Here is a 52,516-nt window from a genome sequence, read left to right on the forward strand (position 1 = left end):
TCGTCTTTTTTATTGTGTTTTTGTGTTTCGGCTTTCCAAAAGCTTTTAAAAAATTTCCATCAAACTATATACAGTTTTATATAAGACTAGCTCATCTAAATTGGAATGTTAGTTCAGTGTACAATGTTTGTTGTGGGAAAGTGCATAGCATAACAAAGTTGTAACCACATGTAGTCAAGGACAACAAACAGAGAGCAATCTACCATTGAGTTCAATTGTATCGAATAATTGGGTAATCAAGCGGGAGATAAGCCAATCATATGAGTTGTTTATAGCAGTTCTATTTCAGATAAGCCTAAAATGGCATATATTCAGTCTGCTGTAAGAAGTCTCCTAAGGTAGTGTTTTTTTATTGTTTTTCGGCTTTCCAGGAGTTTAAAAAAAATTTCCATCAAACTGTATACAGTTTTATATAAGACTCATCTATATTGGAATTTTAGTTCAGTGTACAATGTTTGTTGTGGGAAAGTGCATAGCAAAACAAAGTTGTAACCAAGTGTAGTCAATGACAACAAACCGACCAATCTTCTATTGTGTCCAATCATATCAAATAATTGGGTAATTAAGTGTGAGATAAACCAATCATCCAAGTCGTTAGAGAATATTACCAATGTGTGAGAGACAGTGAACAAGCAGATAATTGGTCTTGTCTTTGTTTTTATATTGTTTTTAGCTTTCTAGAATTTTTTAAAATAAGCTACCAAACAATAGACAGTTTCATATAAGGCTAACTCGTCTACATTGAAATGTCCCCTTACAAAGAACAATGCTTGTTGCAAGAATCTGCATAGCAAAACGAAGTCGTAACCAAGTGTAGTCAATGACAACAAACAGTGAGCAATTTTCCAATTCAGTTTGATCGTATCAAATAATTGGATAATTAAGCGTGAGATAAGCCAATCATACGAACCCGTAGGGAATATTACTCATGTGTGAGAGACTCTGAGCAGGAATCTAGTTACACATTGAGTGTTGATTCTAATACTTTCATGTTGAATATGAATATAACATGGAATATACTTACTCTATCATTATAATATAATAAATTATAAAATACCTTGATTCAACTTTTTTTATTTTTAAAAGTCTACAGATGTTTTGAAAGTTTTCTGGTTATCTTTTATTGAGCTTGAAAGGAATAGGCCTATGTGATTTTATAAATTTTCAAATACAATTTTCAAATGTACTGTTTTTAGAGTTACAATTTTTATAGTTTTATAAAATATTAAGCAGTTTGAGGCATGTACATCTTATTTGATTTTCTATAAGATAATTGATACTATGGCGATAAGATATCAACCAAATTATCAGCCACAATTATCAAAAAGATAACAAATATGTACTTTGGTATAACCCTTAGCGAGATGATATGTATTCTATGTGACTCCTTCTCTCAGCAGGTAAGAATATGGCTGGCTATTACTCACTCAGTCCCATTGTTCGAAGCCGTAGCTCGACCCCAGCCTACATGGATGTATGGAATGGTGGCGGCGCGGGTGGCCAGGGTATCACCCCCAGAATCAGCTCTCCAAACATGGCCTCTAACACTAGTAAGATGGTCACCACGAGCAATACAAGGACTTACTACAATCCAGCCACGTGAGTTTTTATTTATGGATCCTGTAGCCATGTTAGCCTCATAGAGCTCTGGAGAACCAGAACAAAGTTGCTCTAAAATAACTGCACCTATATAAGTTAGCATTCAGTGTCTGTCAACGGCTTGCTTTTACAGTCAAAACCTTGGGAAGCGTTTCGCTCCTAATGACTGGCACAGCTCTAACTCGGCCCACTACTCGCTGTCACAGAGGGAGCGAGCTGCTGCCGCCGACTGCCGCGCTGACTCGTGGAGAGCTGTCAAAGAGATTGACAGCAGAACTAGAAATAGGCAGACAGAGAACACCAAGAGGCTCGGTTAGTAGTCAAGAAGTTTTAGTCAACGGTTGCAGTTAGTTTGCTACCAGTAGTTCACATAGATTACCTAGTGACTCAACATAGTAACTCATACCTAGTGACTCAACATAACTTTTACTTATTCCCAGGAGAGAGAGTTCAAGATATTGCTTTCTGGAAGGCAGAGCTGAACAATGAAATTGGAGCCATGCAGAATGAAATAGCCAATTTGAATGTGAGTTAAACCTTTTCAGGATGGTTCTGTAGGCTGCATCAAATGCTTATAGTCGCTAGTGGAGCAATGTCCTGTAATAGTCATAACAAAGTTTTCATCAATACACTGAATCTGTGGCTTTCGTTCTGGAATATGGCCAACATTTCAAGCGAGAACTTGCATGAGGACTTGTCAGTCATCTGACGCAATATATCAATATCTAATATCATATATACTTTAATAATATATATACATTGATATATTCATATTTTCATAGTATGTAGTCTGAGAAAGTCGCTAAGCAAGCCTCGTTGCAACAGTTAAATTTTACATTTCTATTGTGCATGCTATGCTTTTAGACTATGACAATGCTTTTTAAAATTTGCTAAAACTAACATTAAGTAATTCAACTTTACTAGGAGTACAAAAGAGTGTTGGAGAGAGCATACGCTGATACAGCTAACCCTCTGAGGCTGGCTGAGGAGTGCCTGCTACACAGAGAGAAGAGACAAGGTATCGATATGGTTCATGATGGCGTCGAGAAAAACCTCTCTAAGGAAGTTGATAAGATAAAGAACTGCCAAGATAAGATGAGAAAGATGCTGGAGAAGGCTGCCATCCAACTCAAGTAAGGCAGCAGTTAGCGCGTGACCTAGAAATCATGCTTCTAGCATGTTCACATTTCAGCTGCTCTTGCCTACCTGATACCTAATACCGGCCAGTCGCTCACTGCTGTCATTCGTTTTGCCCTTTAATACCTTTTTAAACAAATTGAGCTAACGCTCCATAATTCCATGATACAATAAACTATAAATCACCTAGGAGTTATCTGTCCCGTTTACAAGTAATCACCCTGGCATTCCTATTATAGGCTAAATCGCGCTGCCCAACATGCCTGTGAGTGTGACTCGGGTGACAAGCATCATGCCCAGGGAATCGATGACAAGTGCCACCAGCTGAGGAACACGTCGATGGGTCTTGGCTACTACCCCGGCATTGAGAACGTTGACAATACGTAAGTAGATATAGTTGTATAAGTTTATTTGAGCAATCTTGATGGAGAAATATAACAAAAATGGTACCAAAAACAGCGTTTGATCATAGGGCTTAGAGTGTTTGTATCCAAGGCTATTTCATGTCGAATGAATCAATTATAGACAATTTGGCGGCTCCTTTTAAAAATCCTTTTAAATAAGCTGTTACGTTTGAATTACAGTATTTCTGTGCCTGAGACGTGGGTCAGGTTTACCCAAGAGAACATCAGACGCTCGCAGAGGGAGCGAGCAGCTAGTGAGAAGCTCAGAGGAGATATTGATACCCTCCTTAGGTTCTGTGCTAATGAAATGTGGACGGCCTTCAATGGCAGCAACAATGCATTCAACTCTCGCATTGCTGAGACCGTCGATGCCAGGAACAAACTTCAAGACCAACTTGCTAAGGTACATCAGAGGAGTCTACTAAACTTATAACAGGAAACTGAGTATGCCTGTCTGAGATTTTTTTCTCTAGTTGTTGTTTTATGAAGTAAACCCGCCCTTTAGTTAACATGGAACTCCTCTTATTGTGGCGAAACTTACGTGCAGTTTTCTTAGTTATCTGTCTCCTCTATATCTCTTTCCTCTTTTTCCTTTCTCCTCGCTCTCTCCCTTTTTCTGACATGTGATTTTGGCTAAATTGTGAAAAGGCAGGTTCTACTTGACTTGTAGACAATGGCTGAGATATTTGATATGGAGAAGAATATCGAACTGCTGCGCAAGGCTATAGCTGACAAGGAAGCTCCTCTCAAGGTCGCCATGACACGACTGGAAGAGAGAACACATAGAGTAAACATGGAGCTTTGCCACGACCCCGCGATGACCGGGTATGTTTATTGTTGGTCCATATTTGAGCTCGTTTGTTGTTTTATATCAAGAGCTTCACAGTGGCCATTGGTTTTTTATTTTAGTTAGATTATACTAGATTATACAAAGAGTAACTTAACTCATGCAAACTTGGACATGAGCTAATTCAAGGAGTTGTCTTCCCACTTGATCCAGCACTCAAGTAAACTCGGCTGAATAGTTTCGCTTTTATTCTGTGCTTTTGGCTTAGGTGAGGTTACAAAATTCTAGACACTTTGTGCATGATAGGCTTCAGTTCAATTTTAAAATTTCAGCTCAATTGGACTGTTAGTTTTTGAAATATGGACAAATATTGAGAGAACTTCTAACCAACTGAGAAACGAAAAATGGCCGCCGATAAAACATTATTTTCTAATGACACACTGATTGACATTTTTACTAATGATTGCAGATTGCAAGAAGAAGTGAGAGAGCTGCAGCAGAGCATTGCCTATCTCAAGGACAAGCTGAAAAAAGCTGAGCTGGCCCTTAGTAGACTGCACCGCACCAAAAACACCTTGCAGCATGATATCTGTGAGTGACACACTACTTCTACACATTGTTTTAGTTGCCGATGTGTCCGTTACAGGTTTTGTATGATTGTCAGTGTTTGTGATAACTTATGACAAGTTGCGGTACTTTGTGACAAGTTGTAGCAAGTTGTAAGAAACTGAGAGCATTACATTGAGATTATAAGTAGAACATCATTAATGTAGATCCGACTTCTGTCAGATGTTCATTTGTCCCCCGATAGCTTACAACAAGTGTCTTCTAACCTACTCATTTCTGTTTCAGCTGTCAAGGAGAACAGTCTGAATGTTGATCAAAAGACATGCATGGGCATGAGAAAAACTTTTCCTATGAACAACAGTGTTGGACCAATCTTCAGCATGCCAGTCACCTGCTAGAACTCCTCCATTTTCAGACTTATCAAGTCATGAGATGAGCTCAATTCTTATTAAAAGTAAATGTTTGCTTTGAATTGTTGTCCTGGGCAAAAACTGCAATTTTATCTTAGAAATTCTTTAAAATCTTTGATTCGTATTTGCACAATAACCTATACGCTTACAAAAGACTAATATTTTGGAGTTGTTTGCTTTTATTTATGTATCAGTAAGTGTTTGTATCCTCTAAAGTATAATAATGTTTATGAATCACTGAGTGTGTTACTTGATGTGCTTTTCATATGGTCCATCCACAAAACACGTCGCAGTAACACTATAATATAACGTGTTTTTATTGAATATTTATTTTCAGGTTTACGTTTCATTATCGTGAGTATTTTTATAGCAACTGTAATTTACCACAGCAGTTTTACTGATATCTGTGGAGAGACGCTCAGAGCACTGAAGATGAATGCTAACCGCAAATAGTTATCAACAAATCAAATGATTATTTTATATTAATGAGAATGTATTTTGCACATTAACATTTCCTTTATAAATAAAGTTATTTTTTGCACAAAATGTTGAGTTCAATTTCATGGAAACTGCTCAAATCATAAAAACATTTGAGGCATTGTGTATCAAAGATAGATAAGTAAAAATGACTAGTGTCAAGGAGCTTAAAACTCCAAAATTAAACTGCCAAACCAGGAATAAAATTGAATAGCAATAGGTTATGCTGTACAATCTTTAACTCACACATTTTAGCCATAGTTTTGAATAGCCATGTTTTATCACCTTTATTTACAAGATACAACTACTTACATAGTTAGCATACTTCTGCAGCCGTGAGTTTATTGTCGGAGAGAACTTACAAAATTATGAAATTTACACGTGCTAGTTTTCATGTCTTTCGTGCTTTTGTTTTGCTCCAATCAGTTTTAGGGATGTTAACTACCTATGTTAACTAACCTGTGAACTACCTCATCACAAAGCATTAGCAAAGCACCTCATTGGTGAAAGTTTACTCTGAAAATCAAAGCAATGCTGAAAAGACCACAACTGTAATCGTCTTCAAAAATTGTTTGCAAACATTCAACAGAGTAACAGTAGGCTTTAGTAGTTGCTCTCACATTCGTGAGTCCCAAGGAAAAGAACACAACTCCTGTAAATACTTACCTACTATTAATGCTTGTAAATACCTGTTTCTAGTGTTTTTGTATCACTAAACAACTAGCCCGAGTAATTGTATTATTTATTAACTATGCAAAGAATCTCAAGTTGAGCCAGAATTCTGAGTCTGCAAACTAAGAAAGTAGGTGAAATGTGAATTATGGTACGCTGAAGTATTCTGATCAAAATCTGGTATTGCATCGTGAACTTTCCAAGCTGTTCATGGGTTACTTTTAATAAATAGCTTTTTGCCTCACTTTATAATGGTTAGCAACTTCATAACTTTACACTGAATCCAATAGCTGTTCTTTTACTGCTACTTGCAGCCCAACTGTGATGACTGTACAATAAGAGAGGAAAACTATAACTAGAGCTATCCACCAACCAAATGGTTACAGAGTATTGTTATAGTTCTACTAGTGAGTTATAACAGAACATAATATATTTTATTGCAATATTTCAGAATACTTCAGAATGTACAACAAAGTGTTGAAGTAGACTAGAGAATACCATAATGAGCTATTACAGGTTAGAACACTCCAGAATATATGTAAGCCACTTTTAGCGAAACCATAACTGCATTTGCTCAATCGTTTGTTCTTCGGTGCATCAAAATGTATTTGTTAGAAGATCCTTGAACATATCAAAATATACCATAATGTTTCTGTACAAACAGGGTAGCACAAGCCATACTAGAACACACAATATTTACTATAATAAGAGCCGTGTCTGTCTGTCTGAAGTAATACTAAGAGTGTTGGGAAAAAGATTGTGGCACACTGGCATTGAACCCAGGCATTACAGATATTCCAGACTAAAAAAACTCTCATACAACACCAAGCGCTCTACTATCTGCACCACTAGACCACCTCGTAGCATCAAAGAATAATTGTGCCCATAGTTATTATGTATGGACACAATTCTCGCAGTGCAGGGACTGCCAGTGTATGAGTACAGATAATAAGAGAATTTATATTTACTCTGGTAAAGTGAATCCAAATTTGTTCTGAGTGAGAAAGTAATAGAGAAACTGCCGACTTGATCATCTATGATTGGTTGCTACAAACTGAACTTGAACAACCTTAAATTGAAATTTTACCACTTTTATCAGCAAATTTTTGTCAGCCAAGCATGAAATTTTTCCATATATACCGGTTGATCCAGATTTTGGCAAAATTTACCTGATTAGCGCAACTTGAAAACTGTCCAACATTCCTTGGTTGATCCGGCTAGCAATACTTCCACCACAGTCGCTACGACATGACATGGTAAAATGTTTAAAGTCATACACATATTTTATCTGAAGAGACTAAACGAGTGGCCAAACCACAAGTTTGCATATCTCAATAGATACAATCCAAGTTTCAACTGAACTTATGAATATCATTCCTGCTGATTATTGTTTGATTCTATTTTCGAGTGTGAATAAAGATTGAATTGACTATTTTTATAGTAATAGCGTGAGTCCTAACATTGTTCAAGCAACTGTGAGCCTATATTGTAATAGAGTGAGTCCTAACATTGTCCAAGCAACTGTGAGCCTATATTGTAATAGAGTGAGTGCTAACATTGTCCAAGCAACTGTGAGCCTATATTGTAATAGAGTGAGTCCTAACATTGTCCAAGCAACTGTGAGCCTATATTGTAATAGAGTGAGTCCTAACATTGTCCAAGCAACTGTGAGCCTATATTGTAATAGAGTGAGTCCTAACATTGTCCAAGCAACTGTGAGCCTATATTGTAATAGAGTGAGTCCTAACATTGTCCAAGCAACTGTGAGCCTATATTGCGCCTGAATGGACTAAATCGAGAGCAACTGAAGGCACTAGAATACAAGCTTTTGGACTTCAGGTAGTGCTGCCGGCTCTGGTGTCAGTATCGCTATAAAATACGAAAAGAGAACTGCTATACTATCAGAATTTGTTCAGTGAAATTTTTAAACAATTTTTTAATTTTTTTAACTTCTCAAAGCGCACCGGACTACCACCAACTAGTATTATCTTAAAATTAATTCGTTAATAGGCACCAAAAATTTTGCATTGTTGGTAATGTAAGAAAAGCAAGTAGCATTATCTGGCTAGTATCTTGCACTTCCTGAAGCACTTGAAGCACTAGCAAGCACTTACTGAAAAATCGTCTATTGACTGGCAGAGTTTTGACAAGTTTGCTGTTTCATAGTCAAGTGCAACAATGAGCTGTCTATGAATTGTGTGGACGACCTGATAAAACATTCGTCTGACCAAGTTGGAAGCAGAGATATACCCAAACAGTTAAATGTTCACGGCACTGACAGGTGGTCAATGACAGTGATTTCTTATATAGTAGGCTCTAGATTATAAATGGCATCGGAGACTTGAAAGGTGTCTAGAAGACCACCTGTGCCAGCCCTCCATCATCAGCATCTATTAACCGAGTTTCTTATGCCAAAGTGCCAGACATAAATTTGAGGAAATCCTGTAACAGAAATATACCTATTAACCAAATTTTTGTTATATACTTATACATACTATATTTATTATTGTTAGAAAAGCTAGTTCCGTAAAGAATAATATAGAAAAAGCACATGATACACCGCGTGCAGAGTGAATTACAGCATAATAAATAAAATAAAGAGTACTTAGCTAATCACTACAAGTTTGTTTCAAGTAGATATACGTCTGCTCTTATCAGGTGATAATGTATGTCGGTATGTAACCAGTGTATATCTACTTGAAACAAATTTGTTGCGATTAAGTACCACATGTATTTTGTGTCAACTTAAAACAAATTAAACATTAACAATTAATTAACAGTTAAATACTCTTTATATTCGATATTATATAATATACTATACATAATATATTATAGTATATCATATATAATATATGATTGCATAAAAATTTTATTAGATGATGCCGGATGATCGGAAAGGCAGGCATGTAGCGTAAGCTGTCTGCTTAATGAAAGGGTATTTACTTGATATAGTTCAGCAGATCCATGACATTTTGACCTTTAACCTTTGAAAGTGAAATAATCTATATATATTTATCAGTCTCAGTTCAACTTTTCAGATGTGAATTGAGGAATTGACCTAATTGTATAAATTCACTAGACCAAGCAAGAGCACTGGCTTCAATGAAATGGGGTCATGAAAATATGAAAGGTTGTTGTTTGAAAAACATCCTCTTTTTATCGCATAACTAACACGGCTTTGCAATGCGAATGTTAACCGAGTTTATGATGCAGATTAGCGATTAGCTAGAAAAGCTATTAACAATGACTATGGGATCATGTAAACAACCCATTGAGCAACCGAGACCATCCATAACCTTGCTAGAGTCACATTCCACATTCCACTGCATACTGCATGCCAACTTATGTAAGTCTGGACAAAGGTCAGTATAATGTATCAGACATTCATGGAAATGAATGCACAATCTATTTAGCAAGTTAGTTGAAATTGAGGTTAGGTGAGGTCTGAGAATTTTAATTGTTGGAGGCAGGCCTGAGTCCAGCTATTATTTATTCCATCAAATTTTTTTTAAAACACTCTGTTGTGTTATTTGACCATACCATGAGCTCTTCACCTACGAATGTTACTTTTATATATATTATTTGTTGATATATATGTTTCTATATAGTTATAAAAATACATATATATGTATGGATAGATATTTATGCTTGTCGTCTGTGAGGCAACCTAGTTGTTTCATGGCAGGAAGTCAACTCTCATTGGTAATGGGATTTGTGTCTCTTGCCTAAGCTCTGAGCTGCACTGATAAGGCTTCAATAGCCGAAACAGTACTGTCTGTAGCATGAGTATATACAAGTATATACTCATGCTACAGACAGCATGAGTATATATCACACAATATATATCTGTATATATTATTACACGACATATATATATACATATGACGACATATATATATATTATTACACGACATATAAATATATATATATATACGACGACATATATATATATATATATATATATATATATATATATATATATATATATAGATACGTATATTTCAATGTTTGTCTATTTGTCTGTCATTCGTCTGTTCAGTTGTAACGATAAAGTTTTAGCAATAAAAAGTCACCTTCGTACTAGATTTGAACTTGTGTCATTCCAATCACTAGTATACTAACAAGTTTACTAACAAGTATCCACAAGGATAAGCCATTCTCATCATATCCATTGTTGTTACCATTCAGTGTATATCCATTGTTGTTACCATTCAGTGTATATCCATTGTTGTTACCATTCAGTGTATATCCATTGTTGTTACCATTCAGTGTATATCCATTGTTGTTACCATTCAGTGTATATCCATTGTTGTTACCATTCAGTGTATATCCTTTGTTGTTACCATTCAGTGTATATCCATTGTTGTTACTATTCAGTGTATATCCATTGTTGTTACCATTCAGTGTATATCCTTTTCACGATTGCACACGCTAAATCATTAATTAATACAGTGCTCTCTCAGGCTACGATGGCTCTCTCAGGCTATGATGGCTCTCTCAGGCTACGATAATTCTCTCAGGCTACGATGCACCTGCTATAAGATCTTTTTCGCCTTACCATGTAGAACGTGGTGCTTTTTTTCTGACACGCGATATCAACAAAAAATTTACTGGAAATTACAATTTAGCAGTAGGTGTACTGATTACGATGAAATAATGAAAATGCTGGTATAGTGTACACTGAAATTTCTTTAACACTCGAAAGAGATACGATGCTCGCTCGCTCTCTATCTCAGTCCAGCGTTATTCGCTATAAGTTATAGACAAGATGAAACCGAAGACAGGTAGGTTGGTAAATTTTAGCCGATGACAATGTTGAAGTTTATTTTAGTAAAATACCTACTAAAACTTATCTTCAAGTATGTGATTAGTAAGCTAAACTTATTTAAGTTAAATTCAATGTTTATGTTATACATCTGTCTCCAAGGTAAGAACTCTCATACGCTATGTACTGCGCATAGCACATTTTATTGCAGATCATAACCTCTAAACACACTAAAGTTACTGTAGGTAACTATAGTTACTGTAGGTAACTATAGTTACTGTAGGTAACTAAAGTTACTGTAGGTAACTAAAGTTACTGTAGGTAACTATAGTTACTGAGGTTGACATATTATTTTGTTACTAATTTTTAATATCTACACTACTTATATAAAATTTTGATTATTTTTACCAGGGAATGTTTGCATTAGATAATAACTATGGGTTTCTATACCACTCTCAACAACATTTTAACTTTTTTGATGCTAACACTGAAACCAATTACAATCATATAATTGTGTACCAAATCATGTTTCAATGTAATCACAGCAAAACAGACTTTATTTAACTATGGCTTGCTAATTATTTCACATTTAAACACCTTTACGCTTGTTTTACGTTTTCACGTAATCTATGTTTACTGCACAAAACACTTTTTCATGGGATGAAATTCAAAAGTTATGGTTGTTTGAAAAAGTTGGAAAGCCCTTACAGTTTTAGTTCTATCATGGTATGAAATTTGAAAGTTAGAATGGTAACTGTTGTTATACAGTTAATAAAAATAAATTTTCAATATGTAATAAAAGTATGTTACCAGAATGTAGAGGCAACTCCTACTACAGATAATACATTTGTCCACATGAAAAGTATTTAGCTTTTACAGATTTGCCTAAACCAAAAATAGGAGCGTAACGGCACATTTGGAATTGAAACGGCACATTTGAAATTGAAATGGCACGTTTGAAATTGAAACGGCACATTTGAAATTGAAACGGCACATTTGAAATTAAAACGGCACATTTGAAAACAACAAATTAAAAACGTAGGTAGCCTAAAAGGTAATGGGGATAATAAGGCTTTTGAAAAATCTCTAATAGTTAACAATAGTATAAGGTAATATTAACTAATAATAAAAAGTGCATATTTAGCGTGAGCAATCGCGAAAAGGATATACCTATACGTATGAGCATTAGTAATGATAAGAATGACTTAGCCTAGTGGTTATGCGCGCATGTTTGTGTGCTCACCATTTGAATATCACGGGTCAAAATCCTTTGCTGAGTGAATTTTTTACTTGCTAGATTTTAATCGCTACAGCTGGACACAGGGATGAAAACAAAAGACAAACAAACACTGAGATGCGTGTGTGTGTAATAATATATATCTGTATATATCTAGATACAGATATATACATATTATCGCTAGAAACACTAGTTCTTTAAAAAAGAGCACTCAATAAACTGAGTGTAAACTGAATTATACTACAAAATAAAATATAAAGAACAATTGAGAAAGATCTTTCTCAAACTATCACCTGATGAGAGCAGGTTTATATCGATGGATGTTTGAGATGTTGGTTCCCAGGAACGTAGATGGACCAAAATATTTTGAGACCAAACATTTTAGCAACCCGGTGGAAGGCGCTGAGCAGATGCATGTGAAGTTTGAATAAAATTCATTACAATTTGGAAACGTATAACATTCATGCGGACTAACAGACAGACACAATGATGAAATGGGTTTAATTAATATAGGTTATTTCTGGTGTGTTTATATTTTATTACTCTGTCTTGAGTCAAAGTCCAGAATTCATTGCTATCAAGCCAGAACTATCACTTTAGTTAGGGTCGAACTACCATACAACCCGTACAACTCGCAGAAGTCAGATACTAGCCATAATCTTCTTTTTAGTATGTATTTTGGCAAGCACTCACCCAGCGGTTGTCAGTAGGCCATACGCTTCCTGAGTTGTCACCTGGCACATGTGCTTCCTAAAATTTGGCAGGTTTTCAATTTTAATGTGATCATGTTAAAAAGATAAAAGCATTGGATACACCCTCGCAGTACGCAGCCATACTGAATGATAGTTTTCAGCAAGTATCATCTCAAATTAATTGGCAAAGTTTGCTTGCTATGTGCTTTTAAAATGTGACCCGCTATGACCACCCGAAAAGAGCTCATGGCATTCATTGAACAATAATTGAGCAAGGTTATGTACGCATGCAATGCCTTAATTTGGGTGTTCCATCAGCATCTTTGCCCATGCCTCAGGGTACTCTAAATTCACTGCACAAGTTCAAAGCATTGCGCAGTGAGGCATAGGTTCTATTCAAGGTTTGTCATAAGGACTACGGTATTATTCTGGAGGAGTCTGTGAGGTTCATTGGCTACAGACATACATAAATGTTTGGCATGCCATTTGAAGAACATCACACGCCTAAAACTCCACGAAGAGGAAGGAGAATGTCAAAAATCTTCTAAAACTGTGCATAACCAAAAGCATCTGGTTAGGTAGCAGACGCTAACCACCTACACATTTTAATTTGATGTATCGCATGGCGTGCTCCCTTACGTTATTTACTCTTCTGCTGGTGCAAATACATAAATACTCTAGACTGCATGTAAATATAAAATTCTGTAACATTGACATGTATAACAGACCGCTGTAGGTATCACAGGCTATAACCTCCTTTGGTATCAGAGGCAGCAGCAGGTACCACACTTCATAACATAATTCTGTATTACAGGCAGCAGCAGGTATTCTATACAGCATATATATATATATATATATATATATATATATATATATATATATATATATATATATATATATATATATATATATATATATATATTCTAGCAGCACTCTATAGCCTCTGAGAGTTGGAGGGCATTTTACCAAGACTCCTGACTTCCTGCACTTCTTGAGTGTTTTCAAGTGCTTCTTCAAGATGTTCTTGAACTTCTAACTTAAATTTTCCAAGGTCATGTAAGGTCATAAGACAAAGGTCAAAGGTGTCTGTCGACTGCTTACAGTTTAGAGCATAAAATGAGGCTGACAAAAGTTTGGCATAGCTGCACTCTCCAACACTTCATCCAAATTAACCCTCTTTCAGCTACCTGCAAATACTCGTCATGCGTGTCCGAGATTTGGCTGGACACTGATGATTTAAAGCCACTAGCCTGCTAAGAAAATATCAAAGTCATTTCATTCTAGTTCACTTAAAAATATTTTGTGAGCGTCATTAGCGTCATAATACAACACGGTCTTGCTTCTTAATCACTATGTATACCAGAAGATTGTTTAACATGTAAATTGTTAAAATTCTCAAATAAGTTTTTCCATTACAAGTAATAAAAATGCTTTTAATTCATTTCAAAACTAAACGATTATTTTAAAAGTACTTGACACTACACGATAAATTGTACATGTATAATAGAAGGTTGTACGGCCTTAATATGTAAAATGTATGATCTCTCATGAATATTCTATTAATAGAGTAGGCTGACTGGAGAGTGTAACATAGCTTGTGTAAACATCCCTATGAAATTCTACATCAAGAGAGAGGAGATAAAGAGAAGGAGATAAAGAAGGAAATCGAGAGAAAGAAGGAAATAGAGAGAAGGAAATAAAGAGGAAATGAGAAAACAAGGAGAGAGGCAAAAAAGGCAGAGAAAAAACGACTGAGCGAAAATAAAAGAGCGAGATAGGGAAAGAGATAAAGGAGGTGCGAGAAAGAAAGGGTAAGAGGATGAGAGGGTGAGAGGGGAGATAGAGAGAAGGTGAGAGGATGAGAGGGCGAGAGGGCGAGAGGGCGAGAGGGCGAGAGGGCGAGAGGGCGAGAGGGCGAGAGGGGAAAGATAAGAGGAGAGAAAAGAAGAGGAGAAAGGGGAGAAAGGAGCAGTTGGCAACTGGGCAGTTTCATAGAGTGATCTAGCTTGTTTCCTAGAAAGGGTTAGTGTCGAATGAGTTGTTTGAATTCTAAAGCATCTGAAATAAAATTTGGAATTCTTCGTTCCAACTCTGATTTATTTGCAATCTGAAATGTTCAAAAGACTTTCTAATTTTTCAATGATTTCGCCATTGACACGTAACAAGCTTATCCGAAAACAGAGTAAATATATGTCAAATATGCATGCATAGTTAGAACAGATCGAGCAAAGGGCAATGAAGAAATAAAACAAAACAGTAATTTGAGTAGCTATGGTTATATACAGCAGTCCACCTGCATTGTGCAGACAACTCCACCAGCCAGCTCAATTGGATGGCTAGCTCAATGTAGCTTTCAGCATAAACAAAACAATTTTAAGGCAAAAACTCAGTCATGCTGACTCATCCTGTATTATTTATTGCATAAAATTAGAAGACTGAATACATGGCTAGCTCCATGAGATGACAAACTCCGCCTAGTGGAAAACTGGTGAGGTGAAAACCATCAGATCGTAATTATCTTAGCTCCGCCCTAATATTTCAATTGTGACATCCTATTTAAGGACTGCATAATAATATGACTTTCTAAAAGGTTGATAAGATGGCAAAAGGTATCATTGCCTATGTTTTTATTATAGCATTTACGGGTGCGAAAGCTCACAAGCTCCTCGTCGCTTCTTATGATGTCGTTGACTCGTTCCACTCTCATTTTATGGAATCGCTCGCTCTTCATCTCTCCAAACAGTATCATGTGACCTTCATGACCGACAGCGATGCCTCAGTTAGAAACAAAGAAATTTATAGACTAGCGGATGTAGATTTTGTCTATAAAAGCAACAGAACGAGTTACATCAAAATGGAGGTCAAGGACAATTTCAAATCCGCGTTTAGCATCGTCAAACAGGTGAAGTTGAAAACTGAAGAGGGCATGACGTCTTTATTTTCCCAGCGAGAGTTTCTTGATCAACTGAAGTCGAGCGATTTCAGCTGCATGCTGTATAACTCGATGGACTATGGCATGCCGGTCTTGTGTAAGTATCTCAATCTAACATGCTTGCAAGTAATAACCAGTGGTCTTGGAGGACCTAATAATCCACTTAGTTTGGAGCTCATGGACACCGTACCACACACAATATCATCAGATACTGACCTTATCGGGCTAAGGAAAAGATTTAAGAACTTTGTCTTCTATATGCTTGACCATTACCTTCGTCTCTCCTACTTTTATCCTGGAGCTGAGGCTATCGCTAAGAGCTATGGCTTGTTTCCTTCTGAAGAGAAGCAATCGTTCTGGCAGCTGGCAGCGAATACTCCTGCTCACTCTATAATCTATACTAATGATGCCATAGACTGCAATACTCCCCTAAGTGACTCCTACACGCGTGTGGGCGCGGCTATGCTGTCAAACACCACACTCGACAGCAGCTACCAGGCTGTTATGGACTCTGCCGATCACGGAGTTGTCTTAGTCGCTTTTGGTAAAGGTGCTCATAAACTTTCCCTACAGTTTTTTCAACATCTGATTACCTGCTTTGGAGCGCTGCCGTTTACATTTATAATGTCTGTCGGCAGCAGCAGCAGCGTAAGGGAACTCCAGACCATGTCAGAGTCAATACCATCAAATGTGTACCTAGCTCAGTCAGTTCCGCAAAACAGCCTACTAGCCCATAAAAACTGTAGACTGTTTGTGACGCATGCAGGAATAGGCTCCACCACTGAGGCTATCTATCATGCCGTACCAGTTATTACTATTCCTTTCTACGCTGACCAGCAGAAAAATGCTGTGAAGCTTACCAAAATTCTAAAGATGGGTGTCAACATGAACCCAGGTAGTCTTGATTCTATCAGTTTTAAGCGTGTCATACAGCGTGTGTTAAATGACTCACAATTTAAAGAGAAGGCACAGGAAGCATCAAGAACAATGAGAAATTGCGGGGAAGGAACAGCTGATGAACGCGTGATGAGTTCTGTCAAAATAGCCTTAGGGACATCCTCGTTTCAGACTCGCCCCGACTCAACTAAACACTGGGTGCATTTTATAAAAGTTGATATTTTAATTATCTTAGTTATTTTTGTTACATGTCTTTTGGGGGTTATAATTGGAGCTCTGATCGTTCTTAAACGAATAGCCTTTGGGTTGAGAAAGAAAAGTAGCCGCTGCATGAAAGCCAGCACATTCGTAGTAAGTTACACATTTGGACTCGTAAGTCTTCTTCTTTATATTCAGTATTTTAACCACTAATATATTGTATATAATATATATATAATATTATATATACGCTGTACCTTCATTTTAGAATAGCATTTTTATATTAATATATTTTTAATTTCCTGTTTTCTTTATAGAAGGTTTTTGTAATAAACGCTCAAAGTTAGGTGAGACAAAAAAATTCAGCATCAAATTTTATTCGTTATCATCTACTGAAGCCGGTTTAGAGGCAGTCATGACAGGCGTTGGTAGCGTGTTCGAAACGCATTAAAGAACACACACAATTCTTGTGAGTTCACGCGTGTGAGCGCTAGTGATTGTCTAACCTAGCTATACATGAGAGATCTCAGCAGCAACTGAGAGATTTTCAAAAATTACAGCAGTGATTCACGTATCCTTAAATTTTTGAAAGCATTGGAATGTGGCAGAGTACACAAACAATTGACAATAAAGAAAAGGCTCTAAACGGACACAAAATAATAATGATAATATTAATAATGATGATAATAATGGGTTTGAAATATAAATTATTAACAATTAGTCAAAATATGATGTCTAATATTGGCCAAACTATATATCATGAGGCTTGCTTAAAATGTTATTTTGTAGCTCAGGAAGTTTCTGGAATACCTGTTGTACATGTATGTTGATGCTGCCAATGCCACTAGTACCCCTGACGCTGGCAGCGCATTTGAAGCTTTTGAGATTGTCAGAACGACCAGTACTGACCAAGTAACACATGATTCTGAATGATTTGTTAACAGGTTTTAGAGGAGTTGTGACTATGTTAGTTTCAGGGAAGATGTTTATCATACGAATAGCACAATAAGCCATTGTGAAATAAAATCACATGCTACATACCGAGCTAAGCAACTTGAGATGTTAACGAATGCATGTGGAATATTACACACCCAGCTCATTATGAGATGCAATAGTTGTTTAGGGGGATTGTGTGATAATCTGGTGTTATTCATCATCAGGCATTCTAGCTATCCCATAATGCCTCACAGCTTTTTGGCAAACAGAAACACCGCTAAGGGCAGTTCAGAAAAATGCAGCTATTTTACGTGATGTATGAGCTGTGTTATTACCGTATCAAAGGTTTTTGACAAAACAGTCATGGAAATAAGTTTTCATCGAGCTCAATTGAATATTTAGTATTTCATATTAAATAACACGTACGATTATGCAAAGTACACTTGGTAAAGAAGCAAAGATATTAGAAGGCTGTGTTGGAAGACTGTGTTGGAATAAAGGTTGATGGCAAAGAAAGTACCTAGAATTTTAGAGAACACAGGCTTTTGTCAGAACTCAGCACATGATTTTGGAGAACATCTATCTGACGCAATAGAGGCCACACACATAGAATTTTTTATAATCAGTTATGTGAAACTTGCATGACCTTGAAAGACATGAATGATGACACATCCAAAGTTCATTTGTTTGCAGTTGTATGCATAATAATTCCAGATAAGTTTAATACATTGGTTACACATGATTTGCGTAGCGATGTACTTAGCACACCCATATTTGAATATCAATTATCCTTGAACAGACGCCAAAGAAATGGTATGTTTTGTGAAAGAAGCCTTCAATCATACTGCCGTCTCAAGATGTTCAGATCTTAAAGCTATTGTTTGAATGTTGCGTTAGACTAAAACTTGATCATAAATATCTAGGATTCATTGATTACTTTCAGACGTAACCTTCAAAAGTCACTCTTTTAAATGCAGTAAATGTCTATTCTGTTTTTGGAATAATTCCAAATTCAAATAGTATAAGCTCTGTTAATAATACACGAAGAGGGCTAGCTGTTTAGAGTCTCAGACAGCTGATCCACTTGTCTCCTCTTTGTACTAGTCTATGCCCTAATATGGTGCAATTAGTTATGTAGTCAATCACGAGAAGTTACCTCAATTTATAGACGAGTGTACATTGTAGTCTTTGCGGCTTTTAAATAAGTAAATCCATTATCTATTAAGATATGAAGCTAGATTATTGTTATGATCGGATGGCTTATGCTAATCTATGCTGATTCATTTTAATCCAACAGGATTCGGGAGTTGTTGGACATAAAAATATTGCAAAGTTTGCCGTTTATAAAATTTGTTTTATAATTTTGGTGAGGGTTAAACATGCCAAAGTTGGTAAGATATCTTTTGATAGCCTAAGAGTCAATAAAGAGAGAAATAGCTCAAGATTTTGTTATAGAATGTTATGCGACACGTTGGCACGCAGCGCACAGGCAAGTAAAAAAAACATTTTTATTTGTTGAGCCATCAACAAGCCGAACCATGACAAAGTATGTGAGATGTCAATTGACCGAGTTATTGAAGCATAAGGTGGAGGCATGACGAATAACCACATGAATGGTAATGCGATTGCAGACGTAGTATTTATGCTAGTCATTGCCTCTTTCTTGCACATGCAATCATTAAATTTAAATTGAAGACTCAGTGTATGGTCCACTTACGTCATTCGCTAGCAACTTCTCAAATACTTGCTTGCGTAATCATCTGTTGCAATCGGGAAGTGGACGGCGTTGTCTGTAAATACCAGCTTCTTCAAGTGAGCGTTTCTGCAGAAATTACCTATAAAAATTTGGCTATTTTTGTTCATCAGTTTTACACCCGCTTATTTGGATAGCTTTGAGAGCTGAATCGTCTCCCCTTGATCAATATGTATATAAAACGGTCTATCTCTACACCTTGCCTTAATTCGGTCAACTGGCAGACGACATATACGGTAGTTTTGAACACTCAAAAGCACACTTAAGCTGTGTTAAAAATATGAACTATTTTTCCTAACGTAATTTGAAAAGTTGATTAGACTGTGAAACAGGGCTGTGTGTACACTTGCTGTTTGTACACTTGTTGTATGTCACTTGCTGTGTGTACACTTTCTAATGTATGTCATTTGCTGGTGTACACTAGCTGTATATCACTTGCTGTGCGTACACTTGCTGTATGTCACTTGCTGTATGTCACTTGCTGTATGTCACTTAGTGTGTACATTTGTTGTATGTCACTTGCTGTGTGTACACTTGCTGTATGTCACTTGCTGTGTGTACACTTGCTGTATGTCACTTGCTGTGTGTAAATCGGCTGTGTGTACATGTGCTGACAATTGAAAAGATTTTGCCAAATTTTTGATCGTAGATAAGTTCCAAAAGATTGACTGAAAGTGTTTCGAACAGTTGGTCAATCTGTACAATTCCATCATTTCATCACGTGAAACAAGCTAACAGGGCTAATAACCAATATAAATTATGAGTAATAACTATTGACAGTGATGTAGGCAGTAAAAAATCACCAAAAAGCTAATAAAAAGCTATCAGCTAGCATACATACAGCTAGTGTTTACACAGCAAGTGACATACAGCTAGTGTACACACAGCAAGTGGTATACAGCAAGTGTACACACAGCAAATGACATACAGTAAGTGTACACACAGCAATTGACATACAGCAAGTGTACACACAGCAAGTGATATACAGCTAGTGTATGCACAGCAAATGACATACATTAGAAAGTGTACACTTTCTAATGTATGAACATTAGAAAGTCTACACCTTGCTGATGTACATACAGTAAGTGTATACGCAGCAAGCGCTCACACGGCGAGTATACTCCCAAATTACGCCACAGTAATCATATAAAGATATTGGCACAAGGCAAAACTGCTGTGAAGACAAATGTGTTACACCCCATTACTAATCCAAAATATTCTGATGGTTATCAGCCTTCTAGATTCAAAGTACAGGAGTCTATCCAAAAATGTGCATATCTCAACGTGTTTACACCCTTGCCACTGCCTGCCGTGCCAGCAAAATATTTAAAATATAATGTTTGTTCATGAATCTGGAAACGATAATACTAATGATAATAGTATTCCATCGATTAGCAGAGCTACAGACGAGCAGCGGTAAAGAGACGACATCATGAGAACTCATGCCATCTATGCGGTACTCCACTGATTAAACACATTCAAAGGTTTTGTGCATAGCTAGCCGACTTTAGGGCTGCTGACGTTTTCTAGACGATTAAATGTTCATTGAACTTTTTAGGATGGTGGGCGTGTCTGCCGACACTGACACTAATATAAACATACATCGTACATCTTCATGGAGAAACAACAGTGCTGCCAAAAAAAGCTCGAATTTATGTTAGTTATTTTTATCAAACATGTTAACGAAAATGTTTTATTGAAATTTATAAATGAAATTATGCACGAGTAAGAATACAAAAAGGTATTGTAGCCTTGGGTCTATGACAATATTAAAATAGATGTCTCAATGTTGGTATTTTCTACATCAAGCACCTTCAGACTGTGTCACTTACTGAACAATGTTTTTGTCACTATTAATAAGGATGGTGGTGGAGATTCCACCTGATATACAGAGGAACCTCGGTTCTCAAAGGCTTCGGGTCTTGACCACCTCGGTTTTCGACCAAAGAATTTGAGATTTGTTCGTTTCGGATCTCGACCATAAATTCGGTTTTCGACCAAACTGGAGCATGCGCATTGGAATTAAACATTCGGCACAGCTCCGGAAACAGCATGTTAATACGTTTAACAACGTTGTTATGAGCCACTTCCGGAAGGTTCTCTAACAAAGGGAGAAGTTTCACGTCATAAATTCTTTACAAAAAGAAGGAGCCATCTAGGAGGACGTCGCCTCTACCGAAGAGATTTTCTAGGGACACAACTCTTCCAGTCGAGTTACTCTAAATTGTTGTGGAGGAAGATTCTTCCTCAAAAATGTGAAGTAAACGTGCCATTGCTGTTTCTATTTTCTTTTTCACACGATTTCTGATGTAACTGATCGTAACCTTTAATGTTTTCGATGTTTTAAGAGCAAAGCATTCGAAATGTTTACTTTTGCTTTCTTTTTTTCATCGTCATAGATCAAAAATATTTTATTAAAAGTAAACATGATCTATATCTACCCGTTTTTATTTATAGTATGTAGTATACAGTACAGTTTATGGTGTAAAATGTTAAAAAATACTTTACTGAAGTTGTTAAATCGACTTGGAACAGATTAAAACTTACATACATTCGTTCTAATGGGGAAACTTGTTTTGGATCTCGAACAACTCGATTTTGGACCAACCTTCTGTAACGGATTGTGTTCGAGAACCGAGGTTTCGCTGTACTAACTATCAGTTGTGTAACTGGGTGGGCGTGGGGGAGCTACTCATTGACCAGAAACATCTAAAGAGAACCTACTATAGTGGTAGACTCGATCTGTCAAATGTCATAAGGAAAGTGATGGCTAGTATGTCAGGACTAATAACTGTGTAATTATCATGGTGATAAATGTAATAATAATACATGCAGTAATAATAATAATTGCTTTAAAGCGCTGAGTTCAGTCCAGACACTTTTTTCTCAGTCATGTCCAATGTTTGACCAATCACGAGAAGCCAAAGCAATATCCTTGTTGACATTCAATCAATCAGATGACGCAAAAACTACTGACATTATACTCTAAACAATTAAGTTAATAGATCTGATGAAATAGCACGGTTGAGTTACCTACGATATTACCTCATAGGTCCTTTGCCGTGTTTTGACATAAATATTTCGGTTAATGGATGTTGTTGGTGGGCTGGTGCAGGTGGTCTCCGAGGCGTGTTGGTGGGCCAGTGCAGGTGGTTCACCAGGCATGTTGGAAAGAATTCCGTTTTTTACTTCTTCCAATGTCAGTTAGAGTTGACAGACAACTATATAATCAATCACATTCAATAATGAGTACAGTTGTACTTAAAGGATGTGACTTCATACTTAATAGATTAGCAGCTTCTCTATATGGTGAATATGATGATCTAAACAAACTAAAACCAGTTGTAGTATTTAAAGGGTAGTTGGTTAACACGTTGCTAGCTACATATCTTTGCTGCTGCCCATGTGACAATATATACAAGCATAAGTAAACGCAAGGAAATGCGTGTGTTCAAAAATTGGTGTTTTTTGTAGCTAAAAGCAAATTTCTATGAGTAACTTTGCTGTTTGCCATCAGCCAATTGATAATTGCTCTCTTATTGCGTTTACTGATAGCGCTTTGGTTTGAGCTTTCAATTGTTTTGCCTTTGAATTCAAAAAATTGGAGAAAGTCAATGGTATTCTTGGATTTTTCCATCAACCTATAAGACAACAAGTAGTGGTTTAACCAAATGTCAAAAATGGAGAACTTCTCAGCAAAGAACAAGCAATGTAAAAGCATGTAATACGATGAACTGTCTACCATAATATATATGATATGAATACTACTCTGAGTTGTCTACCATAATATATATGGTATGAATACTACTTTGAGGTGTCTACCATAATATATATGATATGAATACTACTCTGAGTTGTCTACCGTAATATATATGATATGAATACTACTCTGAGTTGTCTACCATAATATATATGATATGAATACTACTCTGAGTTGTCTACCATAATATATATGATATGAGTACTACTCTGGGTTGTCTACCATAATATATATGATATGAGTACTACTCTGGGTTGTCTACCATAATATATATGATATGAGTACTATTCTGAGTTGTCTACCATAATATATATGATATGAATACTACTTTGAGTTGTCTACCATAATATATATGATATGAATACTACTCTGAGTTGTCTACCATAATATATATGATATGAATACTACTCTGAGCTGTCTACCATAATATACATGATATGAGTACTACTCTGAGTTGTCTACCATAATATATATAATATGAGTACTACTCTCAGTTGTCTACCATAATATATATGATATGAATACTACTCTGGGTTGTCTACCATAATATATATGACATGAGTACTACTGTGAGTTGTCTACCATAATATATATGATATGAATACTACTCTGTGTGTTCTACCATAATATATATGATATGAGTACTACTCTGAGTTGCCTACCATAATATATATAATATGAGTACTACTCTCAGTTGTCTACCATAATATATATGATATGAATACTACTCTGTGTTGTCTACCATAATATATATGATATGAATACTACTCTGTGTTGTCTACCACCGTGTGCTGTTTGTGCCATTGCATGCTTTGCGTACAGTGTGTCTGGACTCACTATAAAAGTCAAACCATGTCATTGAATCACCTTGTTTGCTGCTCTAACAATCTTGTAACTACTCCAGCAAACATATACTATGGACTTCCTTGGAGTTTTCCTTTCATCATAAAACCTGATGCAACAATTTCAAACATTTTACATTTTACAATTGTTTCTGCTAGTATTTTTTACTTTTTGGATGCAAAGGGACAAACATGTATATACATTTATATACATATTTAATACTGCGTTATTACTTGATTGAAACATTCTAATGATATTACCCAGCTGCAGACTTTGGTCGAGATTGCAGATGAACAATGTGAGAGTAGAGGAGTTGTGTAATTAAGTATTTATTACAATTTTTCATACGACCTGTAATTTACTCATGCTCAATAACATTTCTATAACTTAATCAGAGTGAATTAAGCTTTTAGTCGAATTTATCTATATCAGTATAGATCAGCATCTATTGCACCCTTTTAACAGCTATAGCCTAAGAACCTGTCAATCAGCAGCAAGCAGAGATTCCAGACTATCTGTTAGTAATCCAACTTAAAGGTTTATTGTTGAAAATCAAATATTTCATCAACTTTTGGAAGTTAGCAAACATTTGCTAACTTCCATCTAAACTAAACTTCTTCTAAAACTAAATAATTCTAACTAAAAATCATTCCCAAAATTTAACAGATTTTGTACATTCTAACGTAAATCTTAGCAGTACTTCCCTTCTAATGAGGTTAATCTACATGTACATAGTTCTACTAGTCAAATGCTCGGTGTTGCACGGGTTATAGCATAATTATCTAATGTATTTGACTAACTCACATGGAAAGCAAGATCTTTACTAAAATCTGTTGAAGCTGTACATACACGTACCTACTCAGATATCTATGTACATGTACATATGCACACATACGGGTACATACACATACAAACACATACATACATGTGCACATACGTACATACACATAGATACATGCACATACATACACAAACATGCTCAAACATACAAGTACACACACGTACATACACATAGATACATGCACATACACAAACATACACAAACATACACGTACATGCATTTACATACCTGTACATACATGTAAAACACGTAAATACATGTACATGTACTAAAACAATAATCACATTTTTGGCCTGCCTAATAATAAACGTTCCGCGTAACGGTCAACAGCGCTAGTTATTAACCCTAAGTAAGAGCTTCAAGCATGAGGATTCTAACCAATGTAATGACTATTTGACTAATAAACCTATTAATTCTGTGTAGCTTATTCCTAGCTGTTCGCCGCCTTTAGATCTAGAGGTCTCATAATCAAATCCAGCGCCGTGTGGATTTGTGTTGTTAGATTTTAGTTGCTGTAACTGGACACACGGTAACTGGACACACGGTAACTGGACACACGGTTTAACAAAAAGACAAACATTGAGATTTATATCTATAGATAAACTGAAATGTCTCTATTGACAAACCATTAGTTAAACATCATCATTAATATATATCTAATAGTATGTATACACATAGGCTTATAATCAAACAGATAAGCTAAGTATCGTGGCATGAGTTTGAGTCTAACAGTTTGGTGCACCACATAAGGCTGTCTATATTGTTTTTATACATAGATTTGCTGTATCTGGTTGGAGAAGTTGTACCAATAAAAACATGATTTGAAAACTAATCATCAACCATTGCACAAAGTTCTGATTCTTTATAGGTAATTTACACAGCGAATCGAACAATAATCGTATCAACAAATAAGAAAAACAAACAAATCACAGTCATACATAAAACTACTTGAATATGGTGAAGTATGGTACTTGCAGTTAATGTTAATTAGTGACGTATACTGCTATCTCTTTAAAATTAGCTTAAAATCCTACTACATTCCTTACGCTTCTTTTACCTCTATCCTTATTTTTACAATATTTCAAAGCTTTAGCAAATAATCGAAAGCTTTCGTTAATAGAATTACTCAAGAGCCACCTTCGTTAACTCTTTATATATTAGAGGGTGTAAGATCAGACAGCTTCTAATACATGTACTAAAAAGGCACGGTAATCTTATTTCGAACACTGTTCCTTTACTAGCGCGTGTTTAACCGTAAGTAAAACACATTTTGTCTATAAGTATGAGTAACCGATCATCTTTTTACTAAAATCATATATTGCCCATTCTGTCATATGCTGATTTGAAATTATTTCTGTTTGTATCAAAGTGTGAAAAAACATTTGAACGCTTCAATTAATTATATTTTCAGGTAATGCTACTTGATATCGACCTGCATCTAAATGCCCTGAATGCTATTGACCTAACTGTGTTCTTCGCCATTCTCTGCTTAATATACTCAAATCGCATCTTTGCATTGCCTCAGCATCTATTTCATTCCTAATCTTCCAGAAAATACCTCTATACTTTATACCAGATACCAACACCTTGCTAATCCACATTATAAAACAATTTTATACAAAGAGAACTTTCTGTCCCAATACACATCATTTTACTTTATTCTTTATTATTTTGTGTCTCTTGATCTCTGGTGTCACCTGGTATAACTTACTTTGAACAGCATCGACTGCTGATAGTGAAGTTCTTATCTATCTAGTTACTTATATATCTATTTATTTACTTTTATATCTATCTACTTATATATCTATCTATTTACTTATATATCTATTTATTTACTTTTATATTTATCTACTTATATATCTATCTATTTACATATATGTCTACTTATTTACTTATATATCTATTTATTTACTTATATATCTATGTATTTACCTATATATCTGTCTATTTACTTATATATATCTATTTATTTACTTTTATATCTATCTACTTATATATCTATCTATTTACTTATACATCTATCTACTTATATATCTATTTATTTACTTATATATCTATGTATTTATTTATATATCTATTTACTTATATATTTATTTATCTACTTTTATATCTATCTATTTATGGTAAATATCTTTAACCAAAACCCGTCAAGCTACTAAAGAAGAAAATCGCTATATAATATTTATTTGTATACTCTTTATTGTCATGCAGAGCTTTCTGGAAATACCTTTTATCTAGTCTCTAAATGAAAACAATGTCGAAAGTTTAGATAAAGTCTCATCTATGTGTTGCATGTAGTTATGGGCTTGTCTCCTTGTCTATGATGAAATGCCTTGAAGATACCTTCTCTGTTGCTACTGAGTGTTCAAAACAGTGTTGAAAGTTTAGGTTTTTGTCTTCTCAGTTTTCCTAACAAAGAAATAGAAAGATGTCTTTTAAGAGGAGATTCCCGACTTCACCAAAGATATTTATAAAGAAGGCTGTAGTGGTTGCATTTGTTTTCTTCTCCAGAAGTATTTAACAATAGAATCTGATACAGCCAACCAAGTAAAAACTTGGTTTGTAATATTACAACAGAAAAAAACACTGTTGTATTCATCTGTTCAAAACAAATAAGCGCAACTGCACGGCTGGACATGATTAACTCAACAAAAAGCTATGATTGTTGACAGAGCAAACATAGCAGGGAAAATCCATTGTGATCAATGCTTGCTTTCCAGAGCCGGTTGCTGCAATTGTAAGGGTGAGGCGAGTCGCTGTGGCTGTCTAAAGACTGTCAGGGAGCTAGTAACTGGTGAGTTTACAACTTTTGAATGTGTATGTTAGTTTGCTTTCTCCAAGGCTCTGTAAATCTCAAACTGGTAGCTCAGGCTAATAGGTCCAACAGGCTGCAGAGGTCTGGCCTTGCTAGAATGTTTGCTTCGCTCTACGATTGTCAAAAACATGCAGCTGTTCTTACACTAGATACATGAGGAGAGCTAAAGAGGGCGGACGGAGAGAATCGCTAGTCAAAGCTGGTTTATTAATATTGGTGTCAGTGATTTCACTGGTTAAAGAGTGTTACTGAGATGTTATGATAGGTCGACGCAAGTGTTCCAGTGTGCATCACATGCAGTTAGGCTTATACTCCCTGACAGTGTTTATTAAGCCTGGCTTGTCGAGGAAACATAGTAACATTACCCACATTGGGGTCAAAGTTCACATTAATAAAACAAAGCAAAAGTTTAACTAAACCCAACATTTCCATTTGTATCATACACATTTTGTTGTCAATGTTCACAGACATGTTTCATTAAATTTTTGTCAGCTTTCTCCTTGATTGACAACTAATATAAGCTAGTTTTCAGACTAAAAGCTTGGAGAAGACAATTTTGCCAGTTGCATTTAGAACAAATTATTATTTTAGGGAAAATATAATTGTTTTCTGCTACTCTAGCTATTTTCTAAAACAAGCTTTGAGCACCTGGAACTTGGAATTGTTAAAAATGTCTTCCATAAACACACGGAATGATCCATAAATAATTCTATGCTGCGTTTAACTAGATGCTTTCTTTGTTACAAAAACATCAGGGGACTTATTCCGTACTGTATGTATTGTTAGTACTTATGAACATGTGGTCTGTGTCATATTGAACTCGACAAGCTAGCAAAACAAAAGGTAATTGCAACTGAACATGCTCAGGTCAACATCTAAGCATAATGAATGCATTCATGACAGCCAATTTTCTAAACAGTATACTGAAAGAATATCGGCTATGTGTCAATGCTAAACGGCTTACCAAACACGCTCTCAGCAGCAAAAGTAGAGCCACTCAGGTAGAATTTCTTAGCTTTCCGCTTTAACTTTAAAGTACTATAACTTTCTATCTCTCACGTGGATTAACAGTTTGAAGAAAGTAGCGAACATTGAAGGTTAGTAGAAACTCAGCGACTAAGTGGAAAGTTATTTAGTCGTTGCATTCTATATACAGTTGTAAACCTCCATAAGCCATTTTACAGAATTTAAAATTTCAGCCCACATAGATTTCAGGCCATCGTTAATCAAGTCAATGCTCATTGGATGATCATTAAATGCTAGTGGAGGTAAAGACTGGGAACTAAAAGGTTTGAATTGTACATTCATTGCTGTACAATAATTGTTGACTCAAACTGAAGGGTCGAGTTGTACAACTACTTCTAGAAGCTTCCATAACTTTCCGCAACTGGTTTTATAACTACAATTGTAAAAAGAGCACAAATTGAGGGAGTTCTAAAGCATAATACGATTGAATTGTTTGATTCGTCCCAAAGTTGACACAGTTCTGCTTTATGAGAAGTTGCTTTTCCTCAAATAGTCAATCTTAAAAAAGGCTTTTCCTCTAAAGCTGATACTGATTCAACACGGATGTCTGGTTGAAAGAAATGGCAATTTGGTTTGTAACGTTGATTTAACATAGATGTCTCGTGGAGAAAAGGTTTAATTCTAACCGTAATGATGAGGCTACAGTAGATGTAATAGTTCAATTATAAATACATTCTTGTTGTAAAAAGATCAAGACAAATGTAAAAGAATGCAAAAAAAGAGGCAGCAAAATACGATTTGTTACACATGAACTCTCCTATACAGGCACCAATCGACGAGACATAGAAACCAGAGACTCATAAAGAGCTCGAGTCTAAACAATGTTGCCCTTAGCAACAAGCTTGCTTATTACAAGGTGAAATAAGCTTGTAAGGAGATGTGCTCCGGGCCAACTCTCCGCGCAGGCTAGTCAGGAATCAATATTAACACCATTGCTGCGTAATAGAGTGGAAGGATTGTGCAGTCTATTCAATCTGCACTCACAAAGACTTCTAGCAAGTATAAACTGCCTAACTGGTTATTTTCGTACAACATATGAGAGCTGAACGGGTTCCTCACCCTTCAGAATACAGAGATATCTTTCACCCTGTCATTTGAGAGTATTGTCTGCGGAAAGACGTTTGCTTGGCAACAGTTAATGTTTAAATTATAAAAGACACACAATACTAGTTCGTTGGTTGATTTTCACAAGGTGCCATATAATGGTTCTGCAGAGGATCAGCAATCATTTGACCTCTTTAATGTCTCTAGCTAGCAAGCATCGCTGTTTACCTTCTAACAGTTTGATAACAAGTTAGGAAACTTGCTACTGTCTGATAAAGCTTGGATCTAAATCTCAACAAATTACGGCTGGTACATACCTCGAACCAACCTTCTCAAACACTGTGCAAAATTTCAGGTTATTTACATAATTATCAAGTTAAGAGTTTTAGAGTTAAAATATCCCCAACATCGGGAAATGTTAGAATGAACGCAAACGTTTTTGGAGCCATGAGGCAGGCCTTCCTGTCGTCTTAAAATTTAAAACAAACAGCAACAGCGGTGATTATAGGAAGACAGTAGCATAACCTATGAACTGTAGTATGAAGGCTGGTGTTTTGTTAGTGTCAGGCGTGTGAGTGAATATGGAAACGCATGCAATCATATTTTTGCAGGTGAGTAACGCAATAGACATAAGTGCCTGTGAAGCAAATCACAACGGCAGGCAAGACAAACTATGTTGTAAGCAGTAGCTTATTCAAAGTGTCAGCAAAACTCTCAGCGACGTAAATACAATGCCGCGAATCGAATGCAAACAAAGGAATTGTACAATAAAGTCTTACTTGCAGCTCTCACAGTAGTGGCCATTCAGAGGCTCAAGACTCAAGGGGCTTGCGATGGAGATGTTCTTTTCCGAATCCTTCTGGATTCCAAAAGGGTTCACGTGGAAAGATTATGAGAATAACGCAGAGGATGGTATATATATTCCTCAAACTAAGGACCTACTCTACTGTATTCCAACAGCTATAGTTGTATTCGTTGTCAGGAAATTATTTGAAAGGTTAGTAGAAGGTTATCTCGTTCTTTGTGTACTGCGAGCATTAGCCAGTTGTCTTCTAGACAGTGACAACAGTTAACAAGTTATCTGAAGAGGGCACATGAGCCGCATAGGTTGAGTCACTTTGCAAGGTAAACAATGGCAGCAAGGGTGAGAACTGAAGTAAGTAGGTAGATGGATGGGGTGCTGAGATACTTGGAAGCTCTATATAGTTGGTACTATAAATTTGGACCTAGCCATGTGTTTTTTAGTCAATCAACACCTGATTTTCTTACAATTGTTAAAATATGCTATCAGTTTGCATAAGTTGCAAACGCAAGCTGGCAATTATGAATGATTATCCTTATCATTTGAGCTAGTTGTGTTATCTACATACCAGAGCAGAGCATGGTGAGGTTGTCTTACTTGTGATTTGGCCCTACTAGAAATGCTATATGCAATAAATATTTTATGATCACATTTTAAACATAACTGGGAACCACAAGTATAAACTTTCACAAATTTTATCTTTTCAAAATTTTTACCATGCTGCCGATTAGACAATCACTCAACAACCGATTGGTCTGCTGGGTTAGAGACAGCATATATCTATTTATAATGATAACATTCCTGGAATGCCATTATTTCTATATTTTGCAAGGTTATATAAAAGCCACTACATTGAGCAAGCTTGTTCAGCCTTTACATTACAGTTTGGGCTAATTGCAATGGTATCTGATTAACTGTTTATGAGTACCACATGGTCTAGAAGTTTCTGCTTTAGAAACCTGTTTTCTATTTTAAAACCCCTGCTTTCAGAAAAGCAGTGGTTTTAAAACTGCACCATTTAGTTGAACATTTGAATTTTTTAACCATATATTAAGACAAGTTAAAAAGATAACGATGCCTGTTCCATGATTTTTTATAAGACAGGACCGAGTCGCATATGTTTAACTTTGCTTGCTGACATCTCTACCATCTACTAAACTTTCTGATTCTTGTTCTTGGAAAAGTTTTCTGTGTTTGAATCACAAGTTTTCTGAGTTGATTCAGGAACATATTCGACAGCTTTCTAAAGGCTGGCTCACACTATATCGCCGTATCTCGGCGTTGATGCCACAATACTTCGGTGATCGTCGATGATAACGATGTTCACACTATGACAAACCTATCCCGTTTGCATCAGGAAATACTCCATGATGTAGTTTTCCCATTTTTCTTTTTGAATTTTCACGAAGAAACCTCTTTGTTTTCGCGTGCCGTAATTAAATGCTAGTCCCGCAGCGACTATCATAAACGGATAGAATAAATCATGCTGTTCGTGACTGCGAATTACTATGGCCGAAGTGGTTCACAATGTAAAGGTGGTCGCCGATGCTCGGCGAAATATCAGGAATGTTTGACAGCTGCAAACTTTCCCGACGTGTCCACGTTGCTTCGTCGATGCCATCGGCTCACATAATCGACGATGAATGCCAAAAGGAAAACGCTGACAAACGGCGATATAGTGTGAACCAGCCTCAAGTCTTTGTCTCTATGTGATGCTTTGTGTTCTCCATTGTTTATATATTATTTTCATGAAGGGAAAGTCGAATATAGCAGTCAAATATGACAAACTATGACAAAATATGTACAAACCATACAAACTCTTTACCTACCTTTTTTGCTTATGTTACAACAAAGAAGTACTATATGTTACAGGTTTATAGCGTATCCGTATGGACTATATAGAAATATCTCAACAAAAGTACATAGATGTACCCCAAATGCTCAGTTAGAGTCCCTCTACAAGAGGCACCCCAATCCTACAGAGGCTCAACTTAATGTGAGTACAAGATTAACTTTAGTATGGTACCTGCTTCTAAATGAAACACAGTTTATGGCTGGTCAGAGCGTAAGACTGTCATTATGTAGGACCTGCTTTTAGATGGAACACAGTCTATGAGTGGTCAGAGGATAATATTGTCATTTGAGTAAGGTTTCTTTTTAGATGGGACACAGTCTATGTCTGGTCAGAGGATAATATTGTCATTTGAGTAAGGTTTGCTTTTTGATGGGACACAGTCCATGTCTGGTCAGAGGATAATATTGTCATTTGAGGAAGGTTTCCTTTTAGATGGGACACAGTCTATGTCTGGTCAGAGGATAATATTGTCATTTGATTGAGGTTTTCTTTTAGATGGGACACAGTCTATCACTATGTTTCCATAGTGCGCAGTACTGCGAAGCAGCCCCCTCCGAAGTCGAGGGGAGTGTACGTTTCCATGCTGCGCAGTGGTTTTCAGCAAATTAGCCAGAGAAGAGAAATTGTATAAATCGAATCGCCTGATGGAAAAATAGAATCGATCACGGATACCGAATGTCAAAACGGTCTTTTTTATGATTCTGTCGTCATTATACTTTTATTTACAATACACATTCACAAGTTTTTACAAACCTTAACACACTCTTTGCAAAGTAATATATTTTTAATAAGTATTTTTAAGTAATATATTACTTAAACGTTAATTTATGACTTGCCACCTATTTTTCGAAAAGTGTTGGCATCGATAACAAAGTCCAGGAAAGTAATCACCTCATCATCCTCGTGAATGCAGACCATAATTAAATTTAGGTGAAAGAAGATCGGAAGAATAGAAAAAACAAGATTAGCAGGACAACCTTTGTACTAGTTTATGGCCCTCGAAGAATCCGTCTCCACGGCATGACAGCTATGCGCAGCCACTGCGCAGTCGTTGTTTCCTTGCTGCGAATTTGCACTGGCTTCGCACTGATCAGTGCGCAGTGATTTCAGTGCAAAGACGCCGTTTCCATGATTCGGAGATAGCGCAACTCCGAAGTACTGCGCATCATGGAAACATAGTGTATGTCTGGTCAGAGGATAATATTGTCATTTGAGTAAGGTTTGCTTTTAGATGAAACACAATCTATGTCTGGTCAAAGGATAATATTGTCATTTGAGTAAGGTTTGCTTTTTGATGGGACACAGTCTATGTCTGGTCAGAATGTAAGACAATCATTGATTAGCTGATTTTGCAGCCAACTTTACACTGTGAGAGTGATACATGTCTGTAAAAAGCGTAACTATTCCTAGACAGTCCAGACCAGTTATTCTTAAACGGCTAGACCATAGAAACACTTAAAATATTGACAGAATCACAGATTCATTTAATACATACATGTAGATATACTTTATTTGAGTTAGGCCTATACAAATAGATTCTTTGAAAATGTTGAGACAGCTATAAAGAAGGAAAAAGTGCAGCATGGTGAACCACGCATTCTTCATGTTAGCATGAAGGTTTCGAGTCATTCTGATGCAGTTGAGACTGTTATACATGCAGGGCAGGTTCAGAAAATCTGCTATGAATGCCAGTACAGCCAAAATGCATGCTTCGTAACAAAAAATGTTTTCAAATATAACAAAATATTGATTACTGTAGTAATTGGGTCGCGATCTCAGAAGCCATGGTTAAGTCGCAAATCACGAAGTTGAGTTATCCGACTTTGAAGCTGCATCAACTGAATTTATAATATTGGTAACGATTTTTGCAACACGTGCATCCAGACCAATCAAAGAGTGATCTTTCAGAATCTGAAATCAGTTTAGCCAATAGAAGTCTACAACCTTCGGAAAGCCCCTTTGAAAATGTGGTTGCGTCAAAAAAGTCGATTTAATGAAATTAAGACCAATAAAAGGCTAAAACATCAGCTACAAGATGTCATGTTTGTCTTTGTAGACTAACCCTGTCCAGAGAGATAAGCGTTTGAATGAGGCCATCTTTTAAAAAGCTCAGATTCCAGTGGGTGCTTCATCCGTGACGTAACGAGTGATACATCTGAAAAGAGTTCGCGAGCAATAAATATAAGATCGCTTCATTAGCCAATCATCAGCACGAAATTTTATATAGGTCATAATAAATGTTGTCACTCGTAAAACGCATTGTCAGTGATCTCAAATTTAGGGATTTCACTCTATTATTAGATCGCATCGACATCGATATATACTAAATTAATTAACATCGTTACTTCAATGAAGTACTCGATCGACACATTTTATTGACGAACAACAGAATTGTAAAAATGCTTCCAGCTACTGCGAAGATGACTCTGAGTTTTTTGAGCATCAGGTGGTTAAATTTTGGGACAGACAGCTTATAGTTAGAGCTGACAGGCGTCAGCAGCGTTATGCTACAGAGGAAGATAGGAGAATGGAGGTAAATTTATCTTTTACTTCGAGTCTCTTATAGATGTACTGCTGTGTTGACATTCAGGTTATATTTCCCTGTTTGAGGCTATAATTTAATGACGGCTTCTTTTTAATCCATAGCATCTAGCAATACAATGGCTTAGGTTGATGAATATACTAAAGGTAATAATTTTAGTACTAATTAATAGAATTATAACTTTTTGTTACCACCAATAATCGTTTTATAATTTTTTATCGTTTAACCTAGCTATATTCCTTCAAATTTTCTGTGGCAGTTTTAGCTAGTAAATTAGATTTATGACTAGACTTAAGATCTTCACTTCTCACCTGTAGTATGTGAAAAAATTGATTGATCAATGCACATCTTTAACTTCCAGAACTAAAGCCTCGAATCGTTGGCCTGGCGTATACTTATGCTTTTGTTAAACATTTATTCATTTTTAAAATTACTCTTGCAATCTATCTAACTTCCAATTTGAAAGCTTTCAGTAGATACGCGTTAGAATGACATATCTATGAATGGCATATATTTATTGCATTTGTTTTATTGATTACAGAATGTTTATGTGGTTCCACCAGCCAAAGCAGCTTTGTCAGTGTGGAAACTGCCATAAATGGGAAAAGAAAGACTTGAATGTGTGCTGCGTAAAACATGATGTTTTGTTTGAGTTTGCGACAGTAGATGAATTTGTCTTATTGTCTGAGCTGAAACTATGTGAGTGGCCACGACTTGGAAGGATATTTTTAATAAAAGCTTTATGCCGAGATAAAAATCTTTTTGCTTTTAAAGATTATATAATAGAATAATATTGTTGAAGATAATGCAAAACATGATTTGCAGAACATTGAATACATTATAGCCCGGTAGACACCTGTGCTGAAATCTTGTTTGATAGATGGATTTATGAAGTGTAATCAGAGTTGTATGGACAGGTACTTCTGCATAGCTTGACCATTTGTTTAGTACTTGAATCAACAAATCAAATGTGACCAGTGAATTTTTTTTTACAAATCGATACAATAATGACTCGATAACATTGACAGTTGACTACAGTGTACATTACTTTTAGGGATGTAGTTGGTTTCGCCACATATTCTTTTCAAAGACGCAGCTTGCTTATTTTACTTAGTAAGAAACTAGTTTTCGGTGTGGGTAGCGATGGAACTGTGCCGATACGAAGACCTTGTTCTACATAGTTTGCTTGACATAATTACCGTAGACCGATAGAATTGGTAGTCGGTACTCAGATGTTTACACAGCATTTGGAGGAAGCCAATATGACAAGTTTTTAATTTCCCTTGTTTGAGGCTTTTGAGACATTTGGTAATAATGTATTTGTTGCTGGATTTAAAATTTTATTCTAGCCAACATGAGCAAATACAAAATAAAATATGCCAATAGAGCCGCGTAGGACTAGAATTTTATCGCAATAGCCTATATGAATACGAGAGATGGAGACAGGTTGTATCACGCGTTACATCATTTTGGACAAGTCTGGGCATGTTTTTTTGGCCTGAGCGTTTTTACCGCGATCAGATTTTTTAGATTTCAATCTTCAAATATCTTGACAATGAAATCACCCAACACAACAAACAACATATCAACTGATAGACAAAGAAAAATACTTTCTTTTAAAATCAACTCAAATTTGATGCAACCACATCTTTAAAACCGTTTCTATGCTAAACAGGAAGTACTGAAAAATGGCGTCCAATAAAAGTAATCGATTCTTTTTTGCCGATTTTAAAGATAACTCGGACATTTTAGACACTTAATGAGTACTCTAGTATTCCAACTGCTGTTGAAAGTAAAGGGAATGACGATAGTATTTTCCTAGCAATTTTTATAAGATTACTATAAGATTTAATTATATGAATAGTTATTCAAATTTACAAGAACGGCGTATATAGTGTCCGATGGTGTGCCAGTGTTATTATTTTTGCAAAAGATTTTGTTGGTGATACTACGGCTGTGCCCAAAATCGCGATACTACCAAGCCGATTTTAATATGTACGAAATTAAGAATAAGTAATACATTTTCTGATAGATATACAGCTATTTCGATGACAGCCAGCTAAAATATTTTTAGATTTTTAAATTCAGCATAATTTTTTGTATATAAATACAGAAATCTAAATAAATATCACAACTTTTTGATATTGGTTGCTATGATGTTTTGAAATGTAAAAAAAATTGTGCATTGGTTTTCGTTTCTCAAACTTTAACACCAGTTTCCTCAGAACTATGTTTTCGCACTAATGGTGAACGTGCATTCGGTTTATTGACCATAAAATCTGCTGTAATTAAGCAAGAATCAAAATTCCTTTTGCCAAATAACTGTGAGAACTTTTTTCTGCTAGCGTAAAATACTCCAAATTTCACACACCCGACTTAACCATGGTTTCTGAGAACATGACCCAATTTAGAAAAACTGCAATAGAAATACCCAACACTATAGTAACATAGAGTAGCTACAATAGAGGTATCTATCACTGTGGTAACATAGAGTAGCTACAATAGAGGTATCTATTACCATGGTAACATAGATTAATAACAATAGGGATACTCATGAACTACAATAGACATCCCAAACAAGCATGCAAGACTCAATGAGACAATAGCTCAGCACTCCTAACTTCTTTCATCAAATAACAATATTCCATGGTCAAGGGGATATTGTCTTTTTATGGGTAGTTCTCTTAGTCTCGTAATTGTATTTTAATCATATATGTGTTTTGTTACAACAACATCAAAGAACTCTCTCATTCATATTCTCTTAATGAGATGATCAGTTGCTGTCTGGACATCCTGAGTTCATATGACCTGCTGCCAAAGTCAGCTAGACTGGCAGCTCACCCGCTCCGTTGTAGTTGGTCCTTACTTTTATTGAACTCTCTCTTCATCATCATATTCTCCCATCTTCTTGAGTTGTAACACTTTTACGACCTGAGAAGACTTTCATTTACATATTTTATAACTTTGCGTATTATCTGCATGTACAATCTATAATGAGAGCATCTCAAAAGATCTTTGCTGTGTTTTTAAACTACCTTCTTACTTCTTCAGTAGCTTCACTAAATTCAACTTTTATATTTAAAATATTCTTTAATAGTCTCTCTTCTATATATGAAATTTATTTGAGTAGTTTCTCTTTTATAGAATCCAATTTAGCAGTTTCCTTTTATACATAGAACATACTACTTGAGTAGATTATATTTTATATATGGAATCTAATTTAGCAGTTTCTCTTTTATACATAGAACCTACTTGAGTAGTTTCTCTTCTATATATGGAATCTGATTTAGCAGTTCTCTTTTATACATAGAACGTACTTGAATAGTTTCCCTTATATATATGGAATCTAATTTAGCAGTTTCTCTTTCATACATAGAACCTACTTGAGTAGTTTCTCTTTTATATATAGAATCCAATTTAGCAGTTTCTCTTTTATACATAGAACACACTTTAGTAGTTTCTCTTTTATATATGTAATCTCATTTAGCAGTTCTCTTTTATACATAGAACGTACTTGAATAGTTTCCCTTATATATATGGAATCTAATTTAGCAGTTTCTCTTTCATACATAGAACCTACTTGAGTAGTTTCTCTTTTATATATAGAATCCAATTTAGCAGTTTCTCTTTTATACATAGAACACACTTTAGTAGTTTCTCTTTTATATATAGAATCCAATTTAGCAGTTTCTCTTTTATACATAGAACACACTTTAGTAGTTTCTCTTTTATATATGGAATCTGATTTAGCAGTTCTCTTTTATACATAGAACGTACTTGAATAGTTTCCCTTATATATATGGAATCTAATTTAGCAGTTTCTCTTTCATACATAGAACCTACTTGAGTAGTTTCTCTTTTATATATAGAATCCAATTTAGCAGTTTCTCTTTTATACATAGAACACACTTTAGTAGTTTCTCTTTTATATATGTAATCTGATTTAGCAGTTCTCTTTTATACATAGAACGTACTTGAATAGTTTCTCTTTTATATATAGAATCTAATTTAGCAGTTTCTCTTTTGTACATAGAACCTACTTGAGTGGTTTCTCCTTTATAATTAGAAGAACCTTCTATCGTAGTTTCTCTTTTATATGTAGAATTTATTTGAGCAGTCTCTTTTGTCGAGATGGTCAAGACAATTAGGTTCTTATGCATGTACAGTATTAACATTTTTTGAACCAGACATGATGAGCTCCAAGACTGTTGTTTTTTCCGTATTCAGACCATTTGATAATTTGATAAGTAGAGAATAGCGCAGCATAGAGTAGGTACAATTCTGTTGCAGACATTTAATAGAGAAACAAACATTCCTGTTCGATCTATACAAAGATGGCTGCGACGACGACGAAATCAATCTCGACCAACAGCCATGGCCAAATTTACGGAGACAGCGTAAGGATTTTGCTATGACGGTTTGATGCAATTGAACACTATTTCAGAGTTGGCTTTTCACTGAGGAGACAACTTGACCATTATAGATGAGGAACATTGGCCTGAAGTATTAAGTTTGCTTTTAGTTGGAGAGGTACTTACTATTTAGCTATACTGATCTATGGACTTGTTGTGCTTTGGGACAAGCCATGGTTTAAGGAGCCCAAACAATGCTGGCTGGACAATTTTCCTCGGCAGGTGAGTTTGTAAAACTATAGTGAGGCCTTCGCATTTGTGTCAAATAAAATCAAATAGTTATCGAGTATGTCAATCGCTTTTCAGTCAGGTCATGAGCAGGAGCAGGACTTTTTTGGTTGAATTTTAATCTTACTACCAATTTTTGCAAAAGGAGATGAAAATGAGCACTCACCTTGTATTTGCATCTATTTATAGCACACACCTTGTATTTGTATCTATTTATAGCATACATCTTGTATTTGTATCTATTTATAGTACACACCTTGTATTGCATCTATTTATAGCACACACCTTGTATTTGTAGCTTTTTATATCACACACTTTGTACAGTCAAACATGGATAACTCGCCCTCGGATAGCTCGAACACATGGTTAACTTGGACGGTTTTTTTGTCCGTTCCCAGGTAATGGTAAATTGCTTTAGATAACTCGACCTCAACTTTGTTAACTCGAACAGTTTTTGCCCAATGGCTACCGAAACTGTTGTTATCGCTTTAAAAAATCACTTTATTCCAAGTCATAGAGGTAAACCTCAACTTTTCGTACTTCATAGGCGTCGTTATTACCATCATCAGCGAAATATTTTTGTCAACGACTTTTCTAAAGGTTTGGCGAAATTTGATTTTTACCAAACATCCGCTTAGCGATGGCCCTTCGGACGCAAGGAAAAGTGAGGTAACCTTCACATAAACTTCAAGAAAAATTGGTAAAATTGATCTTGGTTAAAAGGCTCAAAAGAAAAAGATGTATTTTCTTCTGAGCATTTCAACAGCGATCAGGTTTTGCCAATTTTAATCTAAAAAACGTTCTGGCAATAACATCACCTCAAACAACAAACCAATCTCAAGTGATAGAAAAATCTCTATACTTTTTGATAAAAAATATTTTTAAACTTTATATTAAAAGCATTTAATTTGAAACAAGCTATTTATGCTTGTGATTTATATTACATTTTGTATATGTACATGTATGTACTAATAAATAAATAAATACATGGACTTGTGACAGTGCTCCGATAACTTGAATGCTCTGATAACTCGAACACTTTCGCTCGGTCCCATGAAGTTTGAGTTATCCATGTTTGAATGTATTTGTATCTATTTATAGCACATACCTCGTATTTGCTTCTATATATAGCCCACCTTGCATGTGCATCTATTTATAGCACATGCCTTGTATTTACATCTATTTATAGCACACACCTTGCATTTGCATCTATTTATAGCCCACCTCGCAATTGCATCTATTTTTAGCACACGCCGGACTCCATATTCTGGTACTATATGATCTCTCTTGGCTTCTACCTCACTCTTCTCTTCTCCCAGTTTGTAGACGTCAAAAGAAAGGTAAAGATCTCTTTTTAATTGTATTTGCTAGTCTGTAGCTTATACCCAGGTTCTACTATGGGAATTTTCGATGAAGGAAAAGAAAACAGTAAAACACAATCATGGAACGTTTTAGAATATGAAACTCTATACAAAATATATTATCATAATGATTATAAATTTTATTAGGTATTTGTGTAATTTCTTGAAGTCAAGCAGTTTTAGATCAACTGCCTCCAGTAAAGTTACCCTCAGTATAACTATCCCCGCAACAGCTGTGTCCTGACAATTGCCCATCGAAAGACAGTTCTTCCAGCAGGACAACAGCCTTTTGGATAATCACGCTCTCTTTCTTAAAGATTGACTTGCAACAACATTGACATTACAGTTGTTTGGTATCAAAAGGTTCACCATGCTTTACTCGGCTGTGTTTTAGGTACGAAATATCTGGAAATGTGATTACAAGCTCTTAAAAGCTCAAAAACAAACAGTTAATCGCTGCCATCATGAAACAGCCGTAGATTAGAATCTCTTTCCAAAACGGCTCAAATAGGACGGAGTTGAACAAGATGGCTTCTGTTTACACTTTCATGCAACCTCATTTGTCGAAATATTTTCACAAATATACTTCACGAATTCGATAAAACCATGTCTATTGTCTTCACGCATCTGTTTCATCATCATTGTAATGCTGTCACTTTGAGCCCTGATATCTCAAAACCTACCGTGAAAATTCATTTAATTTTTTAACCTTAGCTCGAAGGAGTGCATGTCATCCTCTGATAAACATGACGAGTCTGTTGGTCACCTGTGATAGTCGAAAAACGCTGCAGGAATTATTCGCGCTGTTTGGCAGGAAGTATGGGTCACATGATCAGGTTACGACTAGACGATTAGACCAAGCTGAAACGAAGTTGTAACCTAGCGAGCATCTATATTTGGTAAGGGCTCTTTGGTAAAGCCTGAAGTGTTTGTCATAAACTAGTGTTACAAAACGTTTTATATTGAGCCTTTAATTGGCCTTTCAATTCACATGATAACATCACGTGTTAAAACAATAACCAAATAGATTGACTACGTCAGAGAAATAAACTGATTCCAATCTACGGCAGTTTCGTGATGACGGCGATTAACTGTTCGTTTTTGAACTTTTAAGAGCTTGTAATCACGTTTCCACATATTTTGCACCTGCAACACAGCAGAGTAAAACATGGTGAATCTTTTGATACCAAATAACTGTAATCTGAATTTTGTTGCAAGTCAACCTTTAAGCCATAAAGCTCAAAAACACCAACGTTTATTTAACTAATTTATTTTTAAAAACTTTCCAATGCAATAAAAATGTTATCTAGCCTAAGTCTGGAGCCAAATAAATGATTGTTCTCAAAGTTATAACAGCAATTAAAAAGAATATAACTATCTACTGAAACCATAAATTGTATGTTATGTATGTATCTCATAAAGTCTAGCTAATGAAGGCTTTCAAACTCCATGATGGGTGCTCCTTGTGTGTCTAAATACCGATGAAATGATTATTGGTAAATAAAGGGCTTTTAATTTTTCTGTTTGTTCTAAATTGTTATTGAACTTTGCACAGCAAATAAATATTTTAAGCTTATTATTTAAAAGAGGAGAAGTTTTTCAGATACCAAGTTAAGTATGCAGACTACTGGAATCGTGACAGAACCTCACAGGATTTTGGTCTCCCGTTGAAGTCTGATAAGTTTCATGCATTTATGATATTTTCAAGTACTTTTTTCCAGTGTCACAAGTCTACAAAGAGAATTGAAGAAAATTTTTGTTGGTGCATTTTAGGACTTCTGGGAACAATTTATTCACCATCTGACTACAATATTCTTGATGACATTCTCATGGATGTGTAACTTCACTCGAGTCGGCTCCCTTGTGCTCTGCATACACGATATGGTTGATTGGATGTTAGAGTTTGCCAAACTTAACAGATATCTTAACAACACACGACTTTGCGACTTCCTGTTTGGGTTGTTCACTATCAGCTGGTTCATAACTCGACTAGTCATGTTTCCATACTTGTAAGTTATCCTCTCCTTTTTCTCTGGCGGGATGGCTACTGTAAAACCTCCATTTGCGCGCTATGGTGTTGTATTTTCAACCCTTCTTTCGTGGCATTCTATTAAAAGTGACACTCAAATAAAGGTAGAACTCAAATAGAAGTTTTACGGTATTTTGGCTGATGTTTTAATAAACTGAGGTTCACTAAAGGGCTTCAAGCTAAACGCGTTGTCTAATCCATTATTTGCACTGATGAAACATTAGCTAACAAGGATACACATTCCAGCCGTCTTTTGCCATTTTTATTGTCTACACTTACCCTTACACTTACTTATCTCTTGTGCTGTGAGACATCATCAGGTCTATTACCTACTTATCTGCACAATTATTCCACAATCTGGCAAGGTGATGGAATGGTGCAGGTGCTAAAATGTGGATCGATGAAGCAGACCATCATGAGTTCAAACCTTATGTGAGGCAATCTTTTCCCTAAAATCAAAACGTGGCTTCAGACCAGTATATCTTGTCAGGAATCGTCAGACCTTGGCATAATAAAGTCTTTGTCTATTTGAGGTATTTTGTTACGCATGGTCTAGATGTTGTTAGTCTAATGTTGTTAGTCATTTTTATTATTTTTCAAGTGAGAAGAATTCAGTGATGACTAAAGGTTTTATAACTATTTGAGTGTGACTTTTGCAAAATAGCGGTAAAAATCTAAGGATTTCAAATCGCTTAGCAATTACCTCAAATCTGAACGTATTACATTATGCCTAGATTCGAGGTTTTCCGGTGCATGATGCACTGCTTCAGACAGTCGGACACGATTTTTATTACATTAAAGATTATATTATTATATTATATTATTATAGTAACAGCTAAATGAATGCACGGCGTTGCAGGGTAATAAAATAATTACCCAATGAGCTTGAGTAACTTACCTGGTAAGCTTGTAACTTAAAAGTCTTGACTAGAATCAAAACTACATGTAAAGTTATGTTAATAATAATTACTTTTCGCGTAAGAAAGAAGCATGCTAATTAACATAAGTGCTTTAAACATGAGTATTTTAACTGATGTAGTGAATATGAACACGATTAATCCAGGGCAACTCAAGTAGAGTATGCGGCTTAATGGGTGAGTTTGGCACCTCTAAAATAGGAGGTCTCGAGTTCAAATCCAATACAAAGTGCATTTTCAGTGTTAAATCTTTATCGCTAAAACAGCTAGGCAAACAACAAACAGTGCAGTTTATATAGTTGGATTTATAATATATAATAATTTATTAGAACACAAAAATGTGCTCATTTCTAGTCAAATTACCTAAATCGATGTAAACACACTTTGCCCTAATTCAGACCTAGTTCCAACATCATTGATAGCGTTTCATCACAGCATTATGCGTGCCATGGCTTGCCTCAAGCAAAGCACCTATATGAAGACAGCAGAACAGCGAATATTCACACAGCCTGCTCACATGTAAGCCGAATTGGTACCACTGAGGGAGTCATATGAGAAAGACACGTTTAGTTACTTTTGAATTAATCGACCATCAAGCTACTCCAGGAAGATGCACCGCTAGTCGACGGCGTTAAAAAAGTAAATGGTGCACACTATTGCTCTTTATTTTCTGCAGCAGTTTTGTTGACAGCCCTATTCCATTTTGATAATTTCGAATATTTTAATAATTTCATTTTTATAATTATACTTATTAAAAAGTATCGGTGCTAAGTTACTGTTATAAGAAACATCGCAAGGCATATTCGTCTGCAAAGCGTAATAATTACAATCAGATTACAGTATCTGTTTTTATATGTCCTCACATAAGTTTTGAATAGCAGCTCACTTCTTGTGAATTTCTCAACTAGTATCTCAGTCTAATACTTGCTAGTTGGCGCCTTGTCATGACTTTGAAAGTTGACTTGCAACAAAATTCACACTACAGTTATTTGGTATCAAAAGATTCACTATGTCTTACTCTGATGTGTTTTAGGTGCAAAATATTTGGAAATGTGATTACAAGCTCTTGAAAGCTCAAAAACGAAGTTAATTGCAGCCATCATGAAAACACCATAGGTTGGAATACCTTTATTTCGATGACGTACTCAACTCGACGTGGTTATTGTTTCGACACGTGATGTTATCACGTGAATTGAAAGGCCAATAAAAGGCTCAATATAAAACATCTCGTAGCACTAGTTTATGACAAACACTTTGGGTTCTACCAGAAAGCCAGTATCAAATATAGATGCTTGCTACTTTACAGTTTCATTCCAGCTTGATGTAATCATCTAGTCGCAATCTGATCATGTGATCCATACATCTTGCCAAATGGTGCGAACAATTTCTGCAGCATTTTTCGACTATCACAGGTGACCAACAGGCTCCTCATGTTTATCGGAGAATGATATGCACTCTTTCGAGCTAAGGTCAAAAAAATAAATTAATTTTTAGGCTAGGTTTTGAGATATCAGTGCTCAAAGTGACAGCATTACAATGATGTGAAATAGATGCAAAAAGGACAATAGATATGGTTTTGATGAATGCGTGAACACCTACAACATAGCAGAGTGAGACATGGTGAACCTTTTGATACCAAATAACTATAATGTGGATTTTTGTTGCAAGTCAACCTTTAATGGATTATTCCACCTACAGCATTCGCAACAACTTGCATATTGATCATGATAGCTGCCAGTAGCTATCAGTAGCTGTCAATCTCTGTCAGTAGCTACCGATTTTTGTCAGCAGTTATCAATCTCTGTCAGCAGCTGCCGATCTCTGTCAGCAGCTGCCAATCTCTGTCAGCAGCTGCCGATCTCTGTCAGCAGTTATCGATCTCTGTCAGCAGCTGCCGATTTTTGTCAGCAGTTATCAATCTCTGTCAGCAGCTGCCGATCTCTGTCAGCAGCTGCCAATCTCTGTCAGCAGCTGCCGATCTCTGTCAGCAGTTATCGATCTCTGTCAGCAGCTGCCGATAGCTGCCAGAGACCAACACACTTTTCAGTTTAGCATTGTTATTCATGTCTATTCTGTTACAGCATTCTCTACACAACATCGGTTGATGCAAGTAAGATTTTTGGTGAGGCCGGGTTCTACTACTTTTTCAATGCCCTTCTCTGGGTTCTCCAGATCCTCCATGTTATATGGTTCTACATCATCTTTAGCGCTGCCTACAAGGCAGTCATTGTTGGACAGGTAAGACTGACTTAGCCTCAGTTTAACCGATTAACTTGGTGTGAAGAGCTGAGGCAAGTTTGGGCTATCAACCTAATTACATCAATCATTGATGAGCCAGCAGTAGGAACCAAGGCTATTTCAGTCAATCAAAAACTGCAGCTAGGTAGTTAACCTCTACTAACCATAAACTTTATGCCTATCAATCATAGACTTCTCAAACTATTATACTATAACTCCCCAAGTTTATTACTAGTTCAAGATCTTAGGCTAGCTGTCTGAGCTAGTGATCAATGCAGTACTAACTAACCAGCCAAATGCTGTAGATATGTTGGTTAAAACATGTCGTACTGATACAGATAAAGAGTTTTCCGCAAATAGTTAACTAAAAATGTTAACATTGTTACACTTTTTTTCTAGAAGAGGGTAAAGCCTAGTTTCCCTAAGCTATACAGTATAACAATGTGTACCACAGTCTATACCGACTGTCACGATAATACTTGATATAAAGTTAGATTCTGACTTGCAAATGATCAAAAAGAACATATAAATGTGTTATAAATAGCTGTCGTGTTACTACAGGTTGAAAGAGATGTTAGAAGTTGCAGTGAAGAATCGGGCATCTCAGATGAAGAGCTCAAAGAACGCACTGATCTCCTACAGAGCAGCTCTGAGAATGTAAAGCCTCATGTTGATTAAATGCTACCAGTCCTTTTGGCTATTGAAGTGCTGGCATAAGTTGCAAGTGCAACTCTTCTTTTCATTCGTTGAGTTGTCTTTTCTTGTTGTCATTTACTGTGTGTAGACAACTCTCCGTAACATATACATGTTAAACTTTCCTATTAGGATCTTCATAGAGGGACGTGTGATCTCATGGTTAGTCAGGTTGATTTAGTTTTTCAAAAACACACAGACTATGTATACATAAGTAAATAGCTGTTTTATATTATAAACATAAATACAAGAATATAAACTGTATTGCAGGTTGTGTTACATTTTATCTTGATTTACTTTCATCAAAACTGTAAAATACTACTTGAAATGAACTATGCAATATTAAGATAAATTGTAGTTGTGTGATTTATAGCCAGCAAGCTGTACCCTAATACTCATGCAATACACATGAACAGTGAAAACTAGGTCAGACAGACAACACGCAGTCATGTGACACTTTACAAATTTTCCCAGGATGCCTTGTTCCATCCCTCAGCGTTCCAATATTCTTGAAGTTCTTTGCTAGTGAGAAAGTTCAGTTCCCAATTTCTAGATATATCTTTAGCGAAGTCATCGGGGCCTTGTCCACAGCCCCCATTCTCAGTGGTACTGGCATAGCCTGGATGAACCATTAGTTCTAGGGAAATTGTTCCTGTAGGCACTGATGTCATAACGGATCTCAAGTTTTCCAGAGTTAAGTTGGCCGTTGACTCAAAGTTCATCAGCGAGCAGCCTAGAAAGGCATCACTTGACCTACAGTCAGCCTTGGGATCTTTAGCAGTAGTAGATGCTAGCAAAGGATAAGTCAAAGAGTGCAAATGGGAAACTCTGATGTAGTTCCTTAAAAACTGCATCAAACTACAGCACAGGGAGCTGAAAGCTGTTCCTAACAGGCAGTTTTCTCATACGCTATATAAAACTAGTCATTGACTAGTTTTAACAAGAAAGGTTGACATATCTCTCTGACTGACAAAAACGTTGGATGATTTTAAGGAGCCATCAAAACCTCTCATGAAAGGACAACTTCCAACCTCCGTATTTCAGCTTTTTCATAGCTGATAGCTATGAAAAAGCTGAGATACGAGTATAATTGTTGGATTATTTTCTATTTTCTATTTTTTGTTTATTTCTTTTAGTTGCACAGAATGAACTCAATTTTGTCAAAGAAATATGTAAACGCGCTGGCTTTCTCGCATAGCATCTTTACTACTCCACAGCTCAGAACTTCAAGTTGAGAGATTATCTTTACTGGTAGATATCATGTGTCGCAACTTATATAGGTATGATAAAAATCATTAAAGCATTTTTGTAACCCAGGCTACACAACCATAAATTTATGCTAAGCAACCATAGACTTAGGTTATACAATCATAGACTCAAGCTAAACAACCACAAATCTTTAAAACAGGTCAACTATTTATCAAATCTGTAAAACAGCCACCTTCATGGATGCAAATGACAAACTGCATAGATTAAATTAAAACAGAAATTTTTGTTAAAGAACATCTTAGTGATATGATAACTCCAACAATACTCTTACTTGATGCCATGAGCGGTGAACAACTCTCGAGTTTGTTTAGCGCACTCGTTTACTTCCTCCAGAAACTGCTTCAGTTCAGGTACCATCCAATCAGCTTGAGGCAGACTTTTATCAAGAGGAATCCTAGTCAGTGCTATATTATATTCATTCAACACCTGCAAGTTTCATGTCTAATTACAACAGCGTGAGAAATCATTACTCTAGCGATGCGAGACAACTCAGACTGACTCTTAGCGAGTTCAGTTCAACCTTTCCATGAATAGTTAATTTGTTTCGTGTGCCAGCACCGACATGCGTTAAAGTAACTAATTGTAATAAGATTACAATTCATTTCGTTTAGTTCAGTCCACAGCCCAAGAACGTAACTATAAATGCTTCACATAATTATATATAAATTATTTTATATTAAGACAAATGCATAACATAAAGATATGTGAAAAGCAAAAGCTTCAAATTTAAATAGTATGCACAAAAGTAAATTAATAAAACAATAATATTCAATAAAATATTATTTTCGGTAAATTATTACTCTCCCCGGTAAAGTAAAAGTGAACGACATGTTCATGTGAGAATGTGTTAAAACAAGGACAGAAATGCACAACTTGACTCGCTCTCAGTTAAACTAGATAAAGTTAACAAAAATGTAGTTCGTATATTTTTTATTTTTATCTTCAACTTTCCCCGGCCTTTTCACTTCAAAAACTCCAATACTACAGGAAACTTTGAAAACTATTTTATATGCAACGTATCTTGGAAAGTTCTGGTGTCAAATCTTCGTGACTGTAGCAAATTTATCATAGCTAAGCATTCATTACATAGTACTGTTGTGCAAAAGCGTGATTTTTGTAAGAGTCGGCAGGGTCAGATGCGTATCAAAGTTTTTTGTATAGGACAACTCCATATGCATGATAACAAAAGTGACAAAAAGCTATTTCAGATATTAAGAAAATGAAAATATATATGACAATCAATTTGATTTTTAGCCTTAAGTTTTTTTTCAACCCTACATAAATGAAGGTAAAAAATCATGTGCCGAGATTATAGTACACGAGAAAAACATATAAAACCAGGGCTGTCAATGTTTTCATCACCTAGCAATAGCCTGTGCTCTGCTCTGCAGACAGATAGCAGCAATACTCTTTCACAAATTTTCATGGGTTGCGACAAACCTGTGCAAATGCTTCTCGGATTGTAGGAAATACATGAACATGTTGGTGACCGTCAACTCTCTTTGGGTATGAACCTGTTAGGACTTTAAACTTTTCCAACTGGGCCTTCAGCTCTGTCTTTATCTGAAACATCAATATCAGTCAATATCAGGTGATATATTAGTTAACCACCAACATTAGCTGGCAGCAGTTGAAGTTGCTCACAAACACTAGCCAGCAGCCGCTATATAATTATTGATTATCCATGATCTATTCGCTATGTTCCAACTGATTAACTACAATGTATTAGTTGTTCATCAGAGAACAAAGACGTGATATTGTAGGATTGCTAGGCTAGTAAATGTGAATAATGAATGCAAGTCAGACATACACAACTCCACAATGTTATGACACGCTGAATACATGCTGTTACACAGCTAAAGCTTTGTTATGCCACAGACTACTCCGAATCTGTGAAACGCTATGTCTATGAGAGTAGATCAATTTCGTTTGATAAGTCACCGATCATACTGATAGGCTCAAAGCAAAGGTATTCCTTTCCCTGCCTATTCAGGGTTGATGTTTAATCGCATACCTGATTGACACATAATCTTCGTTCTTCTCCAGCGAGTAGCATTTGGTCCTTGTCAAGGAAACACCCATCCTTGTCGAGGAGGGACTCTATGTCCTTCGCCTCACTCAATGGATGGCCCTCACTAACATTGAAGTGTAGCCCTAAATTGTAATTAATAAAACTGTGTATGGTAACCTTTTACCACTCGATACTTTGCAAATGCAAACATCATATCTAGAAATTGCTATATGCTTTTTAAGATGCTGAAGCTGAAAATACTGGACACAAGACTCTGAAGATGAAAGCGGCTGGTTTTAGCACGTACTAACCCATGGGAAGACCATGATGAAGTCCTAAGTCTACAGCGTGTTTAGCATAGGAGGTGTTGACCAACAGACTTGTATCTGTTATACCATTTTCCTTGAAACAGTCAATAATTCCATGATTTCTCTGCGGACAGTAGCCAAAATCATCTGCTGTGACGTATAGCACCCTGTCAGCACTCATCTACACAGCATATATTAGTACGAGTTGATATTGAGCACTTATGATTGTCTTTTGTTAGGCGCTCAGTTATACTATTGTTAGCATATAACTTGGTCTAAACGTTATAACCCAATATCTGTCACACCAGCGAGCTTTACACGTAAAATGAATGACTAAGGCTGGTTATCCGAGACTTAATGTAACTACACAATACTTGTCAGATTTACCTGCAGCACAAGTCGGAAAAAGTATGTTCTATGTGATTTATCGTGGTTTAGTCAAATTTGAATAGTCATTTGTAAGGCACTCGCTTAACACCTGTCCGATGTAGTGTATATGTATGTGTTATACTAGCAATTATTTTATGTTAACCATTTATTACCGTATTGTTGTAAGATTTGTATTTTACTATATAAACATTCAGAAAATTATTAATACCTGTATTGCGTGATTAGTTAGTGACGAACATCACTGTTTTTGGCACTTTTGCATTCGAAATATTTTAGTGTGGCAACAGTTGACCTAATTATTGTGCAGCCAATCAACTGTGGATTTTTCCCTTGGTTTACTATATAACCCTTCAGTTTTGTCATTGCTGTTGTGTTACTGTTTTGCGCTGAGAGATATAACACCAATAAAGATACTGCGTTCTTCAACAATAGCTCCGCTTGAGTTTCCAAGACAAATGGAGTATAAAATTCTTGTCACTGTTTCTGACTTTAGCATTGTGATATCAGCCAGCGTATCATAGCTGCCTTCACTATAAGTGCTATTGGCCGAACACCAAGAATTATTGCAATTGGCTTACTAGGGTGTAAAAGTTGTGAAAAGGCATCCATGAGTCTGTTTATCGGCTCACCTCCGAGTCTGTTTATCAGCTCACCATCGAGTCCGTTTATCGGCTCACCATCGAGTCTGTTATTGGCTCACCACCGAGTCTGTTTATCGGCTCACTATCGAGTCTGTTTACCAGCTTACCAACGAGTCTGTTTATTGGCTCGCCCTCGAGTCTGTTTATCGGCTCACCATCGAGTTCGTTTATCGGCTCACCATCGAGTCTGTTATCGGCTCACCATCAAGTCTGTTTATCGGCTCACCATTGAGTCCGTTTATCGGCTCACCAGCAAGTCTGTTTATCAGCTTACCAACGAGTCTGTTTATCGGCTCACCCTCGAGTGTGTTTATCGGCTCGTCCTCGAGTCCGCTTATCGGCTCCCTCAAGTCTGTTTATCGACTCACCCTCAAGGCTGTTTATCGGCTCACCCTCAAGTCTGCTTATTGACTCACTATCGAGGCTGTGTTGGCTAGCTCTTGAGTTGGGAGTTGCCTAATCTTGCCTAGTAGAGTTTACTTCACACGGATGCATAAGAGCTAACTGCTTCTATAAGCCATTTTTGACGTGTTATGTAGAAAGGTTGAACAGTTTCATCAGCTGATGAGCAAAAAGTAGGCCTATCTAGCAAAAGTACACAACTTAGATTGTTAGTGTGATTTCTCTTTATAACCAAAATATCTGTAGAAGCTAGATATGGTGAATGACTACTCGCTGAAGTCTGCGGTAAAAGCTATGACTAATGGGTTGCTCCACGACCTAGTTATAATGAAAGCGCTGTTGAAATTTAGGTAATAATAGCAGTGTTATCCAGCCTGATTTAATCTAAAAATTAAATTGAGTTATTGTTTGTTTGTTATATCTTTGAGAAGATTCTCGTTAAATTAACCGTCCATTTTGCAACCATATTTTTACATGTTCAAGACCAGTTAACCAGTTAAAACAGTCTTGAACAAGTTAACTGTTTCAACTTGAGTCTTGAACAAGTTAAAATAGTCAACTTGTTCAAGATGCAAGTTAACTATTTTAAAGCTAACTTTGACCATTCATATTTAACAAACCTTTAC

General features: G+C 36.1%; 4 protein-coding genes across 4 annotated transcripts; 3 read left to right on the top strand and 1 right to left on the bottom strand.

The window, feature by feature from the left end:
- Positions 1-1,405: 1,405 nt before the first annotated feature.
- LOC137389988 (tektin-3-like) lies at positions 1,406-5,095 on the top strand. Its single transcript, XM_068076195.1, has 9 exons — positions 1,406-1,599; positions 1,733-1,911; positions 2,040-2,125; positions 2,524-2,732; positions 2,976-3,119; positions 3,321-3,543; positions 3,811-3,965; positions 4,397-4,518; positions 4,780-5,095. The coding sequence occupies exons 1-9, from the start codon at positions 1,409-1,411 to the stop codon at positions 4,890-4,892; spliced, it is 1,422 nt and encodes a 473-aa protein (XP_067932296.1). The 5' UTR covers positions 1,406-1,408; the 3' UTR covers positions 4,893-5,095.
- A 10,255-nt stretch (positions 5,096-15,350) lies between these two features.
- LOC137390058 (2-hydroxyacylsphingosine 1-beta-galactosyltransferase-like) lies at positions 15,351-17,021 on the top strand. The gene has a single exon (XM_068076301.1). It carries the CDS (start codon positions 15,458-15,460, stop codon positions 16,985-16,987), a length of 1,530 nt encoding a protein of 509 aa, XP_067932402.1. The 5' UTR covers positions 15,351-15,457; the 3' UTR covers positions 16,988-17,021.
- Positions 17,022-27,567: 10,546 nt separating this feature from the next.
- Positions 27,568-47,141, top strand: LOC137390065 (ceramide synthase 5-like). Its single transcript, XM_068076307.1, has 9 exons — positions 27,568-27,701; positions 30,578-30,789; positions 32,467-32,590; positions 39,282-39,388; positions 39,514-39,625; positions 40,879-40,971; positions 42,766-43,001; positions 46,020-46,176; positions 46,738-47,141. Exons 2-9 carry the CDS (start codon positions 30,626-30,628, stop codon positions 46,852-46,854), a joined length of 1,110 nt encoding a protein of 369 aa, XP_067932408.1. The 5' UTR covers positions 27,568-27,701; positions 30,578-30,625; the 3' UTR covers positions 46,855-47,141.
- A 96-nt stretch (positions 47,142-47,237) lies between these two features.
- On the bottom strand, positions 47,238-50,638 carry LOC137390066 (carbohydrate deacetylase-like). The gene is made up of 5 exons (XM_068076308.1): positions 50,461-50,638; positions 50,153-50,292; positions 49,579-49,701; positions 48,410-48,564; positions 47,238-47,622 (listed from the first exon to the last, which is right to left on the bottom strand). The coding sequence occupies exons 1-5, from the start codon at positions 50,636-50,638 to the stop codon at positions 47,328-47,330; spliced, it is 891 nt and encodes a 296-aa protein (XP_067932409.1). The 3' UTR covers positions 47,238-47,327.
- Positions 50,639-52,516: the final 1,878 nt, after the last annotated feature.

The sequence above is a fragment of the Watersipora subatra genome, chromosome 3, assembly GCF_963576615.1.
Source record: "Watersipora subatra chromosome 3, tzWatSuba1.1, whole genome shotgun sequence".
NCBI classification, from domain to species: Eukaryota; Metazoa; Bryozoa; class Gymnolaemata; order Cheilostomatida; family Watersiporidae; genus Watersipora; species Watersipora subatra.

What these genes read in the sequence shown, in the direction of transcription:
- LOC137390058 (XM_068076301.1), top strand. Translation starts at nt 15,458, where the DNA reads ATGGAATCGCTCGCTCTTCATCTCTCCAAACAGTATCATGTGACCTTC.
- LOC137389988 (XM_068076195.1), top strand. Translation starts at nt 1,409, where the DNA reads ATGGCTGGCTATTACTCACTCAGTCCCATTGTTCGAAGCCGTAGCTCG. An exon ending in ATTGAGAACGTTGACAATAC is followed by an intron (nt 3,120 to 3,320) that starts GTAAGTAGATAT and finishes TTTGAATTACAG; the next exon opens with TATTTCTGTGCCTGAGACGT. An exon ending in TTCAAGACCAACTTGCTAAG is followed by an intron (nt 3,544 to 3,810) that starts GTACATCAGAGG and finishes CTTGACTTGTAG; the next exon opens with ACAATGGCTGAGATATTTGA.
- LOC137390066 (XM_068076308.1), bottom strand. Translation starts at nt 50,638, where the DNA reads ATGAGTGCTGACAGGGTGCTATACGTCACAGCAGATGATTTTGGCTAC. An exon ending in GAAGATTATGTGTCAATCAG is followed by an intron (nt 49,702 to 50,152) that starts GTATGCGATTAA and finishes TTGATGTTTCAG; the next exon opens with ATAAAGACAGAGCTGAAGGC. An exon ending in TCCGAGAAGCATTTGCACAG is followed by an intron (nt 48,565 to 49,578) that starts GTTTGTCGCAAC and finishes TGAAACTTGCAG; the next exon opens with GTGTTGAATGAATATAATAT.
- LOC137390065 (XM_068076307.1), top strand. Translation starts at nt 30,626, where the DNA reads ATGGAGATGTTCTTTTCCGAATCCTTCTGGATTCCAAAAGGGTTCACG. An exon ending in CTACAGAGGCTCAACTTAAT is followed by an intron (nt 32,591 to 39,281) that starts GTGAGTACAAGA and finishes ATTCTGTTGCAG; the next exon opens with ACATTTAATAGAGAAACAAA. An exon ending in GCCAAATTTACGGAGACAGC is followed by an intron (nt 39,389 to 39,513) that starts GTAAGGATTTTG and finishes GTTTGCTTTTAG; the next exon opens with TTGGAGAGGTACTTACTATT.